The sequence below is a fragment of the Asparagus officinalis genome, chromosome 4 (assembly GCF_001876935.1).
Source record: "Asparagus officinalis chromosome 4, Aspof.V1, whole genome shotgun sequence".
NCBI classification, from domain to species: Eukaryota; Viridiplantae; Streptophyta; class Magnoliopsida; order Asparagales; family Asparagaceae; genus Asparagus; species Asparagus officinalis.
The window spans coordinates 65,625,304-65,681,711 of NC_033797.1; the positions used below are offsets into that span (position 1 = coordinate 65,625,304).

At 36.5% G+C, this 56,408-nt stretch overlaps 2 protein-coding genes across 4 annotated transcripts in view; one reads left to right on the forward strand and one right to left on the reverse strand.

Annotated features, from left to right (window-relative positions):
* Positions 1-21,981, forward strand: part of LOC109837607 — a 23,403-nt gene extending 1,422 nt beyond the window's left edge. Inside the window, exons 2-10 of one of the 2 annotated variants that reach the window (XM_020405923.1) lie at positions 645-1,113; positions 3,917-4,067; positions 4,350-4,457; positions 4,573-5,545; positions 11,013-11,237; positions 11,361-11,430; positions 18,128-18,294; positions 21,174-21,258; positions 21,470-21,981. In XM_020405923.1, coding sequence (XP_020261512.1) covers positions 645-1,113; positions 3,917-4,067; positions 4,350-4,457; positions 4,573-5,545; positions 11,013-11,237; positions 11,361-11,430; positions 18,128-18,294; positions 21,174-21,258; positions 21,470-21,624 — 2,403 coding nt within the window. In that variant the 3' untranslated portion in view covers positions 21,625-21,981. The remainder of the gene's footprint in view (positions 1-644; positions 1,114-3,916; positions 4,068-4,349; positions 4,458-4,572; positions 5,546-11,012; positions 11,238-11,360; positions 11,431-18,127; positions 18,295-21,173; positions 21,259-21,469) is intronic. The other variant, XM_020405924.1, reaches the window with a different exon arrangement.
* Positions 22,768-52,697, reverse strand: LOC109837608 (ATPase family AAA domain-containing protein At1g05910). Of its 2 annotated transcripts, none has more exons than XM_020405926.1 (11): positions 52,431-52,697; positions 52,125-52,319; positions 48,216-48,317; positions 46,308-48,095; positions 46,026-46,214; positions 45,768-45,910; positions 42,210-42,455; positions 34,311-34,497; positions 34,031-34,096; positions 33,688-33,937; positions 22,768-23,347 (listed from the first exon to the last, which is right to left on the reverse strand). In XM_020405926.1, the coding sequence occupies exons 2-11, from the start codon at positions 52,311-52,313 to the stop codon at positions 22,935-22,937; spliced, it is 3,573 nt and encodes a 1,190-aa protein (XP_020261515.1). In that variant the 5' UTR covers positions 52,314-52,319; positions 52,431-52,697; the 3' UTR covers positions 22,768-22,934. The 2 variants fall into 2 exon arrangements, with proteins under 2 accessions (XP_020261515.1, XP_020261514.1); XM_020405925.1 differs by having other exon boundaries at positions 52,125-52,337.

Sequence of the window (56,408 nt, forward strand, 5' to 3'; positions counted from 1 at the left end):
CGGTTGCCACGGGTCCTGCCGATGATAGAGGAGAAAAAGGGAATTGGTTTTATACTTATTTAAGTTAATTAGGGATAGTTTAATTGTTTATAGATTAAGCCAGGTTAAAATTTTGTAAAGAAACGTTCATCTTTCCATAATGGAACTGTGGTATGAAAATTTTGGATTGTGTATAACATGGAGGTAAAATAACATTTATCATGTTTAGAGGGATGCTTAGGTACCTATCATTGGGAGGGTTTGTACATAAAAGACCAGACCTCATTTTTTTTAATTCACATTTCACATAACGATTTGTAGGATTTGTTAGTAAAAGATCATAACAATATGTCTTGCATGTGTTTGAATGTTTTATTGAAGATACTGTGTACAGACACTGTTTCCCAACCTTTCTTTTTCTTATAATTATTGTAAGCACTTTACTTCTGATTTGTTCCTTGTCTTGTATGTTTTTTTTCCTTTTAATTTCTAACGCTTCTTCTGTTTTTTTTTTTTTTTGCTATACCATTTCGTATTTTGGTTTATGATTTATTTATTTTTGAGTATTTTATAATTTTTCTAGTCTATTAGATTTGCTTCCATCAGGTATGTTTATCATTTTGCAATGGTTATCCTTGTCTTTTAACTATTCTCTGCTGTTGCAGATGCATGCAGTTGTGATACTTTATAATTATTATCACCGAAAGCAGTTTCCTAAACTAGAGTTTCTTGGTTTAGAGTCCTTTTTCAAACTCTGCTGCATAGCCAAACCAGGGATATTACATTACCTGAAATATATGCATGGATGTGAAGAGGGTTCTGATAATCTCAACAACCAGTTCTCCATCACTGAGAAGATGGTCATGGATGCTTGTAATATTTGTATAGAATTAGATTCATCAAAAGATAATCCAATCATACAGGGATGGCCAATTTCTAAAGTTGCGGTCTTTCTAGTTGATCCTACAAACAAAAACTGTTTGCTTCAGTTCTGTTCTATTACTCAAGGTGTCTGGTCATTAGTGGAAAAAGCTGTTGAAGCCCACTATGAAAATGGATTCTCACAGAATGAAGCTGATGAGTTCGAAAAAGTACTTGAGCAGCTTGCATTTTCTTCTGTTGAGCAAGAAACAGGTGATTTAATTTTTCTAATATGTTCTTCAAGTGACTTATTTATATTATTCTAGTTTCCTCACCCTGCTGTGCAAATCCCCGCCCCTCAACATCCTGTTACTTCGTTAAGGCTCTTTCATTTCACTTTCCTTCTGAAGTTACCGACAGGAATCTTTCAGGTATATTCACTTGTTTCTTAACCTGGCGAGCTTGATTAGAAGATAGCTGGGATGATTAAATTGTGGGAACCTCTCTGGTCGATTGTTCTATGATCTTGCTTAGATGCTGGTGATTCAATGAACTTATGGTTAGCAGTTTGATTGACCAAACCAGATGTCAAGAAGCTCATTCTGACAACCAGAATGACTGCTAGCGTTTGAGTTGACTATTTTTTCCATTTTTATTAAACATGACATAGTAGAATGACACTAAAAAATCAAACCTACATAATTTTTTAGGATATTTGGCGAATCTAGAGATCTCAATGTGCTGCCCCATTTCTTCACGCTGGAAAGTTTTTCATTGAAAAAGAAGCCAATCAAATGATCAAATTAGAATATAATTTCGAGTCCTCAATTGACTATGATCGACATTAATTATATTTTCTTGTCATTTGCAATTAAATGATGGCTATGAATTCCTATTTGCCCTCTGGTTCTAAGTAATTGTAAATGAAATCAATACCGCACTATTTTTCCGATTTTTTTGCTGAGAGTATTTTTAGGGCTTTCCTTTCCCATGGTACACCATTCTGTCATCCTAAAGTTGTCCTTGCTGATAAGTCCTCATGCTACTTTTTCGTGTTCATAAATCAAACTTTTGAATTGTCTTGTCTACTTTAATTCAAGCATGCCTACACACATGCTTAATACATGATACCCGTTATTCTCGATATATTTGTATGTATGTAGTATGTGTGTTGTGTGTATATATATATATATATATTCTATATATTATATATATATATATTGTATATATATACACACACACACATACATACATACATACATACACACATACATACATACATACATATATATTCTAGAATAACAGTATGTATGAGTGAGGTATTATATATATATATATATATATACCTCTCACGGCATATGATACCGTTATCTCGATATATGTGTGTGTGTATACACACACACATATCGAGAATAACGGGTATCATATGTCCAAGTTGAGTGATCCTCTCATATTCGCTTATTTTCTGAGGCTGGATAGCTTTCTGGTTTGTTATGTGGCTTGACAGCCTGGCCTCAGTCTGTTAGGTGGGAAGGAACTAGCTGCTCTTGTAGGAGTTGGCTTGCCATATCATTTCAAATCTCTCTTATTTCCTTCCTTGATACCCTGTATGCAGTGATGTATCTGAATCTCGGCCAAGGGATGTGGCTTCATTTAATTTTCATTTAATTAATAATGGAAGAATGACCTTACACTTGGCTGAGATTCAAATAAATTACTTTATATGAGAGAACTCCCTCATATGTCAAGGATACCTATTATTCTCTATATGCGTGTAGGTAAATATATTACTTAACTTTACTTATTCCCTGTTTGGTTGGTGCAAACTCCTGATAAATTCTTTTAATGATACTTGAATGAGTCATTACGCACACAATTGTTTGAATTTTCTCTTCATGTGCATACTTGTAATGTGTCAGCTGAAACCTATTAGGTTATGCTTTCTGTAAAATTTCAATGGATGCTTTCTGATGTATTGACTGGTTTTAGGTGCATCTTTAGTCGCATACAATTGGAAATGCACAAGTGAAAAATATAAGAATCGAAGTTAACCCACCACCTCATCTGGGCTCTTGTACCGTGTTCGACACCTCCTGTACCCGTGTCCGACTCCGACACTCCTTGGACACTCCTTGAACATATGCATACATTTATTTAGACATGTACTAAATTATATAATACATGTTTTAGTTTGAAACACTCGTCATATACTTCTTGATATACATCTTGCACTTCACGTTCATTTCCTGCAACTCGCAGGACACAGGTTAGATCTGTTTTAGTCCATATCATTCCAGAAGTATGATTTTAAAAGGACATCTAGGTATTTAGTTGAGAAAACGAGCGCGTTTCCAATTTATAATCTACTTAGTAAAATAAGCATAAAAACATTATACGACTTTCTTACTTTTCCATAACATGTGAAATTGTGATTGAAAACAATATCGATCTCATGTAAACTGTTAATTTCAATATGTATACATGTGTGTATATATAGTCATGTTCCTATATCCTGCCTTCTACAGATTTGTTGTGTCTATACTCATAAGTCATATCTGTACCTATGTAACATAGGGAGTAACAGAATAATTGCCCGCCTATGATCATTTTTATTATTTTATCATTATTCTAATAGGGTTAATTGCAGATAGGTCCCAGTAGTATCGCCAAATCATGGATAGACCTCCGGTATTTCTATCTTGCAGATAGACCCCCTGTATTCTCTAGTCTCAACTATGTTAGTTTCCAGTTGAGATTGGGCTTCATAAACTGAAATATATGACCTACATATACTGATTAATTTGCTACAAACTTGCATAATGATCATTGCATATAATATAACTAATTTAAACCAGAAATGAATGGGGTTGAGAATGAAGGGGTCTATCTACAACAATAGAAGTACAGGGGATCTATCCACAATTAATCCCTGAAGTGGTTTGTTGCTGTGATATTACTAGTCGTTATTGGATCACAAAAACTTTTTAACTTACATATTATAAAAGTTCTTTTTTGCTTATGTTTGTTTCATTGATCATTCTGCAAAACTGATTGAGATTTATATACATTTAAACAGGAATTAGTCGCTCAGATTTAAGCATTCTGGAACGTCATTTGACATATTCATTAAGTCATGAGAAGACAACTTCCAGATTGTATATTATGAAGTATGGAAGAGTATTGAGCGAGGAGCTTCCCGAAGTTGCTATAGAAGATGTGATAACAAGGTTAATGCATGTGTTGTCTTGATATTGTTATTACCACTATAACTTTAGCGTTGCTTCATCCATTTGGTGGGGACTTACACTTGGAAAATATTATCAAATTCTCTTTATCCAATGGGACAATATTTAAAATGAGCTATTGTCAGTTTCACATAAACAAGTTGCAATTTATGCTTTGAAAAGTTACAAGGGCTTGAACTTGATGTTTAAAATTTTTTTCTGGACTTCAGAGCTTCTAATACATCTGCTAATAACTTTATGAGCATTTTTTTCTTTCTTTTGTAGCTTGGAAGGACCATTAGTTAAGAAGGATTTAACTTGCGAAGTAACATCAGTGGTTGAATACTATAACATCTTGCCATATGTTGAAATTATAGCCAGTTGGCTATCCAGGTAATTTATGCCTATATATCTATGTTTACAAGTTAACCTTTAAGTTCTAGGCTGTTGTAATGTAATCTTTTCTTTTATGTCCACTTTTCTCACTGCATAAATTTTCAATGTACAGGGAAGATGCTAATCATGATTCCTTGAATTTGTGGGGACAGCAGGTAATCAAAGAAGGGAAGTGTAGTCTGCAGCCGAATGGAGTAGCTTCAATAGCAGATCACAAGGTTGATATCAAATTTGTTTCAAGTGAATCCAATGCAGACATAGGGAATAGAAAGGAGAGCAAAACGCTAACTATAGAAACTAGCAGAAGTCAACTATCATCAGTAAACGGGTCTCTAGAATCTGCTATTAGGCCAGAAAATATAGCTGGCAGTCCTTGCATTGAGCAAGAAGACCGCATTATCATGAAAGACCAGGCAATGAATGATAAGCCTATGCAGAATGAGCAGGATAATAATGATCTAGACAACGAGAAAAATAATTTGATGGATGGTAATACATATAACAATAGAGTTGATGGGTCATATAGAGTTACTAATTCTTGCAAGGCTGTCGATTTGAAGCATCCTTTGGTGCTGGACAGAATGCCCATGGAAGATGAAGGCATGAATACAAAATCTGATTTAAGCGAGCGCAATGTAAACAACAAAGACAAAAAAATAGTCAAAAGTGAGCGTGTAACTATCAAGAATATCAATGATCTTCCAGCAGATAATAACTCAAGTACTGCAATTAGTAAACCCAAAAAAATATATGACGTTTCTCAAGCGGAGCCAGACAGTCTCACTAAGATAAAAGATCAGGTAAGAAAGGATAAATTGCCCAAAACTGGGCAGTGTGAGGACATTGAAATAAGTGAGAAAAAGCACATAAAAGATGCCAGCACAAGCAATGAAAAATCTGGCAGCACCTGTGTAAAAGATGCAATGACAAGCAAAAGTAATACTTTGAGGCAGAACAGTCTCCAGCAGCCTTCACACTGTGCAGTTACTAGTGGGACAAATGTAACTTCAGATGCCTATATTGATGAGTGCAAGAATGATATCTGTAGTGCATCACCAGTTTCTGTTGGTGGCAATGAAGACAAGGTATCCATCTTGACTTTTATATCGTTCTTTTCCTCCACAAATGTAAACTTTAGTATGGTCGTTTCTTTATACATGATTTTGAGCTCATCAGGGACTAAACTTGTATTTAACTTACATTTTCTAGGTGCTTTAATGAATATTTGGATGATTTTAATTCGTAGGAAAGATAAGTGCAGATCCATATCATGATGTTACATCATATTGGTCCCTTCTTCACGTTGTTTATAAAATATTGTAAGTACCTGCAGTGTAGTTCACAGAGATTTTTAAAAGGTAGCAATTGCTGTTAATTCTTCTATATTTTCTCAACCTTTTTGAAAGTACCCTAGCACTGACCTTGTGCATTCGGTGACACCCATGGATCTAGAAACGGCCTTGTGCATTTGGTGACCATAGATAGACATCTCCAAACGTTTTGAAGATACATATTGTGGGATACATGCGTACACATTTGTACGTGAGAAAATGGGAGGTCAGGTTCCGAAGGAGAAAATTTCCTCTGCTCCTTTAAAATTGCAACTTTCCCATCTCCTGTAACAGCCCAAACAAATAAAAAAAACAATCACACTGTTCCTATGTCGGTGATTTTACCGCCTCACCTATGTTGGTGAAAAATTTACACTGCCTCTCATCAGTATAAAAAGAGGTTGAAAAGAAAACAAAAACCCCCCAAGGAAAAAAAATAGATAGAGGAAAAGAAAAGAAAAGAAAAGAAGAAGAAGATTAGGGAAAAAGTAAAAGAGAGGAATTTCATCAAAATTCAAGACAATCCAAAGGTATGAACTACCCTCTTTGTTGAATTCTTTGATTTCATGGGGTTAAAGTCTCTGATATCTTAAGAAATTGGAAAAAAAGAGAAAAAAAAGAAGAGAACACTTACCATCGCCGGCGAGGAACTCGCCGTTGATCCTTGATGACCGGCGAGCCTCACTGCCGCCGTGGAGGATCCGGAGGCGGCCTGCTCATGTGCAACCGAAAAAAAGAGAAGAGAGGAAGAGAAGAAGAAAACCGAAAGGAAAATAAAGTGAGAAAGTAGGGAAACAGAAGGAAGAGATGAAGAAGAGAGAGAAAGGAGAATTAAAATAAAATAGTAAAATTCTTTTGGGTCCCCTGAAAGTTTTTTAGCTTGTATATATGGGTCCAAATATAAAAATAAATGGAAAATATTCATGAGGATCCTACTGTTCAATAAATTTGCAACTAGGCCCAGAAAATTCAACTTAGTTAGAAATTTAGCTGGGTAAATTGCTGAAATGAGAAAAGAAGCCTACGTATACCATATTTATAGATAATTATTATTTGAATATACATGAATATGATTGATTTTAAGCTCTGCAGTGATTATCCTATAAAACGTACTTGTTCTGAATTAGTCTTATATTATAGGACCTGGTTGATATCCAGGGGATAATATTTTGGGAAAAGTCGTGTCCACTTGAGGTGAGTTCATTTCTCACTAGTATTTTATAATATGAAATTGCATGAGTATGATATTTGATTTATCTGGTGATCAAAAAATAAATAATATGTTATTTTCATGTATATAAAGATTTAACCTATTTCTGTTGTGGTTTATCCTATAATACGATGTTAGCCTCGTACAATATATGAAAAACAAATTTGATTTTTGTGTAAAATATGAAAAATGAATTTGGCTCTCATACAATTTTCAAATAATTATGGGCATTGTTTTATCTGAAAGTTTTTGATGAAGTATTTGGAATGTATTTCAACAGTTTAACGGATTCAAAGATTTTACGTGACTTAGTATCTGATAAAAGAAAAAGTATAAATCCGTAAACTGTTTTAACTGAAGTGAAGAGCTTTACCTTGTCAACTTCATTTGAAAATATCTGTAAATTCTGATATGCAAAGTATTACTCATTGGACATGTGATCTCGATGTTTTCAAACCCTCAAATAGTCCACTATGGATTGTTTCTGCCTGCCATATGGTGAATGTACCTTTATTTGGTCCATCTGTATTGGCCCTTCTGTATTGGCCCTTCTGTATTGGCCCTTCTAAAATTTATTCCGGCCCCTCTGTCTTTGGTCAGTAAACTATGGCAATGTTAGCTACTTAGGTGCATTCGATTCCCGGGAATTATCTGTCATGTGATCTCGTTTTACGCATTCCCTTGCTACTGGGTTATAATTCGTAGCCTTAGCGTGACCTATGATGTGACTTTTACATTCATGAATAACTCATCGAGAATTAAGATTTTGATAATTGACTCTGAAATTGAGAAAATAATAATTATCTGGTTTGTACAAATTAGTCGTTCTTTTCCGTCTTAATGTTTACCTTGATTCAAAAAGGGTTTGATTTCAAGAAACTTCACAGTATATTCAGTTGCACATAAGAAAGAAAATATAATTGTTGCATTCTTTCTTAAAGACGACAATATTATGATATTTGGATCTTATTTTGTTATCTTTGAATTTCTCATGTAAAACTTGTAACTCGTTATTTCTGAGAATTATTCTCATTACTATTTTGTTAGTTATCTAGGAACTCTAGTGGGAAATGTTCTCACTGAGCGCTAGCTCACCCCGTTGTTTTTAAATTTTTTCAGATTCGGCGTAGCTTCCTACTACTGAACTTTTGATTTGAGCTTTTGGCTGAGAGGTGTTATATGGAGAGCCTCTTCTTTTTGATGTTACCTTCAGCATAATTTGTTTTGTTTTGTAAACATGTTTATAACGGTGAGCTTGTGGGCTATAAATACCGATTATATACATATATAGTTGCTCTGACTTCTATCATCAGCAAGTTTATGAATATTTTGTGATAAACTATGTGATATGAAGTGTCAGGCTTGACCCGTGCATAAGACTTATCTCACGCACTGGTCGCTGCTGCCTGCTGTTGCTCACCCCGTATTTTATGAAATTCTGCTGCAGTTGTGGGGCGTGACATCTCCATTCTGTGACCTGAGTATATTAATATCTTCATCCTTTTAAAATGTTTTCCCATTGACCTCACAGTTGCATTTGTTTTATTATTGAAAAGCTCTTCATTTTGCGACCATTTGATGTGTGAGTTGAAGCTGTTCAATGGTCATGTTTTTTCATCCACGTACATTTAGGACATGTGATCACTTTAAACAGTGTGATCTTACATTCTGAGATAGGCAATAGTGGTTCTAGAATGCAGAAGAAATTTCCTTTATAGCTCAAACTTCCAATATCTTGCATAAGTGTGTATACATAGGCATATCACTTCAAAACCAAAATCCTCTTTGATAGGAAGCTTCATAAATAAACATTTCCTTGGAAAGAGAATTTATTGAATTCCACCTACTTTTTATTTAATTCATAAGGGTGCTATATTGATCCCTGCGAGTGAGAATAAATGCTTTAAGTTGGTGTACCTCTCCAAATGCAGTCAAGCATATTCTAGGAAAGTTTGCCTTCATTAACTGTTTAAGTTAGACTCCCAAGTCGAAGTTGAGTCTAAAGACTACTGTTCAAGCTCAATCTGTTTAACTAAGATTTTGGCAAGTTGACTGTAGGTTGGCTAGATTATGTTTCAGCAATTTTTCAGGTTTTTTCCTCACAGTAAATGTCTCTCCTACAATTTTCAGTTTATCTTGATTATTCTTCAAGCACCTAAATCCTTATTTTCATAATCAAGTGCAAGTCATGTTTGATATCAGAGTGGTGTATTCTTACTAAAATAAGCCTTAGTATTAATGGCAGTATGTAAGGGGTAAACCTCTTTATCCTTTTCTAGTAAGGATAAACACATAATTTCTTTCTGTGGGTTGAGTATGGGCTCTCTCTTTTTTAAAAAGGGCATAGGCACCCACGTAGGTGTAGATAGAGGTGGCACCAGGCCATCCTTATTCCAGGGTAAATGTTTTAGCTAGGTATTTCCACATTGAAGAAACAGTATTCACTTTGATCGTGTCAACTTTGGTCGTTGCTGGTTGTCTGGACTTGGAAGCCACTTTCTGGTTTCCCATTGTTTCTCTGCCATTTAGCCAATGTTGCCATCTCGAGGCATTGAGGTATAGGAGACAGGATGAGTTTTTCTTGTTTATACTGGGCCTCCGATTGGAGGAAAATTTTTATTCCCAGATTGATGGATTGCAACCAGATATGCAAGATCAAATCATTGGCTCCTTTATCTGCCATACAAGGGTGGTGAATGGTGATTGTTCTTGCTATATTCCCTATGGGCTATATCCGTATGGTTACCAAAGCATTGCTGCAGGATGATTGACCCAGACCAGATCCCATTATGTTCTATAATGACTCTCTGAACGGGTGATATTTTGGTCCTATATCAGTGATGTGTCATGCACATTTCTAGTAAAAGCTTTAAACTATGTGATGGCAAACTTCGAGCTTACCAATACTTGATCGAGGGGATCTAACGGACGCCGGACGGTCTAATTACAGAAGGGAAGTGTTTATCCATCTGCAAGCTTGTGTCACAGTGTCGGAGCTAGATTAAGGGCAGGTAGGGCAACTGACCTACCTGCAATTGGGAAATTGACTTTAACTTGTCAGTTTGTAAGCATGTCTTTTGTAAAGGATCATACATATGCCTTATCTACCTAGCTATTGATCTGCAAGGCTTCCTCAAAATCTAAAATGCGGAGTTGTAGCTTAGCTATGTGAAAAGACATAGGTGCACTTGATAATGCTGATAATCAACAAAAAATTCAAAACCAAAACTGCGTATACACGAGCATTGAGTGCATTGAAGTTAGAACACGAGATGTTTAATTATGTTATGTAAATTTTGAAGAATCTATATATGATACCAGAAATTTATCATGCACTATAGAAATTTACCATGCATTATGTAATTTATACTTCCAAGAGTATTAAATAGAAAATAAATACATAATAAAAAAAACTTAAAATCGTTTTCTATATGTATATATTATTACTATAATGGAAATTAAACTTTTTAGTATCAAAATATTAGTAAAAATGGAATTATAGGCATGAAATCTTGGAAGTGATATTTTACTGTTCATATTTTTATATGAAAAATAGAAGGTCTTTATGGCTTTATATGGCTACTCAAATCTTTGAACAGTTACATGATTATAAAGAAATATTTCTGATTTTTGAGACTTGGGATTGTGCCACAACTGGAGGAAAATCCTGGCTCTGCCCCTGCATGGTCAGGAAGCTGAGGCAGATGCTAAGCTTGATGGCTTAGGCGATAGGAGCAAGCTAGTTGGAAAAATATTAGTTGAGCAGAAGTAAACACCTGCAGGGATGCACTTGTCAGATTCACCAAACTTTTGTGCAATGCTGAAAGATGATCTGTCTTGTACCTTTCTTTATCAGGATGAGATTTTTTAAATGTGAATAGGTTCTTTCACTAGGGATAAAAGAAAATGGGATCCTCTCTACCATATATGAGTTATATATAACGTGCATACAGTTTTTCGTTGTCATTTCTATTTTGCTGCAAAGCAAAATTTACATTGTGGATTCACCAGGCATGCAGGAGAGACTCAGTTGGATGCATAACGAAGTGCACAGACAAAGATAGAACGTATGTTAGTGGTGCTAATCAAGGTGGATGTTCTTCGGGTGATCTACCACTTGCTCCCGTGCATTTTACGTCCAGTGACCATAGTTCATTTTATCATGTGATGGCATCTAAGGAAAAAGATCTGCTGCAAGCTTGCTTGAGAGTTTTTCAGAAAAAGAGGGATGATCTGGTATGTAGTTTTTGATTTGTTTGTTTAAAAGGAATCCCTCCCTCTTAATTTTTTTCATTTGAATTTATATAGATAAAATCTTTGATCTTCATTCAAATTGCTCAGACCTTTGGTTTTACGCAGTATCAACAAAAACGCTTGATTCAGGATGAGATTGCTCGCTGTGAAATGAACATCCAGAAAAATCTAAGAGGTACTTTCTTTTTGTTTTGGATATTTACTTAGCAAAAAGCAGTGGTAGAATGCAAAGTTTAAGATCTTTTCGCTCTCAGGTTCAAAGTTAAAGATATACCTACCACGGATAGCATTGGCTAGTGAAGATCTTTGATATAACCCCTGAGGGTGAGGTGTAGATAGGGTTGTATGAAAATCTATATTGAACTGTATCATGTCACTACAACTTCATATGTATGGAAATCGATGCAATATGGAAATCGATGCAAAATTAACTATCAATGAAATATAAATAAAATAATGATAGGGCAAAGAGGAGGACTGATCAATGCATTGTGTGAAGTGATTGATCCATCAATGGGCGACATGCACTGCCCAGATGACTCTCAGGCGTATTTTATCACAAACTGCAGGCTTCTCATTCATGGTCAATCTAGATCGAACAGATTTCGACCACTTCCCAAGTGCTAGTTTTACACTCACTACATGTTCTTCTGTCCTCCCAGATCGTGGAACAAGCACTTGGGAGCTTGTGACTCTTTCAACAGTATGTGATTTTACACAACAAATGTTCTTCCTGAACTCTTCATTTTCTCTTACTGATCACTCTCCCTGACTATTGGTCTTACACTTTTGCGATGAAACAACATTCTTTAATGCAATAGCCTGAGAATGATTTAGAACAAACACAATGGTTTTTCCTTGGATAGCACAATGAGGTATTAATCGGACGATAGTAATAAAGTTGCCCAGTACACTAGATCCATGGGACATGGAGAACAGAGAGATTTCCTTGAAGATTTGATCTATATATGTTTTGATATTGCCAAGCAATGGGTCAAGATGACAAAATTTTGATCTAGAGAGTCGAATGAACTATTTAAAGGTTAACACAAGATATTATTTATCAATTTTGAAATTTGAATCTCTTTCTATCCCAATGTCAAGTAGATTATTGGGCTCCCTTGGCCGTGTGATAGCTAAACTTGGCTGTTACCAAAAGGCCATTGTGAGGCCTGCAGAATGTGAATTGAGTTGGTCATCTAAATTCTATTTAATTGGCAACCATTTGAAGTTCATTTCAATCAACCGAAATATGCTTGCCAATTTAATTTAATCCAGCTTCTAGTACAAAGCGAGGACTGTGTAAAGTGAAGGAGGTATGCAAATTACATAGGTTAGACTAGTGCTTTGATATTTGTTGATTTTATTTGAAAGGAGATAGATAAAGAGAGTAGAACTGGAAAAGAGGGGGAAAATCCAGTACTGATCATAAAAAAAATGCAGAATAAAATACACAATGACCCATAACTAAATTCCTCATTTTCTGCTACTAACAGGGACACGTTCCTAGACACTTACTTGACCTGAAAAACAGCAACTAACCTACTGAAAAATAGAGATAACAGCTAGTGCTCCTAAAGACTAGGACCTTCATAAAACAGAACAGAAGACTGAGTAAAACAGCAGCTCTTAAATTTACTAACATTCTCCTCCTGAATTTTGAGCTGCACATACACCCAACTTGTCCCTAAGAGTCTCAAAACGACCGACATGAAATGACTTTGTGAATATGTCTGCAAGTTGATTTTCTGAACTACAATACACCAGCTTCACTTCACCTGATCTCTGCACCTCCCTTAAGAAGTAATACTTAACTTTGAAATGCTTTGTTCTTCCATGAAAGACAGGATTCTGTGAGATGGCCAGAGTGGCCTGATTGTCCACAAAGATCTCTATGTTATCATCTTGATGCACATGCAGATCATCTATCAGCTTCTTCAACCATATTGCTTGATTTGCAGCTGCAATTGCTGCAATGAACTCAGCTTCTGCAGTTGATTGAGCCACCGGCTCTTGCTTCTTTGAACACCAAGAGAAACATCCTGACCCAAATGTAAAGCAATAACCAGAAGTGATTCTCATGTCTTCCACTGATCCAGCCCAATCACTATCAGAATAACCATGCAACTTGAAATCCTGAACTTTGCAGAACTTAATCCCATATGAGATAGTACCCTTCAAGTACCTCAGCACCCTCTTTGCAGCTACCATATGCAACTCACTAGCACAGTTTAGAAATCTGGACAGAACACTTACGGGAAACATGATGTCTGATCTGGTTGCTGTGAGGTACATTAGGCAACCAATTAAGCTCCTATAAAGACCTTCATCTGCAGGGTCAGCTCCATCATTCTTCTCCGGTTTTTCTTTCTTACCCATTGGAGTACTCACACTCTTGCACTCCTCCATACCAAACCTCTTCAAGATCTCCTTCAAGTACTTCCTTTGACATATGAAGATCTCGTTTTGAGCTTGTTTGATCTCCATGCCAAGAAAGTAGGACATTTCACCTAAATCAGTCATTTCAAACACCTTCATCATATTCTGTTTGAACACAGTGATCTGAGCCTCATTTCCTCCTGTTACCAGCAAGTCATCCACATAGAGAGATACAATAATCAAGTCAGAATCCAACTCTTTAACATACAAAGTGGACTCACTTAGGCTCTTCTTAAAGCCTAGACTCAGCAAATGCCCATCCATCTTGCTGTACCATGCTCTGGGTGCTTGCTTTAAGCCATACAGAGCCTTCTTCAGCACATAAACCTTCTCCTCCTGACCTGGTACGATGAATCCTTCTGGTTGTTCAACATAAATCTTTTCCTGCAACTCTCCATTTAGGAATGCATATTTGACATCTAACTGATACACTTTCCAACCCTTTTGAGCAGCTAAGGCAAGAACTAGTCTGATAGTATCTAACCTTGCTACAGATGCAAATGTTTCAGAGAAGTCTACTCCCTAAACTTGTGCATAACCTTTTGCTACTAACCTAGCCTTATGTTTGTTCACTGAGCCATCAGGATTGAGTTTAGTCCGGAAGACCCACTTCAGTCTAATGATTTTCCTGTCTTTAGGCTTCTCCACCAACTCCCAGGTCTGATTTTTTTTTTATCATAGCCAGCTCCTCTTTCATTGCACTCATCCATCTCTGATCATCTTTGGCTTCTTCAAAGCCTGCTGGCTCCAGAACAGCCACATTGCACCTCTGGTATATATCAACTAAAGATCTGGTGCCTCTTACTGGAATGTCATCCACCAGCTCTTCTAATTCCAAGGACATTTTCTCTGGTTCATTCTGAGTGTCATTAGCCCAATTCCACTCTTCAGCTTCCAAGAACTGAACATCTCTACTAGTGATTACCTTTCCATACTTTGGCTGATATATTCTGTAGGCCTTTGACACAAGGCTGTAGCCTACAAATACTCCTGCTTCAGACTTTTTTTCCAGCTTGTCTCTCTTGACCTGTGGAATGTAAGAGTAGCATAGACAGCCAAACACCTTCAAGTTTTTTAGAGTTGGCTTGACACCAAACCATGCTTCAAAGGGTGTCTTCTTCTCCAATGCCCTTGTAGGCAGTCTGTTCAGCAGAAAAACTGCTGTATTTGCTGCTTCTGCCCAAAGTTCCTTTGGCAGATTCTTCTCATGCAACAGACACCTGGTCATCTCCATAACGGTTCTATTTTTCCTCTCACTAACTCCATTTTACTGTGGAGAGTATGGGACAGTGAGTTGATGCTGGATTCCAGCTTCCTCACAAAAAGACTTAAACCTCTGTGAAGTGTATTCTGTGCCATTATCAAATCTAATGACTTGAATCCTACAGCCACTTTGATTCTCAATCCATCTTTTAAACTTCAGAAACACTTCAGCAACTTCTAACTTTCGCTTCATGAAGTAAATCCAGCACATTCTTGTATAGTCATCAATGAAGATAATGAAATACCTGCTGCCACTTAGTGAAGGAGTTGCTTGTGGACCACAGAGATCTGTATGGATCAGCTGCAGCTTCTCTGTAGCTCTCCAAGTTGACTCCTTGAAGGGAAGTCTGGCTTGCTTGCCCATCAAACAAGTTTTGCAGCTTGAGAGTTGCTCCTCCAGGTTTGGTAACCCTTTTGCCATCTCATTTTTTTTTCATGAACTGCAAGCCTTTGTGGTGAAAATGCCCCAATCTTTTGTGCCATATCTCTGAATCATTGGCCTGACATTTGAATGCCACTTGCTCCTTTTCGAGAGGATTCAGAGAAAAACTTTTTTTGCTGCATCTTTATCTTGAACAACTCCTGGCCACTAGAATCAAAGATCAAACATTTTCCTTCTTCAAATGTTACCTTAAATCCCTTTTCTACCAACTGCCCCACACTTAGCAGGTTCTGATCAATCTCAGGAACATACATTACATCAGAAATCAGCTTAATCCCTGCACAACTCTTCATAGCCACAGTCCCTCGACCCTCTACTGCTAAGTATTCTCCATTTCCAATTCTTACCCTTGATTTTATTGACTTATCAAGGTTTCTAAACAGTTTCTCATCACTTGTCATATGGTTTGTACAACCACTATCAACAAGCCAACTGTCACATGGAGTACTAGAAATGAAACAAGAGGCAACAAACAGCTGATCTACCTCTTGCTGGACTACAACATGTGCTTCACCTTGCTGCTGGTCTCCCTTCTCCTTGCAAAACTTCTCAATGTGTCCCATTTTTTAACATCTCCTGCACCTTACATCTGGCCTTCTCCAACATCTAAAATGGGGATGATTCTTTTTACCACAGTGCTTGCATGGAGAATATCTTCCTCCTTTGTTGCCTGCACTGCCTTCTCCTGCAGCAACCTCTGAGTTACTGTCACTTCCCTTCTTCCCTTTCCACTTCTTCTCTTCTCCTTCAGAGCTGTGTTGCACTTTGGCCCTTAGAGCCTCTTGACACTTCCTTTCAGCCTCATCGACCTCCTTTGTTCAGGTGCTTGCAGAGCACTAACCAATTCTGCCAGCTTGATCTGAGACAAGTCCCTGGTATTCTCTAATGAAGCAATGGTTGCCTCATACCTCTCAGGCAAAGAAACAAGGATCTTTTGCACCAACCTATTGTCAGAGAGGTCAGTGCCAAACATTCTTGCCTTGTTTGCAACGTCAATCAACTTGGTTGAATACTCTTTGATTGTCTCAGACTCTTTCATCTGCAATCTCTCAAACTCCCTGACCAAATTCAACACCGTCATGCTCTTGATCTTTTCATCTCCTTGGTACTCTGCTTTGAGGAAGTCCCAGATTGCCTTAGCTGATTCACAAGCCATGATTCTACTGAAAATGGCTGGTGGAATAGCAGCATACAGACATGCTTTGGCCTTGGCTTTTCTAGTTTTCCTCTCCTTGTGATTTTTGATTTGATTCATGGTTGGATTGTCAGGAAGTGCAGCCACCTCATAGTCGTCTTCTACTGCTTTCCAGTAATCACAACCCTCCATGTAGGCTTGCATTTTTACTGCCCAAGCTTGATAGTTCTCCTCATCGAACATTGGTGGAGCCAGGGCAGGAAGACTGCTCGAACTTGCTTCCATGTTCACTCAGCTTCTTTGAATGCACCCTCACCTCTCGATCACTCTCACAAGCTATTTTCGCAGCCCCTTAAGATCAAGGCAGGCTCTGATACCACTGTTGATTTTATTTGAAAGGAGATAGATAAAGAGAGTAGAACTGGAAAAGAGGGGGAAAATCCATACTGATCATAAAAAAAATGCAGAATAAAATACACAATGACCCATAACTAAATTCCTCATTTTCTGCTACTAACAGGGACACGTTCCTAGACACTTACTTGACCTGAAAAACAACAACTAACCTACTGAAAAATAGAGATAACAGCTAGTGCTCCTAAAGACTAGAACCTTCATAAAACAGAACAGAAGACTGAGTAAAACAGCAGCTCTTAAATTTACTAACAATATTCAAGTGAATCAAGGACTTGAAAGTCGAATGCATAGTAAGGAGGGTAATTATAAATATACAATATGATGTTATAATTCATGTATTCATCAAATGGGAATGATAGTCAATCAGGTACATGAGCGTAAGATATATCTTGATTTGACTGCGAGACGTACGATTGAAAAATATATCCAGCAAATGGCCATATAGTCATCTTGTATGTGAGCTTAATATGATCAAGATGGATTTAGCTCATATAGATAAAGATAAAAGAGTGAATATAAAATGGAATTAGACCATATGTGCCAAGATAAATAACTAACTTATTACCTTACATTTGCATTAAAGGTGCTTAATAGAATGACGTTATCTTGATTAGATAAGGGCCATGCTTTTTCAAATTATATGATTATTGAATAGAAAGTTGACAACTATTGATTCCCTCCAACCTCTTCTAGGTATTGCAATTTAATCTTGATTTCTTCCGACCTATTTCCAATGTTCCATGGCTAGATCGATGTAAATAATTTATTAAGCAAAAAACTATCTCCATGGTATTTTTGCATCAAAAGGGATTTGCTAATCATCAAAACTTAAGTGTTGTTAGTCTTGAGACTAATGGTTAGCAGTTACTAATTATTGGACTTGATCACCAGTAAATACCAAGACATGCAATATTGGTCGACTCCAGAACGTTCTTATAGGACCAAGATAACTTTCTGAAAAAAGAAAAGAAATGAATATTGCAATTATCATTTTATTAACATATAAGTAAATCGATCCTCTTTTACTTTGTCCGTAGATTAGTGTGGATTTAGTCAATCTCTATTGTCTTTTGTCAAAAGTTAAACTCAACTATGCCATTTTTATTTAGAAAAATTAGAAATTCACATGGGAAACTTTCACTAGTGACACTTTGATTTGGTTACTTTCTTTCGTAGGAGATGAGAGTTCGACATTGCAAGTTGACTCGGTAATCGAAGCACTTAACAGCTTAAGCTCAAGTCAAGTTCGTATGGGTCTGTCATCTGAAGAGCAGAGACTTTCTCAAAATAGTAAAAGGAGGAAGTTCTCTGAGGCAGTTCTTAGCTCAGTAAATTCATGTCAGGCAAGTGGTATACTTTTTATGGCACTATAGAACAACTCTAGAACACTTTATGAAATTGAAAACCCGCATATTCATCACAATAACTCATGGATTTAAACTCCTGAATGAATATCTTCTGTCACATCTTAAAAACCCGCCTATGCATCACAATTACCCATGGATTTAAACTCCTTTTGTGAATAGTTAGTTTCTTTTTTCTGTTTATCATCATATGACAACTAAATAAACATTAGGTTCCGTGGTTGGATCTGTCTTCTCTTCTTCAACATCATGCATGTTTTTCTTGGCTAAATAAAAACAATTATGATGATCGTCGTCTGCTAGAGGCTCAAATCATGCTTCCTGCTCTTTGACTTTTAGATTTCATTTGTAAAACACGTGAGCACATACACACATGTACATCTGACACATACTACTCAAACGCGCGCACACAGAAGCGCGCGCACGTACAAACATGCCCACGCGCACACAGACATGCAGGCACACACACGCACACTATTTCTTATGTTTATGGGACTTGCAAATCTTGTTGAATATAGTAATAAACTAACAATTCATTTTTATGAATTGATTACTAATAAGTTTCTCATCTCTAGTGTTTAATAGGTTGCCATTTATCCGATAACCCATTTTCAGGTTAAATTGGCTGCATGACAATACTGTAATTGAAATAAGTAGTTAGACACAGATTTCTACTGCCAGTGAGGTTTTCACATGACTAATTGAATATTTTCATGAAAACAGTTAGTAATCCATTTATTTTAACATTTATGTCTTTTTTTTTATCTCTATTGAGTTTTTAATGCATTAATCATAATGAACGGCATGGATCGTCAATATTCAGTCAAACATGTATTTTTAGAGATGTGCGTAACTAGCTTAGTTACACCATGTATTGTAACTAAGTTTAAATTACAAGTAGAAGAGAAAAAAATTATTTTAGTTTTGTAATAAAATAAAATAACAATCATAGTAAAGTTGGGCTTGGCCAACTGTAGGCTAGGGCAATAGTGGACAGGCCCCGCCTCTTTGGATCCGAGTTTAGATCAAAACCCAACCCAGCTTATGAACCACCGAGCCAGACTGGGTCTTGACCCATCCTTGGTTGTGCCGGTTCGCCCATGCTTCTAATCGGTTTATACCCACCCTTAATTTTGCAAGAATTATTCACAAATAAAAATTAAACTCCGGTTAAATTATAGAGCCAAGTGTTTGCTTTATGACAATAGAGATTTTAGCTATGATTATTTTTAAATCCAAGAGTAATTTTAAAATATTATGCACTTTGTCTAAAGAATGTTAAAGTAAATAATAGCAAATGTAGCGTTTTATACAGATGATATATGGACAGCAATATCCTAACGATATTTTTAAAACGTTGTAGAGCGAAGTGTTTGCTTTATGACAATAGAGATTTTAGCTAACTAATGATTATTTTTAAATCCAAGAGTAATTTAAAAATATTATGCACTTTGTCTAAAGATATTAAAGTAAATAACAGCAAATGTAGCTTTTATACAAATGGTAGACGGACAGATCCTTATGGTATTTGCGTTATTTCAATATTAGGGCCCTATTATGCACTTGGTCTAAAGAATGTTAAAGTAAATTACAGCAAATGTAGCGTTTTATACAGATGATATATGGACAGCAATATCCTAACGATATTTTTAAAACGTTGTAGAGCGAAGTGTTTGCTTTATGACAATAGAGATTTTAGCTAACTAATGATTATTTTTAAATCCAAGAGTAATTTAAAAATATTATGCACTTTGTCTAAAGAATATTAAAGTAAATAACAGCAAATGTAGCTTTTATACAAATGGTAGACGGACAGATCCTTATGGTATTTGCGTTATTTCAATATTAGGGCCCTATTATGCACTTGGTCTAAAGAATGTTAAAGTAAATTACAGCAAATGTAGCGTTTTATACAGATGATATATGGACAGCAATATCCTAACGATATTTTTAAAACGTTGTAGAGCGAAGTGTTTGCTTTATGACAATAGAGATTTTAGCTAACTAATGATTATTTTTAAATCCAAGAGTAATTTAAAAATATTATGCACTTTGTCTAAAGAATATTAAAGTAAATAACAACAAATGTAGCTTTTATACAAATGGTAGATGGACAGATCCTTATGGTATTTGCGTTATTTCAATATTAGGGCCCTGAATCATTAAAATTTCTCTCAGGTTGCGTGTAAATTTTTTTTTAAATTAGTCCCTCCGTTACAAAATCCATCTTATCTGCTAGCCCACCATCGTTGGTGCTCTAAAAATCTGTCCCATGTGCTGATACAGTGGCCTTGAACATTCCTGCCGAAAGGCACAAGCGCAAAGTTTAGTTGGAGCAAGGCATTTCGGAAACTAAATTGGTTTGATCGGTCTAGTGGTTTGATAAAAACACTATTGTGCAAAGAAGGATGGACCATATGATTGTTTCATGAAATGAGGTGGGTTACTGCAAACACATTATACAAAGAAAAAACACCAAGAATTGCCAGTGCTCTCACAGTCTGCAAGTGATGGAAATACAGTATATATGTATATATGGGACAACTCACTTCTTCAGTAGGAGTTGATAGATGAAAAATAAGATGGTATTAGGCTCTTTTTATATAGAAGAGAGAACAATGAACCCAGAGTTTTATGAATCCAATAGTTCAAATGAAAGTAATTTTATGCAGTCAAAACAAGAAAAGAAATAAGCAGACTATAAACGAAATCATGCAAGCGATCTGTACATAGGAACATATGAATTCTGCTGAACAAAATGAAAATGGTTACATAATTTTTATGACCTTATTCATCTTATCCTTAAGCATCACCTTATACATATAGAAATGCTGAGTTTTTCTGTACTTAATCTGCAGGAACTGGATGATATATGCCACGAGAATGGCTGGATATTACCCAGATATACTGTATTTCCATCACTTGCAGGCTGTGAGAGCACTGGTAATTCTTGTTGTTTTTTCATTGTATAATGTGTATATATTAACCAACCTCGTTTCATGAAACAATCGTATGGTCCATCCTTATTTGCAACAGTGTTTTTACCAAACCACTAGACTAACACTTGCAAAAAATGGCAATATTATCTTCAAACCAATTTAGTTTCCGAAATGCCTTGCTCTAACTAAACTTTGGACTCGTGCCTTTTCCGCAGGAATGTTCAAGGCTACTGTGTCAGTACATGGGACAGATTTTGAGTTTGCCGACGATGGTGATCTGAAAAGTAGCCCGCATGAAGCTCGGGAATCTGCAGCTACCCAAATGCTGAATACCCTACAAACACTGCAGGCGAGGATTAAAAAACAGTGATAACTATGTTAATGTGCTTTTGTAAATATGAAACTTGAGGTGCTCATTGCTAGGAGCGCAGTGGAATTTCATCCTTCAATACATATATGTTTAACTCACTAACCTCTGGACTTCAGAAAAAGGCAGAGGGGGATTATATTACTTTATGCTGTTACACATCCCTAGTTCACGGTGTTTATTGATCCATAGCTTACTCATGGAATCAGGGATCTTGCTGAGTCTCTGCATAGTCATAGAGTTTGACTCTATAAAGATTACTAATTGAATATTGCTTTGAACACGTTTCGGTTGTGACGAGGCAGAGTGTTTAAAAATACGAGATCGATGATTTAGCATGGAGACGCTTGTTGTCAGTTACTTGGGTAATTCGCTAATTGATGTCTAGCAGTGATTTGTTTGGTGGATAATAGTTTGCGCAAACGTAAAGTTTGGTGCATTTGCCGTAGACACTGGAAGGTGCGCCCGAGTTGATGATTAAAATCCTTATCCGGTACGCATTATTTTACAGCTATATTTTCTACAAAGATGTAGGATGGGATGCCCTGAGATTGCCTCTGAAGTATGATGAAGTCCATTACATGACAGTTCGAAGGGGGTCGCAAATACATCGACATCAGAGTGGAGCAAAGGCTCAGTCTGATTGCATCCTCGCGTATTTGGTCTAAAGAGGAGGGGAACTCATAAAACGCTCTTGCTTACAACAAACAAAGGTCACACCTGAGGATCGAGAAACAGAGGCTCAACAGTTACGTTGCGCAGCCCTGATGGCATCCTGCTCGATATTATTCATTAACAGCATGCTGAAGGGGATGTTCCTTGTTTTTATTTTATTTATTTATTGTTTTTGCTTAATTTCATATTATGGTCATTTGTAGCTTCAAGTGTACCACCCACCCTTCCCTCTCCCACACTTCAGTGGCGCGATGAACTTTAGTAATCAGCTGTCACGAGGAAGAAAAATGTAAAAGAAAACTAAACAGCATCGTGGATATCGATACTCTCTCCGTAGATTGCTCGAGTTCTATCATCTCTCTTGCTTGAATGCATTATAACACTTTGAACCCGGAGTTCCAAATTAAATTATAGCACAGCCCAATTCAGAATGCAGATTAATACCAAAACTATTGCCAGAATGAGCTCAAGTAAGAACATAATATGCTGCATCACCTCAAAAAAGAGTGAAATAATGATTGCCCAAACTGGGTAAGGAGCCCTTACATCATATAACATGGAATAAAAGCATTTTGCATGTCAGATGTACAAGGCCAATAAAAATTGACGGGGAAAATTGTAACGGAAAATTTTTTAACTTAAAAATTATCATCATCCTCAACAAATTTTAAAAGATGACTCAAAATCAACGTTTTATGATTCTTGTGGCCTTCTCTATTTTTCATGGTCATCACACCTTTCAACAACCGAGAGTAGAGTCTCTCCAGCTGCGGCACGCCATAATCATTGGTGCGCTCTATTAGGCGTTGCTTCAGGGTTCTGACCTGCTCACAGAAGTCAGCATCAATCATCACTGTATCTTGGCTGATTTCTTGAGAGGATGGGTCATCTATTAAGCTCGAGGACTCTGGAATTTCGTTAACAGGTGAGTTCTCCAATCTTTTTGAGATAACATTTGCATCTGGTTCTTGGGGTGGTGATGCATGTGAAGAGCTCGGCTTTGATGACTCTGGTTCAGAAAGAGCTCGCAATTTTTCTTCATTGGCCAAACCTAAGAGAGTTCAAGACAGTGATTATCATATTTGATTAAAGATTTAACATATTCGGGAAAGGGATCCAGATAAGTCCATTTTATATTCATGTACATAACATACTTTCAGATATCACCAAATATTTCCCGGCATCCGACTGGTGATAAGTAACCAGAGTAATTAAAAACACTAACCAGAGTAATGTAAACCACAGAAAAAATATTGCAATAAGTATGTTAAATACAAAGGTATAACCTGTGCCCTAGAACCTGTTCTGTTGAAAGGAAAAGAAAAGTATCCACCAATGTTTTTTTTCCCCTTCTCATGGTTTACTGACTATTCAAACCATAGTGGCCGGAAGCTTAATTAAAAACACCCTCGAGCAGATTTTGCCGTCAATTTATAAAATTTTCTTGAGAAATTACTGTGCTTTGTTCCACTTGAGCAAAACTGATTCATGTATACAATGAATATGCTCCAACATAGCTGCTTTAGGTGAAACAATCCAGATGATACTACACTTCAACCAAACATTGTAGTTGAAGTGTCGAAAATTTTAAGAATTATATTCTTGCTCAGACCTGCTTCAGCCCACTTTCTGTATCCTGAAATGGGATTAAAGGCCTATGTTCGGTCCTTGATACACTTATTTTGACTGAACTTGAATAAACCAATCTGGCTCTCACAGAGCCGTATACTCCAATTTACTAAATTTTCTACAGTCTAAGCAGTAAGTGATTATCGACAGTCTAAGCAGTAAGTGACTAATTTGACTAGGATAGTATCCTCAGACAATAGAAGTTTGCACAAGTTTTCAAAAGCTTATTTCTCAACAATGGAATTATTGTCATGCCAAATTCCCTCACGTTTTTCAAAATTTCTTAAATTTTTACATCATACTTTTTCTTGATTCTTAAATTGATATTGTGTTTGTCTTTGAGATACCGCAAATATATTACCTATTGGCTATCAATGTTACAAATATGAATCCAAAAGCTCTCTTTTAGTGAAAAATATGTCTAGCCCCGAAAAGTAAAAAACTCATGCAACTAAGTCGCTCCCTTTTGGCACATGTGAAAAAGCCCCAAAAACACACTTCTTATGTGTTTTATACCCCTTTTTAGCTGTCACCTCAGTAGAGACAGAAATTGGCTTTCCTATTCCCGAACTACCATCACCCTCAAGCTCTCATCTATCCTTTTTTTTACCATGAACCCATGATAAAATTTCTCCCTTCTTTTCATTCTCTTCAACTAATATCTCTTTCACCACCACCTCCGACACTGCACTCTCCTTCTCTTTCTTCTCATCCTTCCTCAACTATTATCTTTTTCGCCGCCACGACATATTTATGATTTTCCCTCTTTTCTCAACCATCTCTTCTCATCCCATAGTAATTGTGACATCACTCAAAGACTGTTTCCTTTAGCTAAAATGTTCGTCTCCTAAAGTCACGCCGAAGTTAAAATTAACATCTAAGCTTCACAGCGAAAGTCAACACCTTTTGGCTAAAATAGATAGATGTTAACTATATGAAATAGATGTTAAGTATGACTTAAGTGCTAAGTGTAGGTGATAATTATATGACCTAGCTGTTAAGTTTTAACAGATATGTATGAACTATATGAATTAGCTCAAAACAAATCAATGTTAAGTATATGGATTAACAACTACTCCATATGTATGTATGTATGTATGTTTTTTAATCCATTATGTATGTATGTATGTATATTTTTTTAATCCATAGTTATCGAGTGGCTTTGATCATTAACAAGTAAAGTTTAAAATTAACATCTATTCCGTAAATGTAACATCTATCATCAAAAAGAACCTCAGATGTTAACTTTAACTATCTTTAGCGTAAATTTAGGATATGACTGTTTTAGCCAAAGAAGATGACCTTTGAGATATATGATAGTGGTAGTGGAAATAGATGGAGATAGAGGGAGGAGGGTGGACATGGAATGGAAAAGGGGAGGGAGGAAAGTGGAGATGAGGTGAAATGAGAAGAGTGCATAGAAGGAGGGGGCGGAGAAGGATCGAAGACGGAGTTAATATGGAGGAGAGAGAAGGGAGGAGATTGAAGTTCGGTAAAAGGAAGAGGAGGGAGGATGGGTGAGGAGAGACGAGGGAGAATGTAGGACGGAGGTGGTGGAGAAGGGAGGGAGGGAGAAAGGGAGGAGAGGATGAAGAATATTAAGGGTATTTTAGGGATAGGAGAATAATATAGGTTGAGAATAGATTTATCACATGAAAAATTAGTTTTTAGAGCTTTTTGAGTCTAAAAAATGAGAAGCTTAGTCACATGAACTTTTTATTTTTGGGGCTTAGACACATTTTTTCCCTCTTTTATTTTAGATTTTTCTCCCTTTTCCATTTTTCCTTATTTTGCTTTATTTTTTAAGTTTTTTAATTTATCTAAACATTTCAGTTGGCACTATCCGCCACTAAAGCCATGCTAAAATCCCAAAATCTAAGACACACCTTGGAGCTTAGCTCTACTTTTTGTTTCCATAACATCGTTACATTTTGTAACAAACTGGAGTAAACTAAATTATTTTGCATTATATAAGTAACTAAGTTTAAAATGAGATATAAGTTATGTTTCGCACAAGAATTTGGGTAAATTAGTGTATGCAAGAGGAAGAACAGAGCGTATAGCACGTTAAGTAGCTGGTATTAATTATATTTCAGATTCTTTTCAAATAAATTATCTAGGTTCCAAACAAAGAAGCAAGTTTACTACTTGGATACAACAAATGATGCATACAGCAATTGTTGCAGGAAATCAAATTCAAATTCACTGTTTCCATACTTGTAATTATATTATTTTATATGTTTGATTTGCTGCAAAACAAGTTACAGCAAATGATGCATACAACAATTGTTGAAGGAAATCAAATTCAAATTTACTGTTTTGATATTTGCAATTATATTGGGAAAGAAATATATTTCCAATGTAAATTTAGTATTTAGTTCAAAACCAATTAGTGAAAAAAGCTACATAATTCTACCATGTAAGGTAACTTGGGTGGAGATGGCTTCCCTATTTGAATTTAAAAAGATCTTTTTGATGAGGTGCAATTTTTTAATTTTCTTTTTTTTTAAACATGCATCTTTTACTCCCACTAAACTGGCTGTAATATTTTTTTTATGTTTTTTTATAAAATGCAAGCCATTTACCTTTCTTCATTACAAAGTTGCTAACAGAATAATGTATATACAAATTTGATTGCTCTATTTACTTCTACAACTCCATTTACCTCCAACCAAACAGTCCCTAAATATGGTTACTACTTACTAGTACAATACTGGACGATGTATTTATTTTTAAGGTTCACTTTGGAATTTCTCTTGTAAGTTGTAAATCTATATGAAAAAAGAGTTGATTCTGATAGTCACATGTGAATCGAGAAAAAGTCATCTGAACAAAATATATATCAATTTCCTTAGAGAGAAATTATGCTGTTCTCCTTGGTGAACACAGTAGGAAAACCAGTTGGTCATTTTGTCACTCATCTTAAAATTGAAGATTCTAGTTGCTTCTATTCTTTTATACCTCTCTTTTCTCTCAAACTCATTGTTCCACCCTTTTCGATGGAAATTATTAATATTTTCCCCATATCCTCTCAAAGTTTCAACTTACAAAAGTTTTATTCATTTGTGTGTAATTTGAGGAATTTATAATTCTAAATAAACAAAGTCCTCTCATAATACTCTCCCTCAAGATGAAGCATATATATCGTATATGTCCAACTTGTCACAAATGATATCCACTTGTTTTCCCAAAAGACTTGGTAAAAAGATTTGTAAATTGATTCTTTAATGATATATATATATATATATATATATATCCCCATCGTGTATCTTTTCACATACAAAGTGACAATCAACCTCAATGCATTTCGTTTGCTAGTAGAATAGCTAGTAAAACAAAGGATTCTCAGTAATGTGAATAGCAACCTATCATCATCACATGAGCTTATAGGATACTTTAGTGCAAAATCAAGCTCAATTAACATGTATTTAATCTAGATTAACTCACAGGTCACATTTGTCATTGCACAATATTCTAACTTAGTACTGGATCAGGGTAATACACTCTGCTTCTTACTCTTACATAATACAAGATTTTCTCCGAGAAATACAATATTGTGTAGTTGTTCGCTTATCAATTCACGACCATATCCAATCTGCATCAAAGAAACATGCAATGCCAGTGTCATCGCTTGGATCGGGACGTTACATGCTACTTCTTGCTCTTCCAGTTCCAGGATACAATATTTTCTCCAAGAAAGACTGTCATATACTTGATTGCTTATCAATTTGCAACCCTACCCAATTTGCATCAAAGATACATGCAAAGCTAGTATATCACAATCTAAATAAAGAAGCCCCTTTCTTGGAACTTTCTTCAACTATCCGAACCTTTCATCACAACATTTCAATGAGTTGTTCTTAGTGGTAAAAGATATTGGCTCAACAACACTTACAGCAAAGAAACAGTATATGGTCTGGTTATTGTTAAATTATTTTGCTTACAAGCTCTCAATTCTCTCGGATTCCTCCAAAAGCTCCCTTGATTTGCTAGCAACTTATCATTACCTTCACTGATAAATCAATATTCATACAACCTAGCATTCCAGCTTATGTGAGCACATCAAATATATACTTTCTTCGAGAGAATAAAATCCTTTCTTAGACCTTGCAAGTTGAATAACCAATAAATAGCTTAAGGATTCAAGATTCTTTGTCCTAAAAATTTTGTTGCAAATGTAGATTCAAATCCTCAACTCCTTATGCATCATCGCATAATGTTATCTACATGTATCACAGAGTATTATCTTCATGTTACCGCCAAAATACGGAGTAATATTTTTGAGAACGAAGGAGTCCAAATCATATACAATACAAGAAAATCGTCCAAACAAAGCTCGTGTTAGAAGCCATATAATGACCTTTTGAGTTTGTACATCATCTCAGACTCCTTCTGGGCACCAAAACTAGGCGGTTATTCCATAAACACATCATATCAAAAATACCATTGAGAAAGACAATCTTGACACCCAACTAACGAATAAACCAATAATGTGCTATAGTCATAAAGATTAGTATCTGCACGTAAGTCAATTTCTCCGCAAGAGAAAAATTATCTCGATGCCTTGATGGTGAAGACCATACACTTGTGAATATCTTTTTTGCGATCAATCTTGCGTTCAAAAAGGCAAGTGAGTCGCCTGGGTTTAAGTTAACATTATAATAACAACAACTAACTTTTTTCCCTAGAAAAAGAGCAACTAGATCACAAATGACATTTTGCTCTAAAGCTATCATCTCCTTCTGCATTGCCTCTGCCTAACATGGGAAAGAAAGGGTTGTTGACAAATACTTGGAAACATCGAGTGAGTCTATAGAAGAGATAAAAGTACAATATGTTGGTTAACGAGAATAGAAGACAAAATAAGAAAGAGGATGAGAAATATATGTGTTTACCCTTGAGAAGAGCAACTAAAAGATCACTATCACGGATATGCCATGTACTAAAGAGTTCTGCAGAGGTAATCGCAGTAGATTAAGTTGGAATTAAAGTAGATAGCAGCATAGAAGCAGAAGAGTTAAGCCATGTATACACTTAAACAAGATTTACAAACATAATGGTATTGTATTCAGTGTTGTATCATATTTGATGGAGCACTGGCGGTTCGTGCCTGACAAACAAGAAAGCAAGAGAAGTCATCCTCATATTCACAAGAAGGAGATTCACTACTAAACCTGATTGAGACTCGAGGAACCTACCATATACTGGAAGTATGTACTAGTCTATAGTTGGATTCAAATTATGTTTCGTTTTGGGGATCATTATTGTAGACAAAACACCCTCGAGGAAGCACTCTTGGCTGAGACTTGAGAAAGACATTCTTGACTGGACTCGAGAAAAACACTCGAGGGATTAAGAATCAACTTTTGTTTTATAGAGATCATAATTATGGACAAAACAAGAAGAAACGAAAAATCTTTAGAGTCGAGGAAAATAACTCGCTATTAAGATATAAAATCAAATATGGGATTTTTGTTAGCTAAAACAATAAAAATCATGTGGTTGATTAAATAACATGAAGAGAGAATGACATCACTCCAAACCTTTTGGAACATTATTTCATATCATACTATTATAAAAGTGTGTTGCTATGTTAAAATATTTCTTCCCAAATTGCCCTCCGATTTATGTTACAAAACATACATGTATACATAAAACACTTAAATATACATATAAACATAAACATACATATACACATACATACATGCATATTCAAACCATACATTTTATTCTATTTATGACATCATTACTAATACAATAAACATGGCAAGTAACAGAAATAATTAATATATTATTTTTTATCATGTTAGTTCTTATTAAATAACGTAATAACTTACTTTAGATATTAGGTATTATGTATTAAAAATAGTTTTAAGAATTCTTTATATAGGTACATGAAAGGGAGAAGGAATAAAAAATAGCTCATGCCCAAAAAATTGTTTATGCCCAAGAGAGTTTTAATCTGTGTTTAGGCTTAAAAGGTAATAATATCAAGTGAATTTTAGTAGGAAAAAATTTAATTCAGGCATGTCCAAGAGGGTATTAATCTATGTTTAGGCTTAAAAGATAATAATGTCAAGTGCGGTGTTATCGAGGCGCAAGGCGCAATGCAAAGTCCCCTTATGCGCACCATGTACAATGTGCATTGCGATGCGCGCGCCTTGCTGAAGCGAGACGCACAACTCAAATAGATCTTTTCCAACATAGCAAACAAGTAGCACAATAATGAAATGTTTAGTCACCCTTATCATCATTGTCATCAAAATCAAGTAGAATATTCTCATCCTCGAGGCCATAAATTGTTAGTAATAGTGTGCTACAATGAAGAATCAAGAATCATTTTTACTGTTTTACATAAATCTTTCTTTTACATATTTACATAAACGATTGAATAACAAGCTTCTCTTATCTACATTCAACTTTCAACTATGTTCCTTACTTCCATATTCCAATTGTTTTAAAGTCAGATTTTGAAAAGATAAAATAATCCGAAGAGTAATTATCAAACCTCTAACACCAATAAAAAAAGTGTTGGAGATTGGAGTTAAAAAGAAAAACTAAAGAAAAGAAAACAATCAAACAGAAAGAAACAAAGAAGAGAAGAGGCAAAAAAGAGAAAAAAAGGGCAAAAATACAAAACCTGAAAAGAGAAAAAAGAAGAGAAGGAACTTACCTCTCGCCGCTCGTTGCTTGCCGGAGTCTGGTCACCAGCCGCATGAATCCACTCACCGCTCGTCTTAATCCCTCGCCGCTCGAGACAAAAGAAGAGAAGACGATCGAGAGAGACGCCACCTCAGAGAATCGTTAGGACTCAATTCGTAGTCGGGTGCGGTTCTTTTTTGTTTTTGGGCAAGCGGGTTTAAACTAAATCAGGTTTATTACCCGAAAACCCATATTTGACAAATCAAAAACTGAAGAGCTCGCTTCAGTGCGCCCTAGCACGGGATGACAACGAGGTGTCATCCAGGCGCGCGCCTCGGCCAAGTGAAGCGCCCTGCACTTGCTGCGGGGCATTGTTCCACCGCGTCACACCGCCCAGCGCCTCAAGCGCGCGCCCCGTTAGCGCATTGATGACACTGGCAAATTTTAGTAGAAAAAAGATTAATTTAGGCAACCTACCAATAATAATAATAACACGCTTATTCATTGTCCATCATCTGTTTCATTAGCATTGTGAAGCTGGGTAAGGCGCCATCTCATAGACAATAAATATTCTATATGCACTCCTATTCTCATGAGATGCACCACGTTTTGGCTATTTTATTATGTTTAAATAAATAAAACACCCACTATCATCTTAAACTTCCAACTACCTATACGCGTTCTCAATCTCTACATATATAAATCCATACTCCTTAACCGAAAAGAAAGAGAATTTTATAACTCTTCATTTCTCACTCTTCGCTAAATAAGAATTTATTGACACCACTTATAGAAACATTATAACTCTTCTTCTCCCAATAAATTACTCTTACCTATTTTCTTCAACCAAAATTCTAGTCAATCAAGATGGCAAGATTTCAATCCTTATTTTACTCTCATTGTTCCTCTGAGCTTCCACTTTCTAGGTTAATCCCATTCAATCACTTAACTGAAAGCTTTATTTGGATCCTTACGGGAGGATAAGCGGAGCAAAGACTATTAATTGTTTTAGGATCGAAATTGCCTAGTCATTCAGATTATACAACAAAAACTCAACTGAAAGTTTGATTTGGATCTTTCCGGGAGGATAAGCAAAACGAAAACTATTTATTCTTTTAGGGATCGAATTTGCCTAAATAATGTCCCTCAATAGTTCATTTTGAATTCTTTCAATTTACTTTTAAATTTGTCAATTTGATGTGAGCTTTTTGAGAATAAATTTTATGTGATTTTAGTCGTTATTGAGATGACTCATTTTGATGTGATTTGGATTGCTATAGTGAAAACTGAAGTTAGTTCCTTGATTGAATGGAGGATCCACTTATGAGATTATAATAGTTTAATTTTTTGCATGTGATTGCCTATTAAGTTGAATTTTTGTTTTTCATGTGTACAATCTTTCTTATATTTTTAACCCACCGAGAAATAATAAGCTTTAGGTTGTGACAGGTTACAAATTATCAATTAATATAGAGAATCTGAAGCCCTTGTGAACCAAAAAAATATCATAATAATATTTGATTCCTTTACAAATAATTTTCATCTTACAATGTGAGATCAAGAACTTTGCTTTCGAGGATATATAGGAGATTACAATAGACGTTACAAAATTACAAAGTCATGGCTTAGTTTAAGGATGTATACCCGTAAATAATAGGTTGGATATAAGAAAATAAATAAAAGGTTGGAAAGTAATGACCATTGTTAGCTTCTTTCTTATAAGAATATAATTATATGTGGATGCCAGAGAATGTGTATGATCAAAACAAAATCAGAGAATGTCTAAAAGGAAAATATAACAATGATCAATTTAATAAAATTTAACTTCAAACGCTATGCCTATATGAACCATCTAGGAAATAAGAAATATATAAGCATTTCATGGTGGAATAATGCACATAGATTAAAATTAAAACAACATGATGATAGAAAGAAAATTGATGCATCTAGAAGATATTATTTTCCTTCCTCAAAGACATTAAAATATTAAGTGAGGATCAGTGGTAATTAAAGATACTGGACCTCATCATTGATGATGAATGAATTAAAGTGATAATTTTCTTTTTTTATGCTTTTCTATATATAAAATGAATTTCAAACTTTTTATTTTTTTTAAACATTACTAGTTTATTTATAGTAGTTTTCTACGAGTAATACATTTGCATAACAAAGTGTACAACAAGGATTATGCATGATGTTAGGTAAATTCTTATTTAATCTACTCTAGCATATAAATAAGTACACACACGTTGCACTATACTAGTGAACTAAAAGTGCCCAGTTAATTTCAAGAAAATGACGTTTTTTACACGCCGCACTCATTTTGTCAAGTATACATACAGAGGATTGATGCAAAATATTGTTTGTTCCATAAGATCCATGAAGCACGAGCCAAAACAGTCCTAAACATTATGAAATCTAAATTTTTTTATAGATGTGTGGGTCGGTGTAGCCTGGTCAGTTATATTGCAATGAGTGGTGGGTGGCGGGGCAACGATCATGATAACAGGATGGTGATGCTGGCAGCAGGGTTGCAACATGATGGGAGAGGGGCAGCAAAGATGGTGATGGTGGCAGAGGGTTGTAGTAAAGGAGGAGGTGCAGCGGAAGTGAGGTGCAGCAAAAGCGGTGATGGTGGCAGTCTAGATGGGGTTTGAAGGGGTGGCAGAAGGATGAGTTTTGAGGGGTCTGAATGAGATTTGAGGAGGAATGAGTTTTATGGCGCAAGCTTAGGCTTATGGTTTTCAAAGAGAGGCTAAGTTTTTGATAAAGGAAGGCTCTGACACCATGTCATTTGAAGAATTTAGAGAGATTAGAGTGGTAATTTACCTCTTCTACTTACCTTTATTTCTAACAGAACACTAATCCAATCCTAAGTAACTTTCTAAACTAAACAACTTTCTAAATAAACTAAGTCCTTTCATAACACTCCTAACATCTAAATGGATAATATCTATGAGCCGCACATACTCCTTATAATGTCATCTTTTATCTGCCTGCCTCTATCACACAATCTTATACTTGCATACTCAGATTGAATTCAATATTGTTTCAGAAGTCACATACGAGCAAAAGAAAAGTGAATTAAAATCTTCGCATCTAAAATGGAGTAAAACTTACCTAGTTGCTCACTCTCTGAGTTTTTCTTTGCCCGCTTCAATGCTTCGTAACTCTGTGATAAATTTATCTCTGGCTGAACATTGCGCAGCCGGGCGCTGGTTCTAGTTACAGAAGCCAGCTGAACAACAGGTAGTGATGGAAGGCACAAGCCCTCCATATCATCAGCTACATGAACAGGGCCCCCTTGTGCTGCAATCTTGTCACAAAATGAGACCAATGCTGGGTCCATCTGAGATAACATACCTTGTACCTGAGACGTAAAGGATCATGTAAATTTTAATGCAAATGGAATTCTGATTTAAAATTCAAGTTCTTTTAACAACAAATTTACACAGGACATTACCACATCACGAAGCTCATAAGCTCTGCTCACAATCCTAGAACCATTGTAATCATCTCCATTGTATGCCTGTTTATAGACTTCAAGAAACGTTAGCAAGAGCATGAAGTTCAAGATGAAAAAATCTACTTTCATCACTGTGACAGACATTACTGCATATTGACTTCTCAACGTAACCCAAACGCTACAGAAAATGAGATGCAAAGTTGCAGACTCCAAAAGAATATATATTTAGGGAAAAACAGAAAACTCATAGTAAGATTAAAGTAATGCCAAAAGATACCTTAGCATTGGCCACAATCAGGTCAAAGTCTTGCATGAATGTTACACGTGTGAGATATTGCCCACAGTCCACACGTTGCAACAAAGTAGCCATATCCATGGGATTCTGAACAACGGAATGGTAATTTGGTGCATCCTCATCCGAGACTGGGTAATGAAACACGCTGAACCGTTTATCATACAAAATCCTGCATGGTGATAGCATAATCGAGTAAATGAATCATACTTAAAATTTATATAGTTGAATAACCAACAACAACCTAAGCTTAGATATAGGTCTAATAGAGATGGAAACACAAAATTTGAATAGCTTCGTATTACTGAAAATAAAAAGTACTGATAAAGTATCTCAACTCTATGGCTGTTCTCTGCCTCACAACTGAGCTACAGAAATCAAAATCACCTTTCCCTTCCTAATGTAGGACAATTTTCGAGGATAGCTGTTAAATTCCAGCATGAAATGAAATGGCTTGACCAAAGGGACAAATATCTCCATACCAACCCATTCAATGCACAAGGCTCTTCAATGATAATGAGGAATATGAAATTTCACGCCAAAAAAGAATAAATCCATTCTCAGCTGATTATAACTTACATAACTGTTCCAACCCACATAGTACGCATTCCATGGACGAACCACACCAGTTCATGTTAATTTTCATGCCTTGAAAAAATATCACTACAGAAGATTTTTTTTTCAATAATGGACCAAAAAGACCTTGGTGTTTGTGTGCATCTTGCATTTGTGAAATGGGATATATGCTGATAAGGGAGGAATTTTCCTATGTTGTACTACACTTCAAATGTGTAGTGGGCCATATGCCAGAACACATGCCACGAAAAAGAAGAAATCTACGCTTAACATTTCGGAGCATGTGATCCTGTACAACAATGTAGATCATCCACTTAAAGGGTTCAGCATATGAACTCAAGTGAGTTGTGAAGCTCGAAAAAAAATGGCGTTTTTGGGGATAATAAATAAATTCGAAGGAATTGATTGGGCCAATTGAAACAACAAATTTTGTGGCTCAAAAAATTTGGGGTGAAGCTGTTCCTTCTTTAATCTCTGATTCTCTTTTTGTTTCAAAGCCCAATTCCTCACAGCCCAAAGTTTGGCCTGTTTTGGGTGAAACTAGGGTTTGTGATGAAACTAGGGTTAAGTTTGTGGCGATATTGATAAAAGCGATTGGGTTAGTGTTGTTAAACGAAACCCTAGATCGCCGCAGTCTATCAAAAAATCTACTTCTCCCCTTCATCTTTCTGCCGATCTTATCTGAAGGAATCGATTGTGCTTTCGTTGTGGAGGATCGAAACACATGACGAAAGATTGTAGAGATCTGATTGTGTGTTTCAGATGTCGAGGAGTTAGGCATGAAGCTAAGAATTGTTTTCGATTTGAAGCTGGAGGTCGTGGTAATGGAGGTAGAGGATCTGGATACGGTGGGCGTGGTCATTTTGGTGGTCGATCTGGAGGTAATCTTGGGAATCGTGGTGGCGATGGTCGTTTTGGGCAAAACCCTAATAACGATCGTGGTGTTGGTCGGTTGAATCCTTGGCAATGGCGTCGGGAGAGGACGACGTCAGTTCAATCCTCTTCAAGAAAACAGGATTCTTTCCGACAGCAGGATAAAGGCAAAAGACCTCTTTCGTCAGTAGTTGAAGGGCAAGAAAATGTTCTCCAGTGTCAAGATCTTAGGCCAAGAGATTTTGGGGATCTGGAGGCTGAATTGAAGATTTCAGGTGATCGTCCTTGTTTCTCTTCCGCTGTTCTTCGTTTTGAAGGAGAGGTGAATTCTGGCTTTCAAAAATTCAGAAATTTTGCTATATTTCTTTTGTTGAAGGGGGTAATGTCTCTTTAGAAAGGCTGGAGTTAGATTTGAGAGCTTATTTTCCGTTAAATAAACATTAGGATGCGATGCTTTTTACTAATGGAGAAGTTTTAGTTAAGATTCAGTCGTGGAGACAAATGGAGGATTTAATAAAAATGGGGGTTTTATCTCTAAGATCTTGTAAAATTAAGTTTCGAAGATGGAATGCTTGGGAAGGGAATGTGGTTGAAAAGAGAAATTCTCAGGTGTGGATCAAATTGAAAAATGTTCCTCCTCATTTATGAAATAGAGAATCCTTTGAATTGATGGTGAAGCCTTTTGCTGATTTAGTTGATCCTGATCCGCTAACAAATGTTGGTTCTGAGTTTGTGGACGTTGTTTTGTTAGTCAAATGTTCAGAATACATTGACGTTCCTAAAGTCTTGAAGATTTTTGTTGGAAAAAATCAGTATAATGTTGAAGTTTCTGTTATGTCGGTTATGGGTGAAGTTGTTGAAGTGGAGAAGAAAAAACAGAAAGTGGATCATTTGAAAGATAACAATCAGAGCTCTTACCAGGATAAATGGTTTAAGGGGAGAAAGGACAGTGGATCTGGTTCTTCTGACAATACTTCATGAACTGTTAGACAGGATTTGCGGGATAATCCATGGGATTCTCCAGCTGCCAGATTGTGGAATGAGGCTAAGTCGTTTTATCAAAATAAAAAATCTGTGTGGGGAATTTGGAAAGATAATTCTCCAAAAGATATTAGGGCTGAGCAAGTTACAGAACAAGTGATGATTTCTGAAAATGAAGTGTTGGTTGATAAGGATATGGATGGTGATGATAGTAAGAGTAAAGTGTCTGAGGTGGAGTTAAATGTTTCTTTGTCTCCTATCATTTCTGAAAAGACAATGTAGATCATGAGATAGAAGAGAATGTTTTAATTAAAGATTCTAAAAGCAAAGCTCTTATGGTTAATGAAATTAATAATGGTGAGAAATGGTTGCCAGTGATTTTCAATAGTAAGGAAGTTTTAGAAAAGGAAGAGAACATTCCAATTATTCAACCGCTGAATTCCTTACCTCCTTCAGATCCTAGTTTCAATTCAAAAGTTGCTTATGTCAGAAGATGTTCTAGGTTTGTGGATTATGAACCTATGACTGCTTTGGATAGAGTTACTTCCAGAGCTGCTTGGAAAAATACTGATAAAAGTTCCCATGGAGCTTCTTCAAGTGGTTCAGGTGAAAGTTCTTCTTCTTTGGGCTTTTTTTTTGTTTCTATTCTATTTGATGTTTGTTCTGATAAGCAGATAAAAAATTTTGCTTCAAACTGTGCCATTATTCTTCATCCTCAAGGGGATCCCTTAAAAAAAGTGAGGCAAATAGAGCAGGAGAGAGCTAATTTTGAGTAGACTTTGCTTCCTTGTGCCTGAGGAGTTTGGTATTATCCCTATGTTGGTTACATGGAATGTAAGAGGACTTGGTTTGAATACCAAAAGATTTGGAGTTAAAGATTTTTATCAATTAAATAAATTTGAAATAATTTGTTTACAGGAAACAAAGTTAAGTTGTGTTGATGATAAGATTTTAAAAGCCTGGGAGGCAATACTTTTGAGTGGGTTTATATACCCTCCATTGGTGCTTCTGATGGGATTTTGATTGGTTGGAATAGTAACAAATGGAAGAAATTGCAGGACTCTTCTGGTGTTTTTGTTTTGACTGTGGTCTTACAAAATAAGAGAAATGATTTTGTTTGGAACATTTCTTCAGTTTATGGTCCTCACTGTAATAGTGAGAGAGCTCTGTTTTGACAGGAGCTTAGAAATATCAAGTATAATTTCTTAGGACCTTGGGTTGTGGTGGGAGATTTTAATGTTACTATTAATGCTGCTGAAAGAAAGGGTAAAACTAATCATAGAAAATAAATGGAAGAGTTTAAAGAGGTGATCAATGAGTTGGAACTGATTGATAGTCCTTCACATGGGAGACAGTTTATTTGGACTAATAAGAGAAGACTACCTTCTATGGCTAGACTGTATAGAGTTTTTTTCAACTGCTGCTAAAAATATGCATCAAACAATGGAGATTTGGATGATGATGCATCCAAATTGAGATTTGTGAGAATATTGTTAAACAAAAAAAGTTCATCTGCTGCTAAGAATATTGTTGGTAAATTAAGATTTATGAGAAAATGCATCAAACAATGGATTCATTCTAATTTTTATAGAGTTGAACGAAAAAAGTTGTTGGATAATCTCTTAGAATGGGAAGTTTTAGAGGAAAATAGAGATTTGGATGATGATGAATTGATTAAGAATATTTCCATTCAGTTGAATGAGATTTTGCTACAAGAGGAGCAAATGTGAAAGCAAAGATCTAAAGCACATTGGCTGAAAGAAGGGGACAATAACACTGTATATTTTCATAAAATTGCTAATGGTAGGAAAAGAAATAATTTGATTGCTTCAATTACTGTTAATAATGTGATGGTTAGCTCTGAAGAAGGTGTAGCTCAGATTTTTTCAAATCATTATAAACAGATCTTTGGTCAGAATGAGCCTTATAGATGCCATCTTGAATGGAATAGGTTATTTCCAATGATAGAATGAGGTCCTAATGATATTGAAACTTCTTTTACTGAGGAGGAAGTTTATAAAACAGTGTTTGATATGAATAGGGATAAATCCCCTGGACCAGATGGATTTCCTGCTTTATTTTTTTAAGTTTTTTGGGATATGGTGAAAGAATATATTATGAAGATTTTTGAGGAGTTTTATGAGGGCAACTTAGAGATCAATAGGCTCAATTATGCTCATATTGTGCTTATTCCAAAAAAAATAAGGCTATTACAGTCAATGATTATAGACCCATCAGTCTCCTAAATGTTATCTTTAAAGTGATTACCAAAGTTTTGACTAATAGATTAAATTCTAAGCTGGAATGACTTATTGACCATGTTCAATCTGGTTTCATCAAAAACAGATTTTTGCTTGATGGAGTGGCTGCAGCTCAAAAGATTATTAATGATTGCTTTCAGAATAAAAAAATGGAGGAATTTTATTAAAATTAGATTTTGTGAAAACATATGACATGTTGGATTAGGATTTTATTTTAGAGGTTTTGAAAGCTAAAAATTTTGGTGTTAAATGGTTAAAGTGGGTTAAGTTGTGTTTAAGAGGGGATATGTCTGCCATTAATATTAATGGTAAACATGGGAGTTGGATTATGTCCAAAAAAGGTGTTCGTCAAGGAGATCCTCTTTCACCTCTTCTTTTTGTTCTAGCAGCTGATTCTTTCACCAGAATGTTGAATCTTGCAGTTGAAGCTCATCTTATTGAAGGTTTAGGCCCTGTTAATATGGCTCACAAAGTTTGTTGTTTGCAATATGCAGATGATACTTTGATCTTTTGCAAAAATAAAAAAGAACAGTTGACAGTTAAAGTTGATTTTATACTATTTTGAACTTGCTTCTGGATTAAAAATAAGTTTTAACAAGAGTTTTCTTATAGCTCTTGAGAATAATGATAAAAATAAGTTTTAACAAGAGTTTTCTTATAGCTCTTGAGAATAATGATTCTTTACAACAAAGTTTGGCCACTATGTTGAATTGTAAAAGTGCTCTTGAGAATAATGATTCTTTACAACAAAGTTTGGCCACTATGTTGAATTGTAAAAGTAGGAATTTTCTCATTACTTATTTGGGGGTACCTCTGAGACCTGAAAAATTAAAAAGAGATGATTGGTCTCCTCTGAATGAGAAAATTGAGAGAATGTTAGCTTTGTGGAAAGGCAAAACTTTATCTAGAGGGGTAGACTAGTTTTAGTTAATTCAGTTCTATCTTCTATGCCTAATTTTTGGTTATCCTTTTTCTTATTTTCTTCTTGGGTCATTGATAAAATTGATAAGATGAGAAGAATATTTTTTTGGATTGGGTCTTTAGATCATAAGAGTTGTACAAATCTGATTAAATGGGAGGAGATTTGTAGACCTAAGCTTTTTGGTGGTTTAGGAGTTATAAATCTAAAAATCATGAATAAAGTTTTGTTAGGGAAATGGTTTGATGATAAACATGTGCTTTGGAAACAAATCAGCTTTTATAAATATTTTGAAAGAAAAGATTGGACAGAATTTTTTCATTATGGTAAAGTGAATTTATCTCAATTCTGGAAAAATTTGTATGTTAATGCTGATAGTTTCTTATGCAGTACTCATGTAGAGGTGGGAGAAGAAAATCATACTTTGTTTTGGCTTGATAAATGGTTAGGTTCATCTACTCTTGCTTCTTTATTTCCATCTCTTTTTATTATCACTTCTTTTTCGTTTGCTTCTATCAACAGTCTGAGAAAAAAAAGAAATAAAATATGGATATGGGATATTCAGTTCAAGAGGCAATTGACTGGAAATTTGGTTTTTCAGTTTCTGAATATGTTGAATCTCATCAAGGACTTAATTTTGGAACAAAGAGAAGATAAAAGAATTTGGCTATGGGAGGCAAATGATATTTACACTGTAAAATCTTGCTATCAATTTCTTACTGATGGAGGTTTAAGGTTTGATTGTGTAAAAATTTGGAAACTTGTTATTCCTTTAAAAGTGAAAATTCTGGTTTGGTTGGCTTTACGACAAAGTTTAAATACAAAAGATATTCTGGATAAAAAAGGAATTCATTTAGTGATGACTTGTTGTTTATGCTTTAAATCAGAAGAGTCATATGCATTTGTTTGTTGAATGTGAGTTTGTATACTCAATTTGGAGATCTATTCCGTTCAAATTAAAAATTGAGAAAGATTTTAAAATGAAGTCTTTAAAGGAAATTTGGATTAATTGGGTTGCTGGTGGGAATGATGATTGCAAAATGAAAAGAGATGTTATTATTTGTTCTCTTATTTGATGCATATGGCAGGAGCGTAACGATAGAATTTTTTCTAACAAGAAGAAGAGGTCTATTGAGCTTCTGAGTAAGATTTTGACATTCTCAACCTTCTGGCTACGTTCTATGAATATCTCTGCTCGAGCGGCCAGGCTTTAAGAGAGAAGAAGAAAGAGGAATGAGTTATCTAAAGTTTACAAGCTGCTGGAGCTGCAGGAAGAGAGAACAGGAGTTTTGGAAACTCTGTGATTCAGCTAGAAAGATGATCTCTGGATGTAGTGTCTTAGATGATGTTTTGATATTAAAAACTTTGCTGAGTATGGAACTCACTGCTATTTTAGTTTAGTAGTAGTAGATAAGTGTTTTGGGAGTTTTAATACTTTGTGTAAAAGTGTGTTTTTGTTTGTTTTGTAATTTCAGTTGGGATCTAAGTGCACATTTTTGGTTGGGGATGTGCACATTATATGTAACAACCAGTTTATGTTAATTTAGCTGGTTGGGTTACTGTTATGGTAATCCATCTTTTTTCTCAAAAAAAAAAAAGGGTTTAGCATATTTTAGCAGTTACTGCAACAAAACTTCGTTCATTTCTCTCGCATACATGTATAAAAGACGGTGCATGTGTAACGACAAGAAATTATGTATTTTCACAGTAAGCATTATGAAGATTTTCAAAACTCGCACCCATTTATCCACTATAGTTACAGTGACAAAAAGGAATCATGTCATGGATCACTTAAAAAGCTTTGAGAACACAACTTTTTTAACCACACATACCATGATGAAGTTTATTCCTAGATACCTACTAAGTTTTTACCCATGTACATACACAATTCTTATGTTTATAGGTTGAAACATCGAATCCTAAACTAAAGCAGAAATATTCTTCTACGGGATTACCAATTTGGCAAACTAGAGGGATGCAATATTACAATATAACTATAAGATGAAAATATTAATAACAAACGACTCTCAGATGATATGAAGCATTCTACTTTTGATCTCTGGCCCCATTAACACTCAAATCAACTGTTGGTATTATGCTGCTCAATGCAAATTATTAAATGAAAACTAGGTTAAGAAAAAAATAACTGAAGTTGCCAAAATGATTAGTCAACCACAACATGCAGTTACGTGCAAAGATCAGACACATTAGTTTGTATTAATATCTAGTGATCTCTATAGGCCTAAATCTTCAAGGTAGAAAAAGCAAGCATACCGGTTGCAGACATCCCGGAGACACATCCGTAAACGGCGAAGAGCATGCTGTTCAGCCTCTGCCTTGGCCTTCAACTCTGAAGCTTTGGGACCACTCACTTCTTTTGGTGCTTTGGGCAGCTCTGGAAGTGGTCTTGATTCTTCAGGTGTATTTGCTGATTCTTCCTGCTGGATGGAGAAGATAGCTTCGACCAACTGCTCAATAAATTTGGACCTGTCATCCATGGTTGGTTTATCCACTGTATACCTATCCAACAACAATGTAGAATAAGTTGACTGACATTGATTAACTATACAATAAAGAACTTGCATTGACTAGAAAACAGGCATATCTGCACAACTATGACAGTGACAGCAATATAATCAGAGCATAAGAATATTCCTTAATATATAGTCATTGAGGACTGCTACAACAGCAAGAGAGCAGATATACATAACCATGTCAAACCTGAAAATAGTTTAGTAACCCAATCGATCTCTATTAGCGAGAGAGCTCCTACTTGTTACAAGTGAACCTTTAATGTTATAATATTCACAGATGATTATATCCAAACCACTGGGAGGTAAGGACTACATAACTTTTCTTGATCAGGCATCAACCGAATTTGCGTATGTGTCAAGTGCTAAACACACATTGTACTCTCCTAACCAGGACAACAAACCTACTTTATGGGTTAGAGTCTTCACAATTATGAAAAATCATATCCCCATAATGAAGTAGCTGATAATTTAACCTGTGGTAAGAAATAAGCATTGTTTTAAATATCCCCGACATGGCCCGATATATCCCCCGATATATCCTTTTACAGGGCTTGCCGTAACCGATATGGTCTTTAAATATCCTTTACCGCTTTTTGGCTATTTTGAGTGATAAATCCCCGATATGGCCGATATATTGATATATTAGCCGATATGTGGACCAATATATCTTTTTATATAGCTTGTTGCAAAATAATATACCGTGTTTGGAATTTTTGGGCGAGATATCAAGATTTCCCCATTATATCAAATAACATTTTGCCCTAAAAAAAACAGATCGAATGTTGCAACGTTGCTTTGCACTTTTGTTTGTTTTAGAAGGTTGATTAGTGATCCTAAACATATATTATTCATATTTTGTATGCTTAAATTTCATTACATATGTTGAGATTATATTTTAATGCATTATACTATGTATGCAAACATTCTTTATGGCATTCCGATATTTACCACATATCCCCGATATTTCCCCGATATCTGCAATCCGATATGAATTTTGGCTATTCGATATTTCCCCGATATCCGATATTTAAAACCTTGGAAATAAGTACATCAATAGGAAATTAGAGGCATTGAAGATAACACATAGCATTTGGTATGTTTGAGCATGTGAAATGCAGACCAATAAGTACAGAATGGGCCAGTTCAGAGTGCTAAACTTGCGATGGGAAAATAGAATTGGAATAGACATAATCAAATATTGATCAGGATGTAACGGAGGATGTGTTAGGTGGTAATTTATCAGATGAGACGACCTTAACAACCCTAAAGCGTTGGACAGAGACTTTGCCCCATGACTCCAAAGATAACAATCCCACATTAGAAATCACACTAAGGGTCCAGTACATGATAATTTTAACGGACTGAAGGGGGAGCCTCTGCATAACGGTGAGAGTTGTCATGTCGTCATGTGATGTGACCTAGAGGATAGTTGTGGAAATAGCCTCTTGTAAAAATTACAATGTAAGGCTGCGGACAATAGACCCAAAGTAGTCTGACCCCTTCCCATGCCCTGAGGATAGTAGAAGCTTCGTGCACCGCACTGCCCCTTTATTCAGGTAAGGTAAATACTCCATAAATATTCCATAACTATGTCTAAGTGTGCTTGGGAGAGTAGTACTAAGAAGCATTCCTAGAAGTAAAAATGGTAACCAGCAAACTTCAAAAGCAAAAACTAATTACGGTCACTGCTGGTGATGCAATGTTAATGTAACTCCCATTATTAGATGGGTGTGAGCTATCCTCCAACAACCGCAAACCAAATTTTGCCAAAGGTGGTACATGCAAATTGCTCCTGCAAGCTTCCGGGTAAAATTGCATGATAATCTATATGCGTCATGCTATTAATGGTCTTAAGCTAACGGCTGAAGTAGCTGACGACCTTTGCAAACAGTTTCAACAGCTTTTTAATCTTTCCTGATGCTCACCAATCTTCCCAGCGAACCAACATTATATTTGCAAATGATAGGAGCATAAACAAGAGCTCCATGTCCCATGACTTTCAGCAGTCAGTTAAAAGGCATTTCGTTCAGAATAGTACTGAGAATAACTTTTAGCATCAATAATCATCACGAAAAGCTCAGAGGTTAAATCTGCCATAACCCAGGCAACACTAAGAACCAATACAGCTTCATGCAGAAGAGTAACATGAACATGAACAGGATGTTTTGGTTGCTAGACATAACAAAGGGTGTGGAGCATCCCTAAGTCATCAAAGCTCAACAGAAAAGGGTAGTTAACCCCCCACCCCCCCCCCCTCACTTTTCCCACAAACTAAAAAAACACCACAATCTGAAAAAATGCTTTGGGTGTTTCCCACAAACCCCACAATTCTTCTGTTTTCTCACTAAACACCAAGAAGTATTCCCACTTGACCCCGAATCTTTTAACTTTTCCCATTAACTACAAATAAGTCTCTTGCAATTGGGAACACCTTACTATCTGCCCAATTTTGTTCTCTCCTTGCTTTCTCTGCGGATCATCTTCTTCTCTTCTTTTTTTTCTCTCCCTTTCTCGTGCTGGTGGAGTTGTTTTTTTGGGGGGTTGGTGGGGGTGTTAAAATTTGGAGAAAATATAGAAAAAAAATAGTCATGCAAAAACTTGCTGGTGTAAGTAAATGCAATTTAACTAGTACCAGATCCAAGGACCAAGGATGGTACATACATACTCCAGTTTAACTATAACACAACCAAGGGTCAAGGGGAGTATGTATGTTGCCTCAAATCCAATGTATTCAGAATGCACCAACCATATTGATGCTAATGTCATTTCCTGGCAGATTACTAATGATTATTGAAAGGAATAAATAACAGACACCTTCCTAAGGATCTTATGTCCTAAATATTTAATGTGTCAATTCCCTTGTGAATGTTTCTTCTTGATGACCAAAAATCATAATGCTTCATCTTCGGTCCCCTGAAGTGATTTCTCTATGCAGTTGATATATATCCATACAACAAACCTTGCCACTTCACCCTAACACCCTAATTGCTAGAAGCCATGCTCTATATAACTCTCATTGTTAAAGCAAGAATATGATTTTCTGAAAAAAATAAGCCTCTAAGTTCTCAGCAAACCAGGGGCCTATCCCACTTCATGTCAAATCATAACTATAAATGCCCACAGCTATTTACTTCCAAATGAATTACAAGTGACGCTACATTACAAGTAAAAGGCAGCTAGAAGGGCAGCCATAAGACAAAAGGAAAAAAAAACTTGGTCCCGTAAATATGATGATATAAAGCAATGTTGTGATAGGAAAGAGATGTAGATGTTAAAATAAAAGATCAGGAAGCCATACACATTATTTGCTGCAAATATTGAAGTAGAATCTTCATCTAGGTTGGCCAATGGCAGTGATGATGTTCCTAATAATAAAATGGGAAGATTAGATGGCAATTCTTCCAAGAGAGTCATCAAGACAGCCTTAAGCTGTTCATGTGCCTGGAATTAGAAGAAACAACAATTAGAAAAGAAGCAGGGCATACTATTCGTCTCATGAATTTTAAAGTAGGACGGTAATCTAAGAACAATTTTATGCACAATCTTCAGTACTCACCGTCTCCCACCAGAGCTGAAACTGAGGCAGATAGAGTATTGAAGGAGTTGTTCTTCTTGCTTCACCAAATATGTGTACCAAAGCTTCCTCAGGAGTCTTTGCACTTGGATCAGAAAGAAGAGAAGGAAGTCCAAGAGAATGAACAGGAAATTTCTCCAACTCATGCAAGACAGAAGGTCCAATATGGTCCTGTTGAACCAAAAGGTAAGTGATGTTTAAGCCTACGGTACCACTACAAAAAATAACAATGTTTCTACATTAATAAAGAACAGAGAAAACTACCAGCCCAACACTTTCATCACCACAAATCAAAAGCCGAGGTCTATACACTAGAGGGAGTGCAGAACCGTAGGAGAATATAGACAACTTGCTCATATCTGAATTTGATAGGGATGGGAAAATGTCAGATAACAGTTCCATGATTGTTCTAAGGTGTCTATCTAAACATGGAGCAACAACTGAAGATAGGGGTCTGGACTGAACGATGGAACCCCTATGAGCCGCAGGAGTAATTGTAGTCATTGCTTCTAGAAAATGATATTTTTCAACCTTCACGGAATCAACATCTATGACAAACTTGTCATCACTAGTATATACTTGAGGATACTTCTCACGGAAAGCACGAATGGCAGCTTCTGTGCACAAAGCTTTCAGATCAGCTCCACAGTATCCTACACAACTGGCTGCAAGCTCCATCTTTAAAGCTTTTGATGGAGGTTCCTTCCATTTGCGTGTATGAATGTCTAATATTTCCGCACGAGCCTCACAACCAGGTAAAGGGAAGTTGAACTCACGATCAAACCTTCCAGGACGGCGTAGAGCTCCATCTATAGCATCAATCCTATTTGTTGCCCCAATTAAAACAACCTGACCACGAGAATCAAGACCGTCCATCAAAGCAAGCAACGTTGAAACTATAGAATTATGAATCTGCTCCTGTTTGCTAGATCTAACAGGAGCAAGCCCATCAATTTCGTCAAAGAAAATAATGGATGGCTGATTCTTTTGAGCTTCTTCGAAGAGCATTTTAAGCTGTCTTTCCGCCTCCCCCACCCATTTGCTAAGAACATCAGCTCCCTTGCGCATGTAAAAGCTGACCTTTTGACCAGCCTTTGAAGCAGCACAAGCTAATGCTCTAGCAATTAATGTTTTACCTGTTCCTGGAGGACCGCACAGCAAAACTCCCCGGGGGGGTGTTATGTGGTACTTTGCAAAGAAATCAGGGTATAACAGTGGAAAAAACACCATTTCCTTCAAGGCATCAATGTACTCAGATAGACCTCCAATGTCATCAAAGCTCACACTTTCATCAACTTGTAATGGCTGAATGTCTGCTCCCCCCTTTGAACTGGGCCCAGCAGTTTGTGCACCAGTCGTAAGAGAAGCAAAAACGTCAGCCTGATGACCCCATCCAGAGGCAGCAGCATTTAATCCCCATGCTGTTGTGCCATGCATGTCCATTCCCCCGAAAAGCATTGGTGCTCCATTTCTTCCACCACGCATCCATGGAATCACTGGGCCATCATCCAACTCATCCACAAGAAGAGAATCGTCAGAATCATCAGCTCTCGACAACCGAGGTCGCTTATGAACTCGAGAACCACCCTTCCTCATATCCTTACCATTTCTGGAACCCATTCCATGATGCAGTACTCTACGCGGCGACCGTGGTCTCTGTTTCCCATCTTTCTCAGGAGATAATCTGCGTACATCTGCACGATTTCGAAGGTCATATCGCTTGCGCCCTTGCTCTTCCCCATCGTCATCATCCTCATCTTCATCTACATCCTCCCCTCCTTCACCCTCTGCTTCATCTTCTCCATCCTCCTCAAGGGCATTTCCATTTTCTGTATCATCTTGCTCGGCCTGAGGTTCAGAGCTTTCATGTTCATCTTCTGATTCTTGATATGGCTGTATTCTTGGCCCTCTGTCTGCTTTTCGAGGTCGTAATCCTTCACGACGTGGAAGGTATTTATTACTCTGTACCTTTCTATTCCTTGTGTAGGTAGAAACTTCATCATGATTGGCATTGTTTTCCGCCTTGCTTTTAGAGGAACGAAACCTTGGTGCCTGATAGAAGCAGCAAGCAAGTAAAAGCAAGTTAAACTTTTCATATTCCTCGGTCCTAAGAAACTAAGCTAGCAACTAACTTCTATAAATATCCATACATGGAAGAGTATAAAATCTCACCATTAGATCGTCATCTGATCTCGAACTGTCTGTCTCGTAATCATCAAGATGTATAGAAATCTTCCTTTTTCTTGTTGAACGGCGAAGATTTGCTGCAACAGACTGTAGGCAGAAAAAAGCAAGGTATATTTCGGTTACAAGGTACTGGAAACTACACACAGGTGAAGATACTTTATAATAGAGTATATACCCATTCAAATATAATCCGACACCTGAAACTTAAAATAGGATAACCTTGCTAATGCATAAGACAAATCAATAAATATAAGTGTCCTATGTATTAGTGTCCACGTCAGCAGAGACCATTAAGGTGCCTTCACAAGGACTGTCAAATGAGTGAAGGAGAAAGGAACGTAGCTAAAGTACAGATGCACATAAGTTTTGGATAGCTTCTAATGGAGATTCTCCTAAGGATGTAAAATATAAGTTCTGCATCATAGGATTCATAGCTTAAAGATAGTACGCAGTAGATGTTTGCATAGGGCCATATCCTACCTTCCGCAATCGTAGATCATGGATGACCCTAAGTTAAGCAGGGAAAAGAAACTGGATTGCAGATAAAAGGTATTCTCGTCCAGAAAAAACAATTGAAACATTGAGGAATGAATTTTAGGTTGAAACTTTCTGAGAAACACACAGTAAGAAGTTAAAATGTAAAAGTTAATGGGACTAAGGTAGTGAAAACTAGTTGGCTGCTGGAACAAATGAGGTAGGCACCAATTAGAAAGCTGCCCCAATAACTGAAAAGCACTGTAATAAGAGCCCTTCATAAGCTAACAAAGTTGATGATAGTGATGAAAGTTCAAGGTAGGCAGAGAAGGAACAGAAAATAAAGGAGGATTTGAGGGATTTTAGTGAATTAGCTTTTTAGGTTGCAAAGACAACTCAAGGTTAACAACGACAGATAAGCCTCATAATAACTAATAAGTAAAGGACCTCCCTTACTCAAGTTACAAGAGTACAGATATTAGGATATATCCCTATCGTGCTGCTCAATTGCCATCATGTTGGGAGTGACTGAGTGTATCTTGACATAGCACTTTGGCTTACATCATACCTGCAAGCCCATAGCACAGTTTTTATTCACCTTCATTCTTTCCAGACTTTTCTTAGCGTAGGAGAATGTAGAAGGTTCTTTGTTTCCTCCAATTGAACTGCATGAGTAATAATTTGTTTTCCTATACACTAGCTGGCAACCAGGTGGAATTGCATGTCCCTCTTTTTTGTCCCATATCATTCCATGGAAGGAAACTTGGACGAACTTAAAAAGATGAATATCAGGTCTAAGAAAATTAGAATTTTTTGAATGTTCCACAAGGCATTCAAATATGAACTTCAATTACAAAAGAGTTTGATTATGATGATGACGATGATCATGGCTGCTATGATAGTTAATCCCTAAAGCATTTAAGCTGATTCCTCCTCACCTCTATCCACTCGAGGATCCACATTAAGCAAAATGGTGTCATGTGATATCTTTTTGCTCCAAGATCCCATGTGACCCCACTGAAAAACCCCACCCAGTAACTCATTACCCGGCCCTACTAAAAAACCACCAAGTTCAGAACCACCCACCCAAAAAAAATCAAATCAAGTTTTACCCTTCTCCTCTGCCCTAGAGACTCCTCCACCTCGCCAAGGCACCCCTCCCTAAAAAAAACCCTCAAAACTCTACTCAATAAATTCAATTCTTTTAATGCGAATAAGTTGCTTAAGCTAACCAAATTCTATCCATGTGAATTTTCTTAAAGTCGAAGTCTCGAAAATTAAAATTCAACTTGGGAATTACATTGGTACTAGGTCATAGAGATGCAATGTTTGCTAACTTGAAAGAGATGGTTGATCGTTCAAAGAAGATGGTGGAGACCTATGTTGCATGGGTACGCGACGTGGCAAATTTGTCAAAGGTAGGGTACGAGGACACTGCTCTATAAATATTTATATCCACATACATTATATATTGATATTAATAATTTACATGAGAACAAGGATGAGAATTAAAATTCCTATAATATTTTTATGTTTCTTTTATTATGTAGATTATAGGTTGGAAAATCACCAGTTTTTGAACTAGACATCCAAATGACCCTCCAAAATCATAATTCAAAATTTGACCTATGTCTAGTGAGTTTCAAGAAGTTGATGTGAAGTGTAGGATACATGCCCAAAAAATGTATGACTAGTGTTTTAAATTACAACGTGCATTGCATAATTGAGTACATGCGCGAATAAACATATGCATATATGCAAGGAGTGTCCAAGGAGTTTGGATATGGGCACAGGTACTAGTACAGCTTCAAATTAGAACTACCTAGGTAACATAGGTGGAGACTAAATAGAAAAAGGCCTATCCTTCAATGTATTTGCTTTCGAAGATGATATTGATTATGCGAGTGACTAGAGCTACTATGGAAGAGCTTTTATTGCAATGAAGTTGATAAAGAACAAGTTTCCGGAGAAAATGAGTGATGATTGGCTCAACAATTGCTTTGTGACATATATCGAGAAAGATGTAATTGATAGTGTTCCTAATATTGCGATTACATACTTTTTTCAAAATATGAGAAATCATCTAATATAGTTGTAAGTTTTTAAATTATTAATTAATTAAGTAGTGGCACTGACACCACTTTCCAAAATATTGGATCAAACACGGACTTTATCTTCTTCAAGCTATGAAACCAAATTCTATCTCATCTTTCAGGTTATAGAGGGGGGGTGCATTTGTTGTCACGCTTAAGTGAGAGAATCCTTTTCTTAGCAACGAATGAATTAACTATAAATAAAAAAACATGTGTGTTCCTTGACTTACGGAAGACAGTTCTGCAAAAGTAATAGGGGTGCATGGTCTATATTTCTTTCCAATATAATTCCAAATATTTTAAGTAGTAGGTTTGGCTTGACTATTCTAGTTAAACATAATTTGCTCTAAACCTTGCCACTAGTGCACGAGAGGAAAAAACAAATTCCCATCACCATATTCCTAGATTCACTTATCCTAACCTTACATATAGCTCTCATATGTGATGCTTTGTCATCAGTATATTCCTAGAATATGTCATTGTATGCATGTATGAGACATATCTATACATGCACATCTGCATGTGATTTCAATACTAACTTTATCAGCCCTAGTCAAGGAGCTGGAGGGTTTTGTGGTTGCATATGCCCTCCTAATAACTTCACAAAGCTCCCTGTGTACCTTTTTTGTACACTTGCCTTACTATTCAGTAAATTCTCTACATGTATCCTATATTCACTAGCGAACCGTCCCATCCACAAAGCAACTAACTCTATTTCCTAGCTCTATCACAAGACTTTAAGCAGTTTCTTTTTTCACTGACAAGTAGGTCTTCTACAATTGTATCTCAACAGTTGGGTAAATGTGAGGGAAGTTTGGTCTATCAATAGCAATCCACAAGATGGTAAAAGGTTAGCAAGTGAAGAAGACATCCTAATACGAAGATGGGTGGGGCCATTTTAGTCCACTGGTGTGTTGCCTTTGAATATGTGAAATCCAGACACATGTGCACATAAACCTTGCTTGGATGAAGAAATGCATAAAACCAGATGCCAAAAAAAATGCATAACCGGCCAGACTGTGAGCTGGCAGTCTCTCTTTTCATTACAACCTTCTGAAATGTCTCAAGAAAAATCAAGGCTCTGCTCCTTCTAATGTTACCCCCTTAACGCCAGCTAGATAACTATGAAATCACATTAAAACATGCATAACTAGCTCTCACGTCCCCAAAATGACGTTATACAGTATCTACAACCATCTTAATCAACCAATCAGCTTAATCAAATAAAAAAATACCGCCTAACCATCAATTCAAACTAAAAAGCACAAGTTTCGCCCATCCAGGTCACTTAAAAAAAACACCAACATGCAGAAAACAACTCCCTTACATCATTCGGCAGCCGGACCCCTCGCATCTTCAATTGCTTAACAATCTGAGAAGCCGCAGTCCTCTTCTTACTCTTGCTCTTCTTGCGAATCCCAGGGTTATAATAGTAAAAGGACCGCCCATAAAGCTTCCTCCTTTGCCTCAGCCGATCACTCGTCCTCAAGGGCCTGCTCCCCTCCTTCGAATCCATCAAAAACTAGAGAAAACCTCGGGCCTTAGTCACAAAAAGGGGGGTTATTTCACGGAAAGACCATAAAAACACGGAATCTGGGAATAAACCCTAATCGTTCAATTACAATGTACTAACCTGAAGGAAGAGAACTCAGAAGCATTCACGTAGCTCGATCCCGGCGAGCAATGGCTTGATCGGCCTTCGATTTTGGGACTAGAAACAAAAGGATGCATGTAGAGAGATCAAAAGAGAGAGGGAGGGGCGGGAAAAGAGCGCGAAATTGATGGGAAGGGGAAACCCTAACCCTAAAAAATCCACCATTAAAGAGGGCAGATAGAGGGAAGGGGGTGGGGAGTCTGTAGAGGGGCTCTGCTTCGAAGACGACGAGGGGTTTCTAAAAAGAGAGAAGGGTGGGGGGACGGGAGAAACCCTGCCCTCGATGAACTCACGTGAGAGGCACGTGAGGGGCCGGGTACGGATCGCACCACCCGAGCTCGCGAGAGGAGCCCCCGACCCTAAACTCGAACTCACGGGATCCCTTTGGGCGAAATCGGACGGTGGAGATAGTTGGGGTTTTTGTGGTCCCGATCAACGTGGATTAGCGGCCGAAGGTGCTCGAGTTTTACGGGAGGGGGGGGGATTGGAGAGTTTTAGACCGTTAAGGCCGTTACGCAAACCGAGTGGCGATCTCACTCTTCTCCCAAACTTTTGGGAAGGAACAAGCGTACAAATGAGTGGGGGCCACCAATGATTGGTGACAAAATTCAAGTAGACCTTATAATTTCACTCCATGGGATTAATTGTAAGATTATATATATATATATAGCATAATAAGTGAACTTGTCATGTCGAAATTGCTATCCAAATTTTAGGAACCAGGAAGTTGTGTGGATACCACAAGTACTCGGTGGTATTCTATTAGCAGATATATGTTTTAAAATGTATTATGTTGAATTTAGGATTGACATATGATCATTGTAGTTGTAGCATAGGCACCGACTCCGCTGCGCAGATTTCTTTGGAAACAAAGTCATAGGCACGTAGGTTCAAAGCCAGACCGACTACCCCAAGAGCGCTCATCCATAAACCGGTTACTGGTACAAATAACATAAAGAAATGTAACCAACGTTTATTGGAAAAAGCAACCCCAAAGATTTGGGACCAAAAGCGGTTAGCAGTGACCATTAAATAAGTTTCTTCGGCTTGAGTTGGGTTAAAAGTACGGAATGTATTTGCACCATCACCATCTTCGAATAAAGTATTTTCTACTGTAGCACCATGAATAGCGCATAGTAGAGCAGCACCTAATTAGCACCATGAATAGCGCATAGTAGAGCAGCACCTAATACTCCGGCAACTCCCATCATATGAAATGGGTCTAGCCTAACACACTCGCACTCGATTCCAAGACAGATAAAGCCGCTAAACTATAAGACAAGTAAGCCTCTCCAGACCATACAAATGCACGGCGAGCAGGGGCCAAGTCGAACGCTCGAATATAGATTCCCTCGTTAACCTTGTACTTACCCGACTTTTATTTCTTTTTTTAAGGATCGACGAATCAAATGATATTTCTGTTCCAATTTCTGCCGTTTCGGAAGGGAATAAAAAGAAAAGAGAGGGAAAGAAAATCGAAATGAAATAAAGAATAAAACAAAAAGAATAAGTAGAAAATAGAAGAGCCTAGATTCTAAATGAACAAATTCAGAGAGGAAAGAAGCTGGGGGTGTTTGGTTGACGGGAAATAGAGCTACCGCCATGGTCAGATTTCTATATTCGTTGTTTCTTATGTGACAAGGTAGTAATGGTGAAAGGTGATAGTTTTACATTTTGTAGGGGGAAAAACTTACAATAATTATGGCAGCCAATTTAGTTATAACAAATACTGCAAGTTCTTTTGCATTAACTAAAAAAATCTAACAATTTAGCGTGGCATCATCAATTTAGTTGATTCCAACTCAAAAGATATTAGACCATTTCACAATTGCTACTTAGCAACTAAAGAAAAACATTTATTGCAATAGAAATTCAATTTTCTGCAATAAAATATGCAAAGCCAAAAAACCTTGTTAGCTAATCAAAGACTGGTTTTAGGATTGAAAATATGCTTTCTATAACGAAAATCCGGACGTCTAAAAAAACGGGTTTTAGTTGCTTTCCTTATAACGAACAGTGCACGCGGTCAAAAATGTCTTGGATATCTTGTTAATGATGCACAAAGTGCATTTGTGAAGGAGAAGCTTATTTCTAGTAACTTTTTATTAGCTCGTGAGTTCATCAAACACTATGGAAGAAAGCATAACTCTCCAAGAGCTATCCTAAATATTGATTTGAGAAAGGCTTTTGACACAATTAGCTGGGAGTTTATCAAGTCTATGCTTATTGGTTTGGGGTTCCCTAGCATTATGATCAACTGGATCATGGAGTGTATTACTACACCAAAATTCTCGTTAGCAATTAATGGAGGATTGCATGGCTATTTTCAGGGAGCTAGGGGTTTAAGACAAGGGGACCCCCCTCTCCCCCTACCTATTTGTCATTGGTATGGAATACCTGTCAAGGAAACTAAGTGTTTTGAAGGATGATAGATTGTTTAAATTTCATCAAAATGTTCAAGACTGAACATTACTCACCTGATATTTACAGATGATTTGCTTTTATTTAGCAAAGCTGATTTATGCTCAATTACCAAAATTTATGCATGTCTTCAAGATTTTAGTCTGGTTTCTGGACTGGATGCAAACTTTAACAAATGCTCCATGTACCTGAGTGGGGTTGAGGATGGCATCAAGGCTCAAATTTGCAACTACTTCAATTTTTCAGAGGGTGTCTTGCCTATGAGATATCTTGGTTTACCTCTGAATACAAAGAGATTGTCCTATATTGATTGCTCTTCTTTAATTGGAAAATTTCAAGATAAATTTTAGTTCTGGCAGCAGAAAAGGAAGCTATCATATGCAGGTAGACTCCAACTGATTAAATAAGTTATTCTTGGTATTCAAACTTTTTGGATTAGCCAAACTTTTTGGATTAGCAACTATATTTTGCCAATTAGAGTATTAGAGAAAATTGATAAACTTTGCTCTGACTTTCTATGGGAGAAAAAAATTCATTTAGTTGCATGGAATACAATCTGTCAAGATAAGAGACAAGGTGGTTTGGGTCTATTTTCTGCAAAAATGTGAAATTATGTTGCTGCTACAAAGTTATTATGGATGATCCACCTTAAAAAAGATATATTGTGGGTAAAGTGGATTCATATGAACTATTTACAGAACTGCAATCTTTGGGAAGCTCAAAGTAGAGTGAATGACTCTTGGATGTGGAAGCAACTCCTCAGGGTGAGGGATATGTTGTTGAATAAATTTGGAAGCTTCACATTACTAAATAATGCCATTGACGAATGTTGTCATAATGGTAAACTTCAGCACTCTGCAGTATATAAAGCTTTAGTCCCCTCAGCTCATCTGGTGGGTTGGTATGATACAGTCTGGGATAATTCCCTCTATCCTAAGCACTCTTTTATTTTCTGGTTAGTTTGCCAATCAAGACTTCTTACCATGGATAGGTTGTGCAGAATGGGGATTTTAAACTCAAATCAAAACTGTTGTGTTCTGTGTTCTAGTCATCAACTGGAAACAAATAGACATCTGTTTTTTGATTGTCAGTTTTCTGCTGAAATTTGGAATGGGGTAATGGATTGGTTGAAGTATAAATGGAGGTCTTGTGATTGGAACATGATCACTGGTTGGTACTCCAATAACTTGAAAGGCTAGGGTCCCACAAAGAAATTGAAGAGGATGGCACTTGCGGCTACAATCTATATGATTTGGCAAGAACGCAACTTGAGAATCTTCCAGAGCAAAGCCACGAGATCAAATCAGGTTCTCCGTTATATCAAAATTTTAGTTTATACAAAAGTTCTGCATGATAGTACATGTGTTCATATGAAAGATCTCATTGAGATTTTGTAATCTTTTTCTATTTGTTTACCAGATAACTTCTGGTTTTTGATATGTTTCACAAAGTTACATTTGGAAATGAATAAAATTCAGTTCATTTACCAAAAAAAAAAACAGTGCACGCGGTGTTTGTTCGTTATATTTACAATTG

What these genes read in the sequence shown, in the direction of transcription:
- LOC109837608 (XM_020405926.1), bottom strand. Translation starts at nt 52,313, where the DNA reads ATGGATTCGAAGGAGGGGAGCAGGCCCTTGAGGACGAGTGATCGGCTG. An exon ending in CTCCGGGATGTCTGCAACCG is followed by an intron (nt 34,498 to 42,209) that starts GTATGCTTGCTT and finishes ATCACCATGCAG; the next exon opens with GATTTTGTATGATAAACGGT. An exon ending in CTTATGAGCTTCGTGATGTG is followed by an intron (nt 33,938 to 34,030) that starts GTAATGTCCTGT and finishes TTTACGTCTCAG; the next exon opens with GTACAAGGTATGTTATCTCA.